Source organism: Budorcas taxicolor, chromosome 6 (genome assembly GCF_023091745.1).
Source record: "Budorcas taxicolor isolate Tak-1 chromosome 6, Takin1.1, whole genome shotgun sequence".
In the NCBI taxonomy this organism is placed as follows: Eukaryota; Metazoa; Chordata; class Mammalia; order Artiodactyla; family Bovidae; genus Budorcas; species Budorcas taxicolor.
The window spans coordinates 25,568,460-25,640,548 of NC_068915.1; the positions used below are offsets into that span (position 1 = coordinate 25,568,460).

The window sequence follows — 72,089 nt, forward strand, 5'->3', positions numbered from 1 at the left end:
CAGCTTTCCCTTCACTTTCTAAGATCTCATCTGACTTCTGTGTTAATCTTTTAATCTGTCCCCAATTGGGGATCTTGTTCTGATGTGTCGAAGGGAGGGAAATCGTTATCTTTGTTTCAGACTCAGGCCTTTGAAACTCTTTACTGGGTGCTCTCTGTCCCATGCAAAGCGTCTCTTCTGCGGGAGTTCACTCATGATACGGTTTCAGATGGTGGTGAGGGAATACAAATAAGTATTTCTGAATCACCTGGGGAAACACAAGTGAAACCCCTTCCCCAGGTTATCAGATTCCCTCCTATGCCACGAGTGTGTTACTGGATCATACCATCTAACAGATGGTTTGGGGTGAATTTTTTTTTGTTCCTTTGTAAAATGTCATTCTGCTGCAGTGAGATCATTATCTCGATGCAGAAATTTTTAAGTAAATAATGCTTTATGTAACTTTTGCTGACATTCCATCTCCCTCTTTTTGTTTTTGTAATATTTTTTTAAGAGATCTGTTAGCTCATTTTACAATAGCTTGTCCTTGGGGATTATAGGGGACTTTTGCATGATGTTTTGCAGACCAAGAGTTTAAAAAATCTCTAAAAGCAGTACTAGTGTAAGCCGGGCCATTGTCTGTTTTAATATTTTGTGGGAGGCCCATAGTAGCAAAGCAGCTATGCAAATGTGAAATCACATGTTTTGTAGATTTTCTAGAGCAAGCAGTTGTCTAGATAAATTTAGAGTTAGTATCAACTGTGACAGGTATATAAGTAAACTTTTCAAAGGATGGAATGTGAGTTACATCCATCTGCCAGATCTGATTTGGCTTTAGGCCATGGGGATTAATTTCCCTGGCTTTTGTTGTAGATGTGGTTATCACAACAGTCTGACATGTAGAACAAGTCTATATAATCTGTTTAGCTTGAGTCCAAGTGATACGAAACTTGGTTTTTAAAATATTTTGAATTACAATGTGTCAGATCATGAAAAGCTGATGTCTCTGTAAAGGCTGGAAGTAAAAGGCTTGAGCATTATTTTTTGTTAAAGGTTCTGGTAAATTAGTATGAGCCCAAATATGGGTAATGTAGAATGGAAACTGTCGGTGTCTAATCACTTGTTGTAAATTTGTAAAAAGTGTATATAATGTGGATGCGATAGTATCTTTAATAGTTGTTGTTTCTATATATATAGTGATATGTACAGAATATTGAGAATCAGATAAGATATTAATTGTTTGGGGAATATTTTGTAATGTGTGTGTAATAGCTGGAATTTTTGTTTGTTGTGTAGAATATCTAGGTGTTTCATTAAATAACGTAAATGCGCCTATATTTCTTATTTTTCTTTGGCTAGTGTCATCTGTAAAAATGAAAGGAGTGGAGGGAATGGGGTTGACATTAGTAATTTTAGGCAAAATCCATCTTGTTTGTTTCAAAAAGTGTAAGATAGGCAAATCACGATACTGGTTGTCAATTTGTCCAACATAGGCAGCTAAAGCTAGTTGCCAAGATGATGAATTTTGAAGAGAATGTTTTAATTTTTTGGAGGTTAGTGTAGTGCAAATAAGTCAGGGACCATGTCCAGTAAGTTGTTGAACACGCTCTCTTCCTTTTAGAATTATAGTGGGTATCATATCTAAATAAGGGGTAATAGATTTTGTTTGTGAATTAGCTAAGAATATCCATTTAACTATTAAAGGAGTTTGTATAATCAGCCCAGTAGGGGAAGGAGGGGTAGGAAAGACAAATAACTAGCGAGGCTCTAAAGGGTCTATTTTGTCTATTTGGCAGTTTTGTACAGTTTCTTGTATAATTCTTAGTTTTGTTTTGTTTTTTTCCAGCTTCAGGAGTTAGTTGTTGGGAGCTATTAAGCTCTGGATTTCCTTTTAATAGAGAGAATAAATGGGATAAAGAATAAGTTGGAATCCCTAACTTAGGCGGAATCTAGTTAATATCTCTAGTAATTTTCGTCAGTCATTTAGAGTTTTAATTGAGTCTCTGTGTATTTGTCCCTTTTGTGGTTTGATTGTAGTATGGATGACTATATTTTCTAAGTACTGAAAAAGTTCAGTGTATTGTAATTTATCAGGAGTGAAATGTAAGCCAGCACATTCTAAACATTCCTTTAGCTTTTAAAACAATTCCTGCTGGCTATCAATTTCAGGTAAGGCACGTAATATATCATCCATATAATGAATGATATATGCATGAGGGAATTGTAGCATTGGATGTAAAGCCTTGGCTACAAAATTTTGACAAATAGTGGGACTGTTAAGCATACCTTAAAGTAATACCATCCATTGAAATTTTTTATGTGGTGCCTTTAAATTAATGGAAGGAACTGAAAAGGCAAATCTAGGTGGATCATCAGGATGTAAATCAATAATGAAAAAACAATCTTTGAGATCAATAACAAACAAATGCCAATTTCTTGGAATCATACTAGGATTAGGTAGACCAGGCTGCAAAGCATCTATTGGAACAATAACAGCATAACAGCTCTCACATCAGTAAGCATTCTCCATTTACCAGATTTCTTTTGTATCACAAACACTGGAGAAATCCAAGGGTTAAAGGACTCAATAATATGTCCCTTGTTAAGTTGTTCATTAATTTATGTACAACCTCTAATTTTTCTTGTTTTAGAGGTCACTGTTGTATCCACACAGGTTGACCAGTTTTCCAGTTAAGAGCTATGGATGTGAGTGGAGGAAGATTAATATGAGAAGTGGCCACTAGTGAAAAGGAGGTGGTTTGAAATCTTGAGTAGTCAAAGGATAAAGTCTTTCTTGTTGATTTTTGCCCAGTCCCAATTCTGGTATATAACCTTGATTGAACATAATTTGGTGACTATATTTATTTGGAGGAATATGTATCTCAGCATGCCATTGTTCTAAAAGATCATGACCCCATAGATTGATAGGTATATCAGCGATATAAGGTTTGATAGTGGCTGGCTGCTTATCAGGCCCTGAAAAAGACAATACCATAGCACTCTGTTTTAGTCCTTGCATCTGTCTTAGACCTGCAACAGATTGGAGCAGGCCTCCTTGGCCATGTTTTAGGCCAATGTTGAGAGCTAATGATAGAAACATTGGCTCCAGTATCTATTAAACCTTGAAAGTTTTTGCCACTTATATTGACTTGACAAGTGGATCTGGATTCCAAAATCTTTTCAGTGAGAAAAATACCAGCCTGGCCTGTGCTTCCAAATCCCCCAGAGCCCCACTTTTTGTCTGAATATCCGATACCCCCATAGTTCAGTTCAGTTCAGTCATGTCCCACTCTTCACAACCCCATGAATCACAGCACTCCAGGCCTCCCTGTCCATCACCAACTCCCAGAGTCTACCCAAACCCATGTCCATCGAGTCAGTGATGCCATCCAACCATCTCATCCTCTGTTGTCCCCTTCTCCTCCTGCCCCCCATCCTTCCCAGCATCAGGGTCTTTTCCAATGAGTCAACCCTTTGCATGAAGTGGCCAAAGTATTGGAGTTTCAGCTTCAACATCAGTCCTTCCAATGAACACCCAGGACTGACCTCCTTTAGGATGGACTGGTTGGATCTCCTTGCTGTCCAAGGGACTCTCAAGAGTCTTCTCCAACACCACAGTTCAAAAGCATCAATTCTTCAGCACTCAGCTTTCTTCACAGTCCAACTCTCACTTCCATACATGACCACTGGAAAAACCATAGCCTTGACTAGACAGACCTATGTTGGCAAAGTAATGTCTCTGGTTTTTAATATTCTGTCTAGTTTGGTCATAACTTTTCTTCCAAGGAGTAAGCATCTTTTAATTCCATGACACAGCATGGTAATTCTGACTGTTGTTGTTCCTGGCAGGAGTATTTGGGAAAGACATTTGTGGAGTCTGAACAGGATAGGCTCCCTTGTTTCTTGGGGCTGGGAGATTGCCCCAAAGGCCATTTCCCAAAAGGGGCCATCCTTATGAAATTCAGAATGGCATTGATTTACCCAATGGCTTCTTCTTTTTTTTTTTTTTTTACATTTTGGGCAGAAGCCAGGGACATTTCCCTTTTGTGAATTACTCTTTTGAAAGTTCCCTTTTTTGAACTTACATTCAACTCTAGTATGTCCAGGTTTCCCACAATTAAAACAAGAGTTGGGGAATTTAGGAAGTCATAATCCAGCCATAGCCTGAGCTAATAAATCAGCTTTAAAGGAATTGGTTCTGTTGGGAAAGTTTGTAATTTCCTCGGTTCTGTCTCGCAGCAGCGAAAATTTGAAGCGATGGATGGACCAGTGTTATAGCTCAGTTTTATTGGCAAGCAAAGGAAAATACATCCTTGAGGCGTGAGGGAGGGCCGACCCAAAAGATGCAGAGAAGAGAACCACCCTCCCATTGCCCACCCCCACCCTCCATCCCACACACACACCACCACCACCACCTGGGCACCCACCCCACCCCACCCCCACCCCAGCTCAATTTTGGCTCCTCTTTTTATGTGTTTTTTCTTCTTCCTCTGACCCTGCCCTCTGTAAATTGGGCTAGCCAAGAAGGGTGTTTGTGTTACCTGAGGCCTACACTCAGGTCCTAAGACCTTCCTTTGTTCTATTTCTGCAGGCTTTTCCCTTCTTTGTCTTTTAGCCACCACCATTCTGGACTCCTTTTTCCAATTCTAACTACGTAACAGTTCTTACTCCCTGGCATAGTTTAACATAATCATTCAAACTGGCCTTTCCTTTGAAAGGGTTCATTACTTTCTTGTAATCAGTGTTAGCATTATCATAAACCAACAATTGTAATATGACATCTACCTTCTCAACATTTGGAACTTGCTGGCAGTTTGCCTCTCATTATCAGGCAATAAATTCAGTATAGGGCTCCTTAGGACCCTGGACAATTTTTTGAAAGGAAACAGAAGTCTGGCTTTTTGACTCTATTTTTAACTAGGCCCTCAAGCAACATCTTCGCAATTGTTCTATGGCTTAATCATTCATACGTATTTGATCTTGCACTCTCCTCCATGGACCTATCCCCATAAGTTTTTCCAACAAAATAGGGATATTATGAGTCTGATTATGTGCAGTCGAAGTCTCAGCATCTTGCCATCAAGTTCTAAATTGAAGAAATTCCCCCAGGGCTAATGTCATGATCTGGGTGTGGGTTGGAAAAGAATTGCCAGACATGAGACAGAATGAGAGGGAAATAAAGTTTATTAGAATGGGAGATGCTGTTAGAACAGCAGGCCAGCTCAAGGGAGAACCAACATGAATGGGAGTCCTTAGTCCACTCTTATACCCAGGGTACAAGGAGTGGGATAGGGGTCTTGTGGGTCATTTGCTAATTGGATGAGGCACGTATGCTTGGTGGGAGGGGAAGAGTAAGGCAAATAACCTCCTCCATATGAGGTAGGAGGGGAGACAGGTTATACTGTTCCATTAATAGTTACAACACGGGGAAGGGAAGGACATAAGCATCTGGTTTTACATTCCTGCGTTCCAAGACCCTCCTTGGTTATCTGCTCTTTCGTCCTTTCGTCACCACAGCTAAGACTGTTTTTGCTAATGTCGACCAATCTGCTGGAATGAGGCAATTGCCCTCTGCCACACCCTGAACTATTCCCACCATCAATGGGGAATTTACACCATAATATTGTACTGCTTGTTTTAATTTCTTAAGGATTTTAAAGGGAAAAGTTTCATAAACAACCTCATAGACTCCATTAGGGTTGTTAGGATTCACACCAGGAGTTACCCTCTCATGAATAGCCACGGGAAGTGAAGTGAAGTCACTCAGTCATGTCCGACTCTTTGTGACCCCGTGGACTGTAGCCTGCTCAGGCTCCTCTGCCCATGGGATTCTTCAGGCAAGAATACTGGAGTGGGTTGCCATTTCCAAAGGCAGTACAAAAAGCCTCTAAATTTCCTTCCCGTTGTGCTTGTAAAATTCCTTTCTGTATGGATGAAAGAGGAGGAGTGGGCATAGACTCTCGACTGAAGATGTTTTCTCCAAAAGCAAGTTGTAGGAGTGGAGGATGGGGAAGGGGGCAGAGGAAAAAAATCCCTCATCATCCTCCTGGGGAGCCAAGGGGGCAGGTTTTGCATATGGCTTGCCCTTTCCCTCAGACTCCACATATTCTGGACTTTGAAATTCTTTCTAAAGAGTCATCATCACTTTCCTCAAAAGAATCAGAAGTCTGCAGAAGTTCCAGTACTGATTTAATTAATGCCCATGTATTTCAAATAGAAAAAGGGAGCAGAGTTCTTTTTGCATGTTCTTTCTTTAACCTGGCTCCAACCTTTTCCCAGACTTTCAGACCTAAGGTCCCTATTGACGGAAACCAGCAGCAATAATTATCCACTGCTTGCAACAATTCTAATAATCACCCTTCACTAATAGAAGCTCCCCCCACTTTCAAGAGCTGTCTTAATAAACAAATATATGGGTGATAGTGTTCTGTACTCTCAACATTTCCCACTTTAACCCTGATTAAATGCCTGAAGGACTTACAAGCGGGAATTTTCAGAGGCCTCTTAACTGTCCCAGGTTCTGCGTCGCTGTAGTTCCACTTTCGCTCATAGCTGTCTTTCCCTGCAGCCCCGGGTTGGGTGCCAGTTGTTGCTCTAATGGTCTGGGAGTGAGCGATAAGAATAAAGAAAAGACGCAAAATCTGGTGCAGTGGGTTAGGGGACCTGTAGCCTCTATTGGAGTGAGGTTCATGTAGGGTAAGGGAGGTAGAGAAGGCGAGACGGGCACTTTACAGGAACAGATCATCTTTAATGAGGCGAGAGGAGGCAGCAGTCAGATTAGAGAGCTGCAGCACTAACCCAAGAAAAGAGTAAGTATACATAGTCATATACGTGGAAATCTACTGTCTTAAGGGGGCATGTTCTCCAAGGTTGTTTGGAGTAGTTATCTCTTAAAACAGCTGAGGCAAGGAATTCTGGAGATCCCCAGAGGCTGGGACCAGCTAGGTGCTGGGCTTAATCAACCTTAATGTCATTATTTCCCTTTGGGTGAGAGAGTTCTTTGTTTTGCATAGAATGGTGGGGAGGACCCAAGGGGAGTTTTAACTCCAGGCTATTTTGAGCTGTGTAACTTCCCTTCCAAAAATGATGTGCTTTTCATTATAGGGGACTGGAATGCAAAAGTAGGAAGTCAAGAAATACCTGGAGTAATAGGCAAATTTGGCCTTGGAATACGGAATGAAGCAGGGCAAAGGCTAATAGAATTTTGCCAAGAGAATGCACTGGTCATAGCAAACACCCTCTTCCAACAACACAAGAGAAGACTCTACACATGGACATCACCAGATGGTCAACACCGAAATCAGATTGATTCTATTCTTTGCAGCCAAAGATGGAGAAGCTCTATACAGTCAACAAAAACAAGACCGGGAGCTGACTGTGGCTCAGATCATGAACCCCTTATTGCCAAATTCAGACTTAAACTGAAGAAAGTAGGGAAAACAGCTAGACCATTCAGGTATGACCTAAATCAAATCCCTTATGATTATACAGTGGAAGTGAGAAATAGATTTAAGGGCCTAGATCTGATAGATAGAGTGCCTGATGAACTATGGACAAAGTTTCGTGATATGTACAGAGACAGGGATCAAGATCATCCCCATGGAAAAGAAATGCAAAAAAGCAAAATGGCTGTCTGGGGAGGCCTTACATATAGCTGTGAATAAGAAGAGAAGTGAAAAGCAAAGGAGAAAAGGAAAGATGTAAGCATCTGAATGCAGAGTTCCAAAGAATAGCAAGAAGAGATAAGAAACCCTACCTCAGCAATCAATGCAAAGAAATAGAGGAAAAGAACAGAATGGGAAAGACTAGAGATCTCTTCAAGAAAATTAGAGACACCAAGGGAACATTTCATGCAAAGATGGGCTTGATAAAGGACAGAAATGGTATGGACCTAACAGAAGCAGAAGATATTAAGAGGAGGTGGCAAGAATACACAGAAGAACTGTACAAAAAAGATCTTCACGACCCAGATAATCACGATGGTGTGATCACTCACCTAGAGCCAGACATCCTGGAATGTGAAGTCAAGTGGGCCTTAGAAAGCATCGCTATGAATAAAGCTAGTGGAGGTGATGGAATTCCAGTGGAGCTATTTCAAATCCTGAAAGATGATGCTATGAAAGTGCTGCACTCAGTATGCCAGCAAATTTGGAAAACTCAGCAGTGGCCACAGGACTGCAAAAGGTCAGTTTTCATTCCCATCCCAAAGAAAGGCAATGCCAAATAATGCTCAAACTACTGCACAATTGCACTAATCTCATATGCTACTAAAGTAATGCTCAAAATTCTCCAAGCCAGGCTTCAGCAATTCGTGAAACGTGAACTTCCAGATGTTCAAACTGGTTTTCAAAAAGGCAGAGGAACCAGAGATAAAATTGCCAACATCCACTGGATCATGGGAAAAGCAAACAAGTTCCAGAAAAACATCTATTTCTGCTTTATTGCCTATGCAAAGCCTTTGACTATGTGGATCACAATAAACTGTGGAAAATTCTGAAAGAGATGGGAATACCAGAACACCTGACCTGCCTCTTGAGAAACCTATATGCAGGTCAGGAAGCAACAGTTAGAACTGAACATGAATCAACAGACTGGTTCCAATAGGAAAAGGAGTATGTCAAGGCTGTGTATTGTCACCCTGTTTATTTAACTTCTATGCAGGGTACATCATGAGAAATGCTGGGCTGGATGAAGCAGAAGCTGGAACCAAGATTGCAGGGAGAAATATCAATAACCTCAGATATGCAGATGACACCACCCTTATGGTAGAAAGCAAAGAAGAATTAAAGAGCCTTTTGATGAAAGTGAAAGAGGAGAGTGAAAAATCCGGCTTAAAACTCAGCATTCAGAAAATGAAGATCATGGAATCCAGTCCCATCACTTCATGGAAAATAAATGGGGAAACAATGGAAACAGTGTCAGACTTTATTTCTGGGGGCTCCAAAATCACTGCAGATGGTGATTGTAGCCATGAAATTAAAAGACGCTTACTCCTTGGAAGGAAAGTTATGACCAACCTAGATAGCATATTAAAAAGCAGAGACATTACTTTGCCAACACAGGTCAGTCTAGTGAAGTCTATGGTTTTTTCAGTGGTCATGTATGGATGTGAGAGTTGGACTGTGAAGAAAGCAGATCATTGAAGAATTGATGCTTTTGAACCGTGATGTTGGAGAAGACTCTTGAGAGTCCCTTGGACTGCAAGGAGATCAAACCAGTCAATCCTAAAGGAGATCAATCCTGAATTTTCATTGGAAGGACTGATGCTGAAGCTGAAGCTCCAATACTTTGGCCACTGGACCTGAAGAGCTGACTCATTTGAAAAGACCCTGATGCTGGGAAAGATTGAAGGCAGGAGAAGTGGACGACAGAGGATGAGATGGTTGGATGGCATCACCATCTCAATGGACATGAGTCTGAGCAAGGCCTGGGATTTGATGAGGGACAGAGAAGCCTGGTGTGCTGCAGTCCATGAGGTCGCAAACAGTCAGACACTACTGAGTGATTGAGCTGAACTGAAACTTAACAGATAATACTTTTTTGAATATTGTTACAGTTATTGCTGTGGATTGAATTGTGCGCCCCCAGTTCATTTTGAGATGGCTGGATGGCATCACCGACTCGATGGACGTGAGTCTGAGTGAACTCCGGGAGTTGGTGATGGACAGGGAAGCCTGGCGTGCTGTGATTCACGGGATCGCAAAGAGTCGGACACGACTGAGTGACTGAACTGAACTGAACTGAATTCATTTTGATTTCTTACCTCCAGTGTGATTGTATTTGGAGTAAGGAGGTAATAACAAATGAATTCACAGAGATGGGGCCCTAAATGATAGGATTAGTGTTCTTATAAAAGGAAACCCTGGAGAGTTCACTCTTTCTCACAACCTTGTGAAGACATAGAGAGAAAGTGGCCAGCTAAGCCAGGAGAATGGACATCCTAGGTGGCCCAGTGGTAAAGAATTTGCCTCCCAAGCAGGAGACTTGGCTTTGATTCCTGCATCAGGTAGAAGGAAATGGCAACCTGCTCGAGTGTTCTTGCCTGGGAAAACCCATGGTCAGAGGAATGTGGTTGGCTATAGTCCATGGGGGTGTAAAGAGTTGGAAACGACTTAGCAACTAAACAGCAATAGCAGCCAGTCAGGAAAAGGGCTCTCACTGCTAGAACCAATCAGTAGGCACCTTGATCTTAAACTTGCCAGCCTCCAGCACTGTGGGAAATGTCTGTTATTTAAGCTACCACATCTGTTGTATTTTGTTAGGGTAGCCCAAGCTAAGATGAGCAGTAAACTATTTGCTTAGACAAACATTTGGCTGGTTCCACAGCTCTTTCACAAGAAGTGGTTTATACTACAATAGTCTGTTTCATCAGTACTGCCTATGGTGAGAAAGCTAATCCTGTATTTCATTATTAAAGAGAAAGATTGCACCACCTGTAAACTAACATCCACAGGAAATTATTGTAAACCTAGAATTAACTATACTTGGATCTCCTTGTTCTTTTTCTCCATCTCCTCAATCTGTTGTTTAAATTTCTTAAAATTCCTTTTGAAGAAAACTTCACTATTTTTAGCATGATGGTAACAATAATTTGGGCAGGCAGATTTAGATTTGACTCTCAGCTTTGCTTCTTTTCCAGCTATGTGATTTCTGGAAAGTTACTTCATCTATCTGAACCACAGTTTAACTGTAGAATGGAAAAAGTCATAGCTGCCTTAAAATGTTGTTATGAGGACTCAGTGAGATGATAGTTGTTAGAAGTGACAGACACATGGAAAATGCTCAGCAAGCTTTAGTTCCCTTTCCTGGCCATCCGTTGCTTCCACCAGAAATAGAAAAGTGCTGCTACCTGTACCTCAATAATACCATGCACTGACAATTAAGGGTTTGAGTACAGTCTCTTCCATTTGAATTTTGCTACTCTAATTTGGAATATCTACATCTTCCTATCTAAAGGAAGTCTTTGGTAATAAAGCTGAGAGCTTAATGACTGTTTTTTGTTTTTTTTTTAAGTAAGGTATAAATATAAATGTTAGTTAAATGGTTTCCCTGGTGGCTCAGTTGGTAAAGAATCTGCCAGCAGTGTGGGAAACCTAGCTTCAATCCCTGGGTCAGGAAGATCCCCTGGAGAAGGGAATGGCTACCCACTCCAGTATTCTTGCTTGGAAAATTCTATAGACAGAGGAGCCTGGTGGGATATAGTCCATGGGATCGTGAAAGTCAGACATGATTGAGCAACTAACACACAGTCACACACATACACCCCTAAAGGATTATTTCTACTGGAAGAACTCTTACCTTCCTCCCCTCTACACACATACCTCAAAATCTTGTACAAGGCTAAGAGATTATCTAAAAACATAATTTTGATCCTTTTACTTAACACTGAGAATGTTCAAACATCCTTCCTTTGAAAAAGAAAATGCAAACTGTAATATGGCATTTGAAGTAATACATAATTAGACTTTATTACTTTTCAATATGGATTTCCCTGGTAGCTCAGACAGAAATAGATCTGCCTACAATGCAGGAGACTTGGGTTTGATCCCTGGGGTGGGAAGATCCCCTGGAGGAGGAAATAGCAACCCACTCCAGTATGCCTGGAGAATCTCATGGACAGAGGAACCTGGAGGCTACAGTCCATGGGGCCGCAAGGCACTGGACGCGACTGAGTGACTAACAGACACACGTACACTTTTCAATATTCCTTCTCTAAACTTCATGCATTCACACACTTTACATCCAATCAAAACATGCCCAACATTGTCCCAACCTGTTCAAGGCATTCCTCCTTTGCAAATTATACTCCCTCCATGTGTGTATTTGTCAAAATATATAAGGCCTGGTTAAAAGTCATCTCCATGACTTTTCCCAATCACTCTGGATGGATTTATCTGATAACTCCTTTTTATACTTCTAATGCAGGATTTGTTAAACTTTTCCCTACACAATCTTCTGGCCTTTAAGTTCCTTGAGGAATCTAGTTCATCATGGTATTTTTGCATCTGTCTCCCATTGAGCAATGAGTTGGCTGAACTGAATTTTTTAAAGAAAAGATTGATGTCTTCCTCTTACGTTTGATCCTTCCCGTCCACTCACGATTCTTTACAAGCTTTAATGAAAGAGAACCACAGCTCCCAACCTAAACATTTCCTGCACAGACCACTATATCCCACACAGACATGCTCTCTGGCAAAGTCAGTTGGACCTGTTCTTGTCTTTACCAGCTCTACTTTTATGCTCTTCCCCTTCCTACCTTCCAATTTCACCCCAAACCCCTAGATTAAAGATGGCATGGGTTGATTAGTGACAAACTGAAGGTGAAAAGAAATATCACTGGAAGAGTACATGAGTTGTTAACCAACAGGGATTTTAAGGAAACCAGAAAGGCAAGCAAAGCAAGCAATGTATACAGGACAAGAGAGGAAAAGATAGCAATCTCATTGTTAACTAATAGAGCTTTTGACCCCTCTCCAACAAAAGGGTCACTAGGATGCAAGAACCTATACATTCAATCATATCTTGGCTCCTGTATCATCCTTGGTGACTATTAAATTCTCCTGCCTTACAGAAGGAAACTGCCAATTTTGCTACACAAACTGACTTCACTATTGCCTCTACAGTTAAAATCACAGATCTTTAAACCAGTAATATCCTGATGTTTTATACCTTTTCTAGAAAAATTTTCTACTCCTTAGGTATCAATTTTATTAATATATTATAATATCAATCTTATTAATATATTGGACCAAAGACTTGACCTAAAGACTTCCTGTTGTTTTAATTTTAAAATATTGTTTTAATGTTGTTCCTTAACATACTTTTGTCCTCATCCCTCCCCTGATGGTGCTTTCATTCATTCCCTGGTTTCAAATCCTACATGCTAATGCCCTCAAGTCTACATTTCCAGCCCCGGCCTCTCTCTGGAACTCTGACCCCATAAGCATATTTGCCTATTTGACACTTCTTGGTATGTAGCTTTCTAAAAAGTCCATAATCCAAACCCAACGACACACTGAAAGGATTATATAACTTGATCAAGTGGGATTTATCTGGGATGAAAGGATTTTTCAGTATCCACAAATCAATCATTGCAATATAGCACATTAACAAATTGAAGAATAAAACTATATCATCACATCAATAGGCAGAGAAAAAGCTTTTGATAAAGTTTAATATCCATTCATTACTTTGAAAAAGTATGTCTCAATAAAGTATGTCTAGATAGAAATGGCAACCCACTCCAATATTCTTGCTTAAAGAATCCCATGGACAGAGGAGCCTGGTGGGCTGCTGTCCATAGGGTCGCACAGAGTCGGACATGATTGAAGCAACTTAGCAGCAGCAGTAGAGGAAACATATCGCACGTATCTCAAAGTAATAAGGCCATATGTGACAGTGGGTTTCACAGGTAACATCATACCAAAGGTGAAAAACTGAAAGCATTTTCTCTAAAATCAAGAATAAGACAAGGATGCCAACTCTCATGACTTTATCCAACCTAGTTTTGGAAATCCTAGCCATAGAAGTCAGAGAAGAAAAAAATAAAAGAAACCCAAATTGGAAAGGCAGTAGTAAAATTGTCGCCGTGTGTAGATAACAAGGCACCATGCATAGAAAGTCCTAAAGACACCACCAGAAAACTACTAGAGCTTATCAACGAAGTCAATAAAGTTGGAGAATATAAAATTAATATACAGCAATCTATTGCATTTCTATACACTAGCAATGGACTATCAGAAAGACAAATTAAGGAAACATTCCCATTTACCATTACATCAAAAATAAAATGCCTAGGACTACATCTACCTAATGGGGCAAAAGACCTGTACTCTGAAAACTATAAGATACTGATGAAAGAAATTGAAGACAACTCAACAGATGGAAAATATACCGCATACTTGGACTGGAAGATAATCTTAATTACTTCTTTGAAACAATAGCTAATGAGAGTTTCTGTTTGTTGTTATAGAGTTTTGTTATTGTTTGGCTGACTGATTTTTGTTCAAGTCAGTATAGTTAAATTTTAATCTAGTTCTCAGACTGTACGTTTTGCACAATTTCTACTCTTTGGAGCAAATAGGAGTTTTGTTTACAGCCTAGTGATGAATTTTTTCTGTCTTCCATAAATGTTCAATAAAAGAGGCTAATTCTGTAAGCAGAGTATATAGCACACATAACTTTATTATGCACACATAAAAATTATTATTTTATTACTCCAAATCTTTACATATCAAGTATATGTGTGAATATTAATGAGCAACATGTGTTTGTATCACATGGGGACCTTGTTAAAATGTAGATTCTGATTCAGTAGGTATGGGGTGGGTCTTGAGATTCGTTATCTCTAACAAACTCCCTGGTGATGCCCATGCTGTTGGTCCGTAGACCTCACATTAATTGGCAGGAGTTAAAGTCATTGTTCATTTGTATTTTGTAATTTGGAGCCCGAGAATTCTCATGGATAAAGTGTTTCAATCTGTATGCGTTCCTCTTTCTTACAGCAGATTAGCACTTCCAACTTCTCATTGTTTGCTTCTATCATTTTCTCTATAATAAAACTTGTAAAACATAATATTATTTAATGCCAGGATATTTCTTGACAATTCAGCTTTCCTCTTATCAATACAAGATGATCCTCTTTATCTGGTCTCATGCTTCTTCATTTTGAACTCTATATGATCTTTATGAAACCATCTTGATTTCTGTTTGTTTGAATTTGCCAAATACATGCCTAAAACACAACAGATGCTCAATAAAAGAGATTCCCAGGAGGTGCAGTGGTAAAGAATCTGCCTGCTAAGCAGGAGACATGGGCTTGATCCCTGGGTTGGGAAGATACCCTGGAAGAGGAAATGGCAACCCACTCTAGTACTCTTGCCAGGAAAAACACATGGACAAAGAAGCCTGGCAGGCTACAGTCCATGGGGTCACAAAAGAGTCAAACACGCCTGAGCGACTGAGCATGCTCAATAAAAATTAACTGAATGAATAAATCATTATTACCTATTATTTATTCTTTTGTTTTTAACCATCATTTTGTTTAAAGAAGTTTTGTGTTTCTTTTAACCCACTCTAGGGTTTCTTGATGAGTGTCTCAAGTTTGTTCTTTAGGTTACTGATTTACTGTCAAGAGTATCAGTTCTACTCTCTGCTGCTGCTGCTGCTAAGTCGCTTTAGTCGTGTCCAACTTTGTGCGACCCCATAGACGGCAGCCCACCAGGCTCCGCCGCCGTTGGGATTCTCCAGGCCAGAACACTGGAGTGGGTTGCCATTTCCTTCTCCAATGCATGAAAGTGAAAAATGAAAGTGAAGTCGCTCAGTCGTGTCCCACTGTTAGCGACCCCATGGACGGCAGCCCACCAGGCTCTGCCGCCCCTGTGATTCTCAAGGCAAGAACATTGGAGTGGGTTGCCATTTCCTTCTCCAAGGCATGAAAGTGAAAAGTGAAAGTGAAGTCGCTCAGTCGTGTCCCACTCTTGGCGACCCCATGGACTGCAGCCTACCAGGCTCCTCCAGGCCTGGGATTTTCCAGGCAAGAGTACTGGAGTGGGGTGCCATTGCCTTCTCCATTCTACTCTCTACTGCTTCCATTTTGAGGGGATTTTTAAACTTGTGTGTGTGCATGTGTGTTAGTAGGAGGGTTGGACATGACTGAATATTCCTGGCAAGAATACTGAAGTGGGTTGCCATTCCTTCCTCCAGGGGATCTTCCCAACCCAAGGATAGAATGTGCATCCCCAGCATCTCCTGCATTGGCAGGTGGGTTCTTTACATTAGTGCCACCTGGGAAGCCATTTTAAACTTGTGCATGCGTGCTAAGTCACTTCAGTCGTATCCAACTCTGAAACCCTATGGACTGTAGTTCACCAGGCTCCTCTGTCCATGGAATACTTCAGACAAGAGTACTGTAGTGGGTTGCTGTGCCCTCCTCCAGGGGATCTTCCCAACCCAAGGATCGAACCTATGTCTCTTGCATCTCCTGCACTGGAAGGCAGATTCTTTACCGCTGAGCCACTAGGGAAGCTCTTTAAACTTGTACCTATAGCTTATTGTATAAGTTTCCCACTCGCTCAGATACCACTTGGACTCCAACCTTTACCTTAGTCTCATTCTGTAGGTAAAGCTAATTTAGGTGCTTAGCTCCTAGTTAATTTTAGGTAGACTAGCAATGTAACTACCATACAGAGTGCAGTTTCTGTTTGAACAATATTATGCATGGGACTAGACCTTTCTGTGAACTCTTCCCACACTTTATCCATATTTGCAACCCTTTCCCTTAGGTCACTAAGCACCTAAGGTTGCCATGTGCCTTTCCATACCCCTTTCATTCCATACATAGCATTTATGGAAAAGCCTGGGTGGAGAAAGGGAAGCAGTAATGTAGGACCTGTCCAGCACAGTAGAATAATTATAATGGACAAAGTCAACACTTCATACTTCAGGGATGGCCATTTTTCCCAGTCATCTGTACAGCCCTTCAAGTTGAAAAAAAATCACAGAGAAGAGAGGTAAAACAAAATACATTCTTATTTCCTCTGTTAAGTTACAATGTAGTTCAAAGGCTAAAGTATGAGGTGTGTCTCAAAGTCTACACTTCTCAATACAAACAGGAAATCTACTCTGATTTGATAGGAAATCTACTCTGATTTGATATAAAATCTACTCTGACTTGCCAGGAAATCTACTCTGGCCTTTTGCATTTCTACTCTGGATGACATTTTTTTTTTTTTTTTTTTTTCTGTTTTAGTCTTTGTTGGCTTGGTTGTATGGAGGGGTAGCAGGCATGGCTACTTTCTATCATGTTAACCCTATAACTGAACCCAGGGATGCAATGCCTAGACCCCGATATTAGTGAGGTATATTAGGAAATACATGGAGTTCCCCTTCCAGATGTTTCACAAACTCTACATGACCTGAGTAAATTGCATAATCTCATGTAAGACCTTCAATTTTATCATATAAAAATAATTTAAACTAAAGGATCCCATCCAACCATTGAATGTTTGTGACAAAATCTCAAGTAAAATAAGAGTTTTCTTCTTCCTACAAGGTTTTAGAGTCAGAAAGACCTTACAGAGTGGAGGTGCTCAAATTATCAAGAAGCAAAGAACTTTAAATTCACCATATTCTTTATGGAATATTATATAATGTTGACATTAATTTCAGAGTCACTAATTATGCAGTTCTGAGATTACAGAATAAATAAACATGTGGGAACAAGTTCAAAAGTTTGTTCATGATAGAGAGAGAAAGCACTATAATCCTTTGCTTAATTCTACTTTCTACTATTACTTTCATGTTCTATTCTTTTCAAGTACCTATTACTTTTGGAAGTTTCACAAACTCACATTATGATTAAGGGCTCAGGCACTTTGCTTAATCCTGCACCTCTTTCCTGTCTATCTTTCAAATTGGATTCTTAACTAGAACTCTTCCCACAAAGTAAACTCCACTTCTAACTAGAGATATTTAGGAAGAATAACAATTTACTCCATAACTTTAGAAAATAGAGGAAGAGGGGACCCATTTTATTGTCACTATTACTCTGATATCTAAGCCAGACAAACATTTTACAGCAAACCTAGAGTTCATAAACACAGACACAAAAATCCTTAACAGAATATTAGCAGATCAATAATATGTAAAAATGATAATGTCATAATCAAGTGGGATTTATCCTAGGAAGGAAAAGATGCTTTAGTATACAAATGTTGAACTTCCTTGGTGGTGCATTGGAAAAGAATCTTCCTTGCAGTGCAGGGGACACTGGTTTGATCCCTGCTCTGGGAGGATTCCACATGCTGCACAGCAACTAAATCCTGTGCTTTAAAGCCCAAGAGCCATGACTACTGAGCCCACATGCCTAGAGCCTGTGCTCCACAATAAGAAAAGGCATCACAATGAGAAGCTTAAGTGCTGCAATGAAAAGTAGCCCCCACTCATTGCTAGAAAAAGCCAACATGCAGCAACAAAGACCCAGCACAACTAAAAAGAAATAAAATAATTAATTTAAAAAAATATATGCAAATATTGATGTAATTAACCACAGAGTAAGTATAATTCATAACAGGGTAAAGGAGAAAACTCATATGATTATCTCAACAGATGCAAGAAAAACCTTTGACAATACCTAACATCCATGCATGATAAGAAAAATCTCTGTGAACTATGAAAACATCTAAAGCTAGTAGCATACTTAGTTTAAGGCTGTATACCTATGTTTGGAACCAAGGCAAAGAATTCCATTCTCACCATTTCAATATTGTCCTGAAGGTCTAAACAAGTTTCTTAAGGCCAAAAAACCAAAAACCCTCAGTATTAGAAAGGATGAAGTAAAGCTGCTTATATTAACAGATATCATGATTGTATACAGAAAACACCTTAAAGGAATGCACAAAAGGCTTCTAGACTTAGGAAGTGAATTTAGCAAGGTTAGTGAATAAGTATGTCAATATACAAAAATCAATTATATTTTAATATGGTAACAATGAAATGTTGGAAAATAAATTTCATTTACATATCATTCAATATATGAAATACTCAGGGGTAAAACGACCAAAACATATATATAAGCATTATACCCTCAACTATGCTGAACAGTGCTGTCAGATACTATCGATGATATTAAAAGGATAGATAATACCATGTTTATGGATTAGATAACTCAAGTTTGTTATGATATAATTTGACCCCAAATTGATTTATGGAGTTAATACAATTCCAACCAAACTCACAGTGGGCTTTTTTTTTTTGTAGAATACAACAAGCTAGTTCTAAAACTTTGATGAAATTTCAAAGGACATAGAGTCTCCAAAACAGTTTTGAAAAATAAGAACATAGTTGGATGACTTATGAATTATCATAAGGCTATGGTAATCAAAATAGTGCAGCATTAGCACACCAATAAACAGATAGCCATACAACATATTAGAGATTCCAGAATCCAGAAATAATAGACCCATGTGTGTGTGTGCATGTGTTTAAGCAAAAGTGCCAAGTTAATGTGACAGATAAAAGGAGAGATTTTCAAGAAATGGTGAGGGAATAAGTAGCTATCCTTATGAAAACAAATGAACCTCAACATTTATGTCCCACTATACACAAAAAATAAAGCAGAAATAGATGTTTTTCTGGAACTCTCTTGCTTTTTCCGTGATCCAGCAGATGTTGGCAATTTGATCTCTGGTTCCTCTGCCTTTTCTAAAACCAGCTTGAACATCTGGAAATTCACGGTTCATGTATTGCTGAAGCCTGGTTGGAGAATTTTGAGCATTACTTTACTAGTATGTGAGATGAGTACAATTGTGTGGTAGTTTGAGCATTCTTTGGCATTGTCTTTCTTTGGCATTGGAATGAAAACTGACCTTTTGCAGTCCTGTGGCCACTGCTGAGTTTTCCAAATTTGCTGGCATATTGAGTGCAGCACTTTCACAGCATCATCTTCCAGGATTTGAAAGAGCTCAACTGGAATTCCATCGCCTCCACTAGGTTTGTTCGTAGTGATGCTTTCTAAGGCCCACTTGACTTCACACTCCAGGATGTCTGGCTCTAGATGAGTGATCACACCATCGTGATTATCTCGGTTGTGATCATGGAATCTGGTCCCATCACTTCATGGGAAATAGATGGAGAAACAGTAGAAACAGTGTCAGACTTTATTTTTGGGGGCTCCAAAATCACTGCAGATGGTGACTGTAGCCATGGAATTGAAAGATTCTTATTCCTTGGAAGGAAAGTTATGACCAACCTAGATAGCCTATTAAAAGGCAGAGACATTACTTTGCCAACAAAGGTCCGTCTAGTCAAGGCTATGGTTTTTCCACTAGTCATGTATGGATGTGAGAGTTGGACTGTGAAGAAAGCTGAGCACCGAAGAATTGATGCTGTTGAACTGTGGTGTTAGAGAAGACTCTTGAGAGTCACTTGGCCTGCAAGGAGGTCCAACCAGTCCATCCTAAAGGATGTCAGTCCTGGGATTTCTTTGGAAGGAATGATGCTAAAACTGAAACTCCAGTACTTTGGCCACCTCATATGAAGAGTTGACACATCGGAAAAGACTCTGATGCAGGGAGGGATTGATGGCAGGAGGAGAAGGGGACAACAGAGGATGAGATGGCTGGATGGCATCACTGACTTGATGGACATGAGTTTGAGTAAACTCTGGGAGTTGGTGGTGGACAGAGAGGCCTGGCGTGCTGAGATTCATGGGGTCACAAAGAGTCGGACACGACAGAGTGACTGAACTGAACTGAACTGATAAACACACACACACACAAAATCACTTAAATTGGATCATAGACATAAATGTGAAAGGTAAAACTGTATAATTTCTAGAAGAGTACATTGGAAAAATTTTTGCATGTTGGCTCATGCAAATATTTCTTAGAACACAAAAACACCACTTATAAAGGAGCAAATTAATAACTAAGAATTTAGTGAAATTAAAAATTTATATTCCTCTAATAACACCACTAAAGAAACAAAAATGCAAGACAAAGAATGAAATTAAATATTCTCAGCACATACCTGGCAAAGTGCTTGTATCCAGAATATATAAAGAACTCTTGCCAACAAATAGGATGAAAATAGCCCAATAAAAATAACTAAAAGATTTAAACAATTCACAAAAGAAATTATACAAATGGTCAATAAGAACAAAATGCTCAAAAAATTAGTGTTGAAGTATGTGAAAATTTAAACTACATTGGAATAACACTGCACTTAACTAGATTGGCTTAAATTTAAAAGACTGTCAATAGCAAGTGTTGGTGAGGATGTGGAACAATTGGAATTCATGTACATGGTTAGTGGGAATGCAAAATGTACTTTGGAAAACAGTGTGGCTATTTCTTTATGAAATTCAACATCTCTCCATCATATGACACAGTGATTTCAATCCTGGGTATTTATCCAAAAGAAAGAAAACATATGTCCTCAAAAACACTTGTCTACAAGTGTTTAATAGTGGCTATTTTCACACTAGCCAAAATTGCAACTGAAATGTCCATCCCCTGGTGGATGGGTAAACAAATCCAGTAAATCCATACAGTGAGCTACTATCTCACAATAAAAAGGAACAGAGTACAAATATACACAACATGTTTACATCTCAAAAACATGATGCTGAAGAAAGAAGCTAAATGTGTGAGAGTTTGTCCTGGCTTGATTTTATGTATATACTAGTACAGAACAAGCTAAACAATCTATACTAAGAGAGAAAGATCAGTGGTTACCTGGGGCTGGGTGTGTGTAGGTAGACTGGCTGCAAAAGGGCATGAGGGAAATTTTTAGGAAATTTTCCATACTTTGTTTGTGGTGGTAGATTTAGAGGAATATTAATTGGGCAAGACCTACCAATGTGTAAACTTGAAATGGGTACATTTTTTTGCATATAAAATTGATATCAATAAAGTTAATGTCATGATAAATAATGAAATAAATAAATAAAAATGGCTTAAAAATCCTCATACTTGGAAATAATCAGTGACTTGAGTATTGTGTACCCTGGAATATCTCTATAAGAGAGGAAGGTTCTGTGTGTCATGATTCCTCCAAACCCTTCTTCCTATTTACTTTTGTTTGCATTTTGATGGGGGCTGGGCAGTTGCTTTTAACTCTCTTTCATAAATAGAGGAAGACTTCACTCTAGCTTTCTTTTAACTTCTACTTTCCCAGGGCCTGAATTTAGACTGCAGAACCAGTACTTAAGTTATTTTTTGACTTTCTTTGGTTGCCCTCCCTGCAATTCAGATTCCAGACAAAGAATTCTAGGAGAATATTTATTTTTTTACATTAGAATAAACAAGTACTAATTCTGTTTTGAGACTCCAGCGATCTACCTTAAGGTAATTGGATACCACCAAGCTTACCTGCAATTCCTGGTGAGTGGTAGAACAAAAACAGAATGCTTACATAAGAAAGATCTTGTTCTTTTTCTGGTTTGCTTTCATTGAAAAGAACATTTAATATTTGCTGACAATTATTAATGTGTTAAATAGCCTACCTGGATAATATTTCACACATATGTGCATGCTAGGACATTTTTTTAATTTCCCCTTAGCATGAAGCTTATTCAAAACCAGACTAATAAGTTCTGGTTTTGTAGGATTGTGTGTACCAGCAGCACACAGAACATCCTGTGGACTGTTAGTTAAAAAAAAGAAAATCAAGTCCACTCATAAGACCATTAATCTCATTGAGTTAATCTCAAATTCACATACCAATTTGATGTACTTTTCACACGTTCTCATTTCAATAATTTTATCTGTTCTCATGAAATGGCCCATTTCCAGGTTATTGCAAGTTTTACACAAATAAAATTGACATACTTCAACACAGTCATGACTCAAATCTTTCAGTGAATATTTAACAGAGGTTTTGTAATAATCAGTTCCTATAAAAATTAAATATTTTGTAGTTAATTAATATAGACTTTGACTCACTCTAACATAGCTTCTGAGTCTATCTAATGAGTCTATCTAATTTTTTAAGCTACATTAACCTTTGCTCTTTCTAATCCTACTTAGTTGTATGACTCATAAAATGGTAAAAACTAGTTAAGTGTTCTTCTGCATTACTCTTTTTTTTTTTTTTTTTTTCAATTTTTACACTGGTATAGGTCACCACTGCAGGAACTATTGCTCAAATAATTAACATGAACCTCTAACTCTTGAAACTTGGAAAGTTTTCTTTATCCAAAGGAAGCCTTTTGTAACTGAATAAACCTAAGTTATATCTAGGCATAAGTACAATGACACTAGAACACTCCCGAAAGTGAAAAGTGAGCCATCAGTAATAACACTGGGACAACAGTAACTATCTCTGGCAAACTGAGGTCTTTTATTATCCAGCTATAAATGTTCAAGCAGTAACACAAGTCTTAATGAACCACAAACTTATCAATCATCATATAAATATCATTCACAATATATCGGGGGACTAGCTAGGATGGTACGCAAAAAATTAGGGCCCTTATTTCCTTGAATATAAGTTGTGACAATTTGGAGGAAATCAATAGAATTTCTTGATCTTGGAAATCAAATTTGTCATTGCTGGAGACCAGGAGGGTGCTCTGAGCTGGTACCCTACTGCATGACGTTACTAGGGCTCTGTTCCAACCCATCTGTGTCCTCACCACTAGAACTAAGAACCAAGTGCCAGCATTAGGCTTGTAAATGCCCCCAACTCCTAAGAAGATAGTGCTATGCTCTGCAAACCCTGACACTGCCACCTGCACCTTCATTTTAAGAGGGGATTTGAAGATAGAGGGAGTGAAAACACAAAGAGAAAAATGGAGAGAGGGACAGGGAGAGAGAAAATTAGAGTACCAAATCAAGACATTCAATGTCTGAGTAGTAGGAGTTTCAGAATGAAAGAACAGATAAAGCAGAGTGAAAGGGGGCAGAGAGGGAAGAGCATTAACAAAACAACATAAGTGAATGTTATAGAACTGAGGAAGTTAATCTTCATATTTTTAGTAGTCACTGAATGCACCTGAAATAGAGGGAAATGAGGGCACGGCAACCCACTCTAGTATTCTTGCCTGGAGAATCCCATGGACAGAGGACCCTGGTGGGCTATGGTCCCTAGGGCCACAAAGAGTCAGACATGATAAGCAACTGAGCACACACGCACACACTATAATTTGTTACAGCAGCCACAAGAAAGCAACACAACAGATGGATCCCAGATGCAGAGCACACCCAGGCCATCCTGGAGCAAGTCAACCACTGCAGGAGAGACTTCCCATCAAGACAAAATTCATGGGATTCCTGATGCATCTGTATGTCTTGAGTGGAGAATTAGACAACTGGTGATGCATTGGGCTTTGAATTAGTTAAATATAAAGACAAAAAACAAAATAGTTTTTTTTTAAAGTCAGTATTTAATCCTAGGGAAAAGCAAAACTGTTCAGGTAAAAAGAAAAAAGGCAGTGCAAACTACATGACTCATGTGTAAGTAGCCTTTACATAGCCGTTATAATATAAATTACCCTAACATCTATTACTTGGTTGGGAAATGGGGGGAAGTATAGTCTTTTTGTGGTAATAAGGCCCCAAATTCTCCTCCATCAAAATGGGAACAACAAAAGCCCAAAGAAAAACCAAGTTAGGAATATATGCATGATACTTAGACATGCAGAGAGAAAACACAAAATAGTAAGTTTCAAAAGTTGAAAGCAGTGGCTTCTAGGGAGGAGTAAATGTAGGAAGAAGTGGTAAAGTGAATGCTGTGGTTAGGCTTTGCAGGAAACATTTTTGCATTTGTATATTCCTGTATCACTTTGGTAAAATAAAAATAAAAAACTGGAAAATGATGAAGACAGGAAGAATTGGTTACATTCCAAAATTCATAAGCATAAAATGAATGTTTTAAAACCAATTTCATAACATATACAAAAATAGATATATGTAGCTGAATGTTACGTTTTTAGGGACAGGATCACATAAGAATTCAAAAGGTACTATGTTGCAACACCTTGGAAGTGTTCAGTTCAGTTCAGTTCAGTCCCTCAGTTGTGTCTGACTCTTTGCAACCCCATGAATTGCAGCATGCCAGGCCTCCCTGTCCATCACCATCTCCCGGATTCACTCAGACTCATGTCCATCGAGTCTGTGATGACATCCAGCCATCTCATCCTGTATTGTCCCCTTTTCCTCCTGCCACCAAGCCCTCCCAGCATCAGAGTCTTTTCCAATGAGTAAACTCTTTGCATGAGGTGGCCAAAGTACTGGAGTTTCAGCTTTAGCATCATTCCTTCCAAAGAACACCTAGGACTGGGTAGTTAAAATAGGAAAAAGGAGTCCAGTATGGTGGTGGCTAAAAGACAAAGAAGGAAAAAGCCCACAAAAATAGGGCAAAGGAGGGTCTGAGGACCAGAGTGAGAATCTCAGGTGAAACAAACAGCCCTCCTGGCTAGCCCAGTTTACATAAGGCAGGCTCAAGGGGAGGAGAAAAATGACATAAAAAGAGGAGCCAAAATTGAGCCTTGGGCCCCTCTTCTCTTCGCATCTTCTGGGTGGTGGTTGGAGGTGGGGATAGGGGCCCACCCTTACACCTTGAGGATGTATTTTCCTTTGCTTGCCAAATAAAACTGAGCTGTAACACTGGTCTATCCGTTGCTTCAAATTTTTACTGCAGAGAGACAGAACTGAAGAAATTACAAACTCCCCTGACATATATGGCGCCATTTGTCAGATTTAGCTTGGCTGAAACAACCACACGACACCCCTGCAAGGCAGAGGCCAAGCACAGCAGAAGCCCAACTCAGCAAAAGCTCCCACGGTGGAATCTGAATGTGAAGAAAACCCAGTGCAGTGGAAGTGACAAGAAGCCCAGAGTGCTGGAAACTGGAACAGCAAAAACAAAAGAGGTAGAAAGCTCACACAGCTCAGTCTCAGATTCCAGAAAACCTCTGGTTGGGGTAGGAAGTCCTCGCTGCTATGGCTGGAAGGACATATGTCTAACAAAATCTTAATTCCTTGCACTCTCTCATTTCTTCTTTCCTCAAACCCCCTGCAAACAGGCAAGTGGCAGTGGGCACCCTAGGGTGTCCCAAAGGCTTTACTATTTGCTGTTCCTTAGTAGCTGTTGCCCAAGTGGGTAGGGATTCTTCTGTCCTTGATCTTCTTTGTGCCAAGGATCAGGCTAATGAAAACTGTGAGCACAGGTCAGGTATTTAGCAGATTTTCTGACAGGTTATGAAGGGGATTCCTCAGCACATTTTTCCCACTGCTTTTTCCTCCCATCCTTCAGCTCCTCTCTCCATCTATGCTACTGCTTACAAAGCATTGGTCAGGTCATCATCTTTCCATTTCTGAAAGTTGTGCTTGAAATCATTTACCTAAGTTTGGGACTCAAATCCATGTGGCAGGAACTCTGTGTTATGCTTAGTCACTCGGTTGTATCCAACTGGGACTTGAACCTGGCCAAAACCAATGGTGCCTGGTTTCAGGAAGTAGCGAAGCTCAGGCTCTTGATATCTCATTGAAAAAGTCAGTGAGAAACATAGTGATAGGTAAGAGGTAGATTTGTTCAGATTCAGAGAGAAGCAAACTCCAATCTCTCTAGATATTCAGGCCTTCATTTTCCATGCTTTCTACAACATGTGCAACAATAGCATTTCTCAGTGAACCCCCTGGGGCAGATGACAGGCACACAATTCCTGCTAGAAGTCCATCTATTGGTGGCCTCCTTCAAGGGCAAGTGGGCTTCCAGGGATAATGTTTGCCACTGCAGGAGTTAGCCCTACAGGCTGTTTGGGCACACACTCTTGCCATCCTTCTCCTAAAGTTACAAACATACCCCCAGATTAAATCTCCACTCCACTTTTATGGAACATCTGGTCTGTTCCTTCTTATCAGTTTGTTCTTAAGCCATTTACTAACTCCTACAACCAGGACGCTGCCACCTGGTAGGCAATGTGGCTCCATCCTGCTTATTGTTAAAATACTCTTAATGCCCCTGACAGGACCAGATAACCCACTCCTTTGTCATTACTTCTGTTATTACATAGAGTGGGTCTATGACACTTCAACAGTACATGAACCATGACCTTCTAGATGTTCAAGCTGGATTTAGACAAGGCAGAGGAACCAGAGATGAAATTGCCAACATCTGTTGGATCATCAAAAAAGCAAGAGAGTTCCAGGAAAACATCTATTTTTGCTTTATTGATTATGCCAAAACCTTTGACTATGTGGATCACAACAAACTGTGGAAAATTCAAGAGACAGGAATAGCAGACCACCTTACCAGCCTCCTGAGAAATCTGTATGAACGTCAGGAAGCAACAGGTAGAACTGGACATGGAACAGGATGGTTCCGAATCGGGAAAGGAGTATGTCAAGGCTGTATATTGTCACCCTGCTTATTTAACTTATATGCAGAGTACATCATGAGAAACGCTGGACTGGATGAAGCACAAGCTGGAATCAAGATTGCCAGGAGAAATATCAATAACCTCAGAGACACAGATGACACCACCCTTTTGGCAGAAATTGAAGAGGAACTAAAAAGCCTCTTGGTGAAAGTAAAAGTGGAGAGTGAAAAGGTTGGCTTAAAGCTCAGAGTTCAAAAAACTCAGGTCATGGCATCTGGTCCCATCACTTCATGGCAAATAGATGGGGAAACAGTGGAAACTGTGAGACTATTTTCTTGGGCTCCAAAATCACTGCAGATGGTGACGGCAGCCATGAAATTAAAAGGTGCTTGCTCCTTGGAAGGAAAGTTATGACCAAACTGACAGCTTATTTAAAAGCAGAGATATCACTTTGCCAACAAAGTCCTTCTAGTCAAAGCTATGGTTTTTCTGGTAATCATGTATGGATGTGAGAGTTGGACTATAAAGAAAGCTGAGTGAGCTGAAGAGTTGATGCTTTTGAACTGTGGTATTGGAGAAGACTCTTGAGAGTCCCTTGGACTGCAAGGAGATCTAACCGGTCCGTCCTAAATGAAATCAGTCCTGAATATTCATTGGAAGGACTGATGTTGAAGCTGAAACTCCAATACTTTTGCGACCTGATGCAAAGAACTGACTCATTTGAAAAGACCCTGATGGTGGGAAAGATTGAAGGTGGGAGGAGAAGTGGATGACAGAGGATGAGATGGTTGGATGGCATCACTGACTCAATGGACATGAGTTTGAGTAAGCTCCAGGAGTTTCTGATGGACAAGGAGGCCTGGAATGCTGCAGTCCGTGGAATCACAAAGAGTCAGACATGACTGAGTGACTGAACTGAACTGATGAAAGTGAAATGTTTACCATTGGAAACACCCTAAGCTGTTCTTATGGAGGACCTGGAAGGAAATCAGTGACTTGCTTTCCCTCAGAGCAATAAGAGAATAAGGGTGTTTCACCAGGTTCCCAATCTCAGCAGACTTGGATTGCGTTACATCATGATATCTATTCCCATCTGCAGTTGGCAAATCAGCAATGAGTTAAGACTACAACCCCTTAATCCTACCCAGCACTAGTCATGCTGGAGACCGTGGGGATGTTCAACTCCAGTCCAGGGGTCCCAGGAGGTCAACCTGCCTTGACCTGCTTAGGGATCTTGTCCCTAGGAGGTTATCATGCCTCAACGTGCTCAGGGATCCACCAGACTGGGGAGCCAGGAGGTTGACATGCCTCAACCTGCCCAGAGATCCAATTCAAGGGAGGCCTACCTGCCTCAACCTACCCAGGGAGTCGATCTCTAGGAGGCTGTCATGCTTCAGCCTGCCTGGGAATCTGCATCCTGACCCAAAAACACCTGGCTCTCAGGTTGCAACAGTATTGGGTAGGATAAGCTTCAGAAAGACTCACTCCTAAGGAAGTCCAACCATGGAAATAGAAGGAAGCCTGTCGGTTGTTGGGCTGTGAATGGTCTCAGCAATAGCTTTGGAATTCAACGAGAACCCCACTGCCTTTCTGGAAAGGCTAAAAGAGGCCCTCCACAAGTTTACCAATCTGGACTTAAAATCTTATGAGGGACAGATGATTTTAAAGGACAAGTTTCTGTCCCAATGTGCATCAGACATCAGGATAAAGTTACAACAGCTACAGCAGCAGGACCTTGCTGCCTCTTTAGATGAGATGGTCCAGACAGCCTCCCATACCTTTTATAACAGAGAACAGGAGAGGGAAGCCAAGGCCCAAGAAAGGGAGAAAAGAAAAGAGACAAGGCATGCTCAGATGCTATGTGCCCTCCAGGAAAGCCCTATCACAAACCCCAACTCCTTGAAGGACAAGGCACAAGGCAAATGCCTACTATGAAGACAGGCAGGACATTGGGCCAAAGAGTGTCCAAACTGTGACAAGTCTCCTAAAATGGCTTGCTTCAAATGCCATCAATTGGGAAATTGGGTGGCACTCTTCCCTTGGGACCCAAAAGCCTTGAGGTCAAGCACCAAGCCTTCCCTCACAATGGGTTCAACAGAACTGAAGCAGTCCACTTCAGCCAGCCTGCCTGTCACAGATAACCTTGACAGGGCTGGAGCCAAGGGTACAACTGGATGTGGCAGGTAGGTCCGAGAATTTCTTGGTTGACACAGGAGCTACCTGCTCTATCCTGACCTTCTACTCTGGAAGCTTCTTCTCCCAAACCTGTACCATTTTGCTACAGGAAAAAAAAAAAAAAACTACAAAAAGATTCACCTGAGTACTTCTATGTTGCTGGGATGAACAAATACTTCCCCACCAGTTTCTGGTGGCCTCTGAGTGCCTTACTCCCTTATTGGGAAGAGACCTCAACCTGCCTTTGAAATCTTGCAGCTATTGCAGTCCTGATAGAAGATGGTTTAAAACTCTCTAAGGGGCAAACTATTTTTTACCAGTCATCAAGTGAAACAACTCCTGAATGGGAAAGGCCATTTATGGATGTCTGATCAAAGAATCCTCAGATAACAAGTAGGGCTGATGGAAAATCCAGGCCTTACTATATCTCCTTGTGAGGTTCTTAACCCAGCCACCCTCTGCCTACCCCCAAGGACTCTCTCTCCTTTTAATCTTGCCTAAAAACTTTGGACCACTGGACAAAACCCAGAGGGGGATTGCCAGAAGATCCTCTGACCAATGCTGAGGAAATCTGGTACACTGATGGGAGCAGCTTTGTCTTGGATGGGAAAAGAAGAGCTGGATATGCAGCAGTCTCCAATTTTGAGACCCTAGAGGCTAAACCTTTGCCCCTAGGTACTTCAGCCCAGTTAGCTGAGCTCATAGCCCTGACTCGAGCTTTGGAGCTGGGAAAAGGAAAAAGAGTCACCATTTACACTGACTCCAAGTATGCCTTTCTGGTGCTACATGCACATGCTGCTATTTGGAAAGAAAGAGGCCACTTGACCACCCGAGGGTCCCAAATCAATCAAACCCTTAGGCTTTTGGAGGCAGTCCATCTACCCACTGAGGTTTCAGTCTCCCATTGTAAAGCACACCAAAAACTGAGCATGGAAGGGGCATGAGGGTACCAGGCAGCTGATCAGGCAGCTAAGAGCAGCATTACAGAACAATGACCTAATAGGGGTTGCCACCTTAGTTCCACAGACTAATTTTCTAGAAATTCTTTCATATATTGAAGGTGAGACTCTTAAAGCTAAGAGTGACGGCTTTCAAGAAGATCAAATGGGGTGGTTCCTAAAGGAGGGACTCTTTTTTCTGTCTGGAAACCTCCAATGGAAGTTGGTTAACTCTTTGCATGCCACCATTTAGAGAAGAAGGTCCTCCAAAGGTTATTAAAAAGGTCCTTCAGAGGAACAGGCCTCCAAATGACTATAAGGCAAGTGGTCCTCTCTTGTCCCACTTGCCAATTAAACAACTCCCAAGGAACTCAAAGACCCCAGCTGGCCCAGCCCATCCAACAACATGGGACATACCTAGGAGAGGGCTGCCAGATGGACTTCACCCAGATGCCAGTTTCTCAAGGGTATAAATGCCTATTAGTCATGATAGATACATTCACAGGATGGATTAAAAGCTTTCCCACCTGGACTGAGAAGGCTGAGGAGGTGGTTAAAAAAAAAAAAAAAAAAAAAAAAACAGCTCCATGAAATCATTCTGAGATTTGGTCTGCCCAGGTCATTACAAAATGACAATGGAACATCATTTACTTCTAAGTGCACCCAAGAGGTCTCTAAAGGCTTGGGCATTATTTATTACCTCCATTGTGCCTGGAGACCTCACCCCACTCCAGTACTCTTGCCTGGAAAATCCCATGGATAGAGGAGCCTGGAAGGCTGCAGTACAAGGGGTCGCTGAGGGTCGGAAATGACTGAGCAGCTTCACTTTCACTTTTCACTTTCATGCATTGGAGAAGGAAATGGCAACCCATTCCAGTATTCTTGCCTGGAGAATCCCAGGGATGGGGGAGCCTGGTGGGCTGCCCTGAGTCTGGGGTTGCACAGAGTCAGACACGACTGAAGCAACTTAGCAGTAGCGGAGAGAGCCAACCAATTCTTAAAATCAGTGATAAAAAAGATAACCCAGGAGACCTCCCTGGGATGGAAGGAGGCTTTACCAATAGCTCTCCTCCACACCCGTATTGCCCCTAAGGAATAGGTTCATCTTAGTCCTTATGAGATGCTATATGGGAGACCTTTTGTTTATGTAAATGACCTCTTCCTAGCTCCAGAGGCTCAGACCCTCTGGTCTTACACCATGGCCATTGGGCAATTCGAACAAGATATACGCTTATGGGATGTCAACCAGGACCCAAAAGATTCTAAAGAGTCACCACTATATGCTCCAGGGACTCTAAAGTCTGGAAAGATGGGTCCCCAAAGGCTCAACTCCAGCCCACATGGAAGGGCCCTTACCCTGTAATACTTTCTACCCCCACAGCAGTCAAAGCACCAGGACATGACTCCTGGGTTCACTACTCATGAGTAAAGCGTGAAAGAAAACAGAAGAAAACACTCAGTATACCTGTCAGCAAGCTACAACATGCAGTGCCGGTTCAACAAGGATACAAAAGACTATCGCCAGCCACAGAAAATACCACTCGCCCTTAGAGGGACACGGGACACCACTATAAGGACTCTGAGGCCTGATACTAGCAAGAGGGGAGGTCCAATGCCCCTTGCCACCCGAGTTCAGCAGGAAGTAGCCAGAGAGACCTCGACACCCTTATTCCCAAAGAATTAGACCTCCCATCTCTTGAAGGGGGAATGTCAGGTAGTTAGAATAGGAAAAGGAAGTCCAGAATGGTGGTGGCTAAAAGGCAAAGCAGGGAAAAGCCCACGAAAATAAACAAAGGAAGGTCCAAGGACCAGAGTGAGAACCTCGGGTGAAGCAAACAGCGCTTCTGGCTAGCCCAGTTTACATAGGGCAGGCTCAAGGGGAGGAGAAGAAACATATAAAAAGAGGAGCCAAAATTGAGCCTCAGGCCCCTCTTCTCTTTGTGTCTTTTGGATGGGGGGTGGAGCCCCACCCCTCATACCTGGAGGATGTGTTTTCCTTTGCTTGCGGAATAAAACAGCTGTAACACTGGTCCATCCATTTCTTCAAATTTTTGCTGTTGCAAGACAGAACCAAATAAACTACAAACTCCCCTGACAGAAGTGTTCTGGAAAACTTCTACTTGTAGACACATGGAGGGTGCACAGAACATTGCAGGCCAGGCCCGTAGAAATCTGTCACAGGAAAGAGCAACTGGGCCTTGTTAGTCATCTCTAGGGGCTTCTCTGTTGACAATTCTAGGTCTTTGCCTTTCTTCTCACATCCCTTAAACACACTCATCCCAGCGCTTTCTGTTTCAACAAATTAAGACCATAAACAAGATATCAACTCAATTGGCATTAACATTTACTTGAGGGTCTGCTTCTGGAATCAATCCTGGTGCCAAGAGCTGTATCAATGTGTCCAGTTAGGAAAGCGGAAAACTCTACATTTCAAATAAAATGGATTTAATACAGAAAATGGGTTATAGGGTTGTCGGAAGCCTGCAAAGGCATACTGAGATCATTAAGCCTCAGAAGGGTTGGGAGAGAGAGTGAAAAAAAAAAAAAAATGCGGTAGGGTAGCCAGAACGGAAACCTGAGCAAAAGGGCCCCCCAGGATTGTGACTTAGGCCTCTGAAGACAGGGTGCACCACAGTGGTTGTTCAGAAGCCAAAGCTCACGCTCACTCTGCCAAGAAAGCTGCTCAACTGCTACTGCTGTTGCTGCCTCTGAGGCATGAAGCAAGCCTGGAGCCCCGAGCGCCTAAAAGCACCTGGCCAATGGACCCAACTGTGTGACATGTATAACAGTAATGAGAACTGGAAAGAAAGTCTCCTTCCCCTTTTCCTGTGTTCAGATCTCTGTGACAGAAACTTTAGGGAAGCTACATATCAAGGGACTTGGGGAAACTGAATTTGCAAAGGCACAGTCCCAACATCACAGAGCAGACTATGAAAGTGTAAACTATGACAACAGATCAATATTAAGAGCAAAACTGTAGGGAATATGCTATGCACAGGCCTGTATTAACACGGCTTCCTTGAAAAGTAAGAATGACTTTCTCATCAACCCCAGGCAAAGAGCTGGGAGCAGTAAAAAGTACATCTTGGAAAGACATCTTGAAAACAAGATGTTGAAATACTCATGTGACTGATGGAAAACCGTTAGTGACTGTTCCCATAGCCAGAGTCTTGAGGGAGTTGCTGAGAAAGGGCGTCACTAGCTGAAGGACTAAACAAAGTTATGAGAGACCTGAAGGTTTGACACTGAGGACTGTGGATTGTGTATCTTTATCCCTGATCTAAGATTGTAAAGAACAGATATCTTTAGAGCATGTACAGAAAGTAGATGTTAACAATAAAAGGCATGCTAGGATTAGGATCCGGGCTTTTGCCTGTGAATGGCATCAGCCCCATGATCCCCACTTTATTTCTGAGTCTTATTTTTCTTTATTCTTTTGCAGCACCACTCCCTCAGGTCGGTTCGTTGCTGGGCTGGTCCCAACACAAAACATTTATACCTATTTAATGCCAAGCTCCACTCATCCCAACTTCCCTCTAGGAAAGGACAGGGCATCTCTCTGCATCTGCTCTGTCACTGCCCATCTGCTCTTGCATGCTGTCTGCTTTATCCAGGAGAGAGCTTAGCATCTTAAGCATAGCTGTTTTAAATTCCCAGTCCAGTAAGTCCAGTATCTTTGCCATATCTGAGTCTGCTTTTGAGGCTTACTCTGTTGCTTTCAGTACACTTCGTAATTTTTTCTTGATATCTGGACATGTTATACTGGGTAAAAAGGAATTGCTGAAAATAGGAATGCAGTGGTGAGGTGTGAGAGAGGGGATGACTCTATAGTTCTACAGTCTTTCAGAGAGCCTGGGCCCCTGCACCATGCACTTCATCAAGGCTTCTCAGCCCGCCTCTCAACCCCCCTTAGGTGGGACAAGATGGCTAGAGCTGGCTGGGGTTGGGTGTTTCCCTTTGCCCAGGTAATCTAGGCTCTCATGACAACCCCAGAAGGTTAGGCTTTGGTGAACTAGCTTCTCCTGAGGGAAGGCATTGTTCTTGTTGTTCAGTTGCCAAGTCGTCTCTTTGCGACCCCATGGACTGCAGCACGCCAGGCTTCCCTATGCCTCACTGTCTCTTGGAGTTTGCCCAAGTTCATGTCCATTGAGTCGGTGATGCCATCCAATCATCTCATCCTCTGTTGCCCTTCTCATGCCTTCAATCTTTTCCAGCACCAAGCTCTTTTTCAATGAGTCAGTTCTTCACATCAGGTGGCCAAAGTATTGAACTCATTTCCAGTGAGTTGGCTTTTTGCACCAGGTGACCAAAGTCAGCTTCAGCATCAGTCCTTATAATGAGTATTTAGAGTTTGTTTCCTTTAGGACTGATGGGTTTGATCTCCTAACTGTCCAAGGGATTCTCTACAGCCATTTCCAGCACCAGTTCGCAAGCATAATTCTTCGGCACTCTGCCTTCTGTATGGTCCGGGTCTCACATCAATACATGACTAGTGGAAAGATCACAGGCCTGTTAAGAAGAACAAAATATACTGGCCTATTTCAAAAAGGCTCTTCTCCCCTTGCAGGAAGCAGGAGCGGATTTTTCTCCTATAACTGAGAATCTGGTCAAGATCCAGGAGACAAAACTCACAAAAGTGTGGGGGTCTCCTTCTGACTGGATCCCCCCTGAAGTTGTTTAACTTCCTCAGTTTTTAACTGAGCCTCAGCAATTCATCAGTTACAATTCAGGTCTTCTTACACAATGCTGGTTCCTGCAGAAGTTGCTACACCTGTAAGTTGTGATGCTTTGTACTCACCTGTTGACTTCTCCAATTTGGGGCAAACCATTCTGCCCTGAGGCCTTATTTCTCTTATGGATCTATGAAGAGTTGATTTCTCAGTTTGTTCAACATTTTACTTGCTGTTAGGATGGTGAGGTGACTTCCAAGCTTCTTGCATGACAGACTGAAAACCAGAAGTTCTCTGACCTCTCTTTGCATACTCTTTAAATCTATACACTGAGTCATTTTATATTGCCTATTACATTCCCAACTGGACATTCCTCTCAGAATATTTCAAGGTTGTCTAGAATTCAACATGTTCAAATCAACTTCCCCTGTTAGTCAATAAAACCACTTTCTCCCACATATTCGCACTGGAACACTGGAGTTTTTCAGATTTTATCACCTGTACTTTACTTTTTCCTTTGTAATTTCTCTTTTCATCCTTTGCTACTTTCACTAAGTCCTGGGACTAGAGCAGTAAACAGATGAGTGTGGACTTTGGAGCTGAATTGTTCAAATCCTGATTCTGCCCCATGCTGGCTGAGGAACTTGGTTTTGGGCCTCCATTTCATCATCTGTAAAAAGGACAGCACTGCATAGGATTGATTTGAGAATTTTTAGTAAATATAAAGCACTTAGAATAGTGCCTGGCATATACAAAACATACATAATTGTTAACTACTAGTATTATCATTATTATTCTTTATTAAAAACTTTGGGGACTTGCTAGAGGTCCTTCCAATGCTGGGGGTGAGGATTAAGAGTTCCCTTTCCATCCATGGTTGGGAAGCTAAGATCCCACATGCCTCTTGGCCAAAAACCCAAAAGAGAAAACAGAAAAAATACTCTAACAAACTCAATAAACACTTAAAAAAAAAGACCTTTGGAGAAAACTTCTTAGAGACTTATCTCAATCTTTTTTTTAAATTTAGTATCTTCAGTTACCTATCTACAAAAGGTGATGTATGATAATACTCTGCTAATAAAAATTAAACCAAACAATGTAAAGAAAGCACTAATAAAGTAATCACTCAATAAAAGTTGGCTATTATTAGTTATATAATGTGATGATCAATAAAAATACTATCCTGTGGAAAATCACCATAGAGTCTTCTTCATCATTAAACAACTGTTTTCAGTGTGTAGATCACATCTTCCCCTGGTACATACTTTCATATTATTGAAGTGTGGAATTCATACTATTTTGCATTACTTTGAAATTTTTATATGATATCACTTATATGCAGAATCTAAAAACATGATACAAATGAACTTATTTATGAAACAGAAATAGACCCACAGACATAGAAAATAAACATGGTTACCAAAGGGGGATGGGGAAAGGGATAAATTAGGAGTTTGGGATTAATAGATACACGCTACTATATATAAAAGAGGTAACCAACAAGGACCTACTATATAGCGCAGGGAGCTCTAGGCAATATTTTGTAATAACTTACAAGGGAAAAGAATCTGAAAAAGAAAAGATAGATAGATAGATATAACTGAGCCACTTTGCTGTATACCTGAAATTAACACAACATTGTAAATCAACTATACTTAATTTTTCAAAAATCATTGCTTAATATTTTTGTGTCTGTATCATCTCAAAAATTATATTTACATAGCATTTCAGCACACTGATCCACAATATTTCACTAAAACACCTACATATTAAGATCATTCAAGTTTGGAACTCAGGAAAAACTGTCAAGAAAATCTGCATGGCTTTGCCTTAACACTTCTCTGAGATTATTTCCTAGCACTTTTCACAAGATCTACAAACAAATATTTTAAACATTCTCTACATGTTTTTTTAGGTCATGGTCAGGGGTCAAAGTTGCCAAAATATTTTCTAATTTGGGGGAAAAAGAGATAACTTTAACCCCTTCACTAACTTAGGCTTCAATGTCAAAGTAAAATATTAAGTAAATACTTGATTTATGGTATTGGACTTGAGCAGATTAAACATATTGCCATAGCAACTTTAATGTTTGGCTGTTACTAATCTTTCTCTTTATCTGTTCAAACTCCACAATAGTTGAAGGTGTTAGATTATTTATGCAACAAGGAGAAGTATTGTTATCTTTTTCCTTTCCAAATATCTTTTAGGTAAATATTGACCACATTGCTTTGCCAAGTCATTTGGCCTATAAAATAAGGAATTTGAATTGGATTTCTAATCTCCTTGCTAGATAAAGTATTCTTTCTCAGGCCTTATATAATGTGGGGGCTACCTTTTTGGACAGATAAATATCTTACTCAAACCCTGTTCTGCCCTGCTTTATTTTTATAAAGTAGTGGGGAAAATATAGGCTTCTGAATTGAACAGACCTGGCTAGGATTCTGCCACTGCCACTTTCCAACTTCATGATATTTAGAGATGGTATAACTCTACACCTGCTAAAACTCAACCCTCTGTTTTATACTGATTATTTCATGACTGGGCACCTGATATAGACTGATGTTTGCATTCCCCAAAATTCATAAGTTTGAACCTAATCCCCAGTAGCTGGTATTTAGAGGCAGGGCCTTTGGGAGGTGATAAGGTCAGGAGGGTAGAGCTCTCAAGAGTGAGATTGGTGCTCTTATAAAAGAGGCCCTAGAGATTTTGTTTGCTCCTTAAACCATGTGAGGACATAGTGAAAAGATGGTCATCTATGAACAGGAAGTAGGCTCTCCCCTGACATCGAATCTGCCAGCACCTTGACTTTAGACTCTCCAGCCTCCGGAACTGTAAAAAAATTAACGTTTGCTGTTTAAACTACCCAGTCTATGATATTTTTGATACATTAATAGCAGCTAAGACAGACTGAAATACTACCTGATCCAACTGCTTGACAGAGAGACTTTAATTAAAAGACAGAAGCCAGGGCCAGGCTATGTTCAAAGAAAGAGGGAGAATCAAAGATGTGAAATAGTCAGTTAGCCCTGATATTCCATATACAATTCACTTCTTGTCCTTTGATGCTTATGTGATTGTCTATTATATTTACACCCTAACAGTCTTATTAATGGGCTTCCCAAGCAGTGCTAGTGGTAAAGAACCTCCTTGCCAATGTAGGAGACGTAAGAGATGCCGGTTTAATCCCTGGCTTTGGAAGATCCCCTGGAGGAGGGCATGGCAACCCAGTCCAGTATTCTTGCCTGGAGAATCCCATGGACAGAGGAGCCTGATGGGCTATGGTCCATAGACAGGGTCACAAAGAGTTGGGCACAACTGAAAGGACTTAGAATGCATTCATTCTTATTAACATCAGCCTGAGTATCTTGATGTTCTTGAAGCCAATATTTCTGATCTAGAAAGGATACTTAGGGACCTATAATTTCTGAGCTTCTCTTATTTAATCTATGAAATGGGAATAATAAGAGTATTTTCTTTGTAGAATTGCTCTGAGGATTGTAGGTGAGAATGCATGAAAAACGCCCAGTGGAGTTCTAGAAATATAGTAGATGCTCAGTTAATTGTGGCCTTTAGCTTCCTGCAAATTTATATCTCATAAATAAACCAACAGTTTATTAAGAATTTACATTATTCCCAATACCCTATCCTTCCATTATCCTATAAACAAGTCAAGCCAATGAGTCTTTTGAATTGCTTGGGACATATCAGCCCTTTGATACCACCCAGAATCTCTGAGAAGTGGTCAGACTCCCTTTTTTTGCACTGCTGTCCTTTACGAGTCAAGGTGAGTGAGAGCAGTGTGGTAGCCATTCTGTAGAATTGGTGTCACCATTCCATAGAAGCGGTGTCTAGTCAATGATTATAAGACCACAGTGAGACAGAAGACCTTTCGACCCTCTCTGCTGGGTGGACAGTGTAGCTGTAGTATGGCTTTCCATATCTGCATATGTAAAGTTGGCAACAGACAATAGTGTTGTTCCCTTGACAATTCTAGAGAAATATACCCTTTTTGTTAACATATGTTGACAGACTAAATCTAATTAAGTAGTTGAATGCACCATATCCTCCAAGTGTTGGTAAAAGACTTGAGATTTATTAAAAATCAAGCTCATATTCTCTTTCTCATACTCACTGCACTGAACAAATAACAATGGAAATTCACAGTGAGTTTTCTTGAATAATTGCCAAAATGATCATTATTTAGTTTCTAACTGAAAGGTCTACAAAGCCTCCTCTGAGTTCTTCAGACAGGATGCTCGCTGTCTGATATAGAACATTACAGGTCGTCTGACTTGGTTTGCTATGTCTTTTCCCCCCATAGATTATGAATTTACTTTTATGGATGAACATTGTAGCTAATATTTATTAAAGGCCGTTCTATTTGTCAGGGTCCCTAAGTGCTTTAAGAAGATTAACTCATTTGTTCATCAAACAACCTTTCCAGGTGACACGACTGTTCATCTTCATTTTATAGATAAGGAAGCTAAGGCCAAGGACAGTTAAATAACAAGTCCAATTCATACAGCTCGTAAGGACAGGGTCAGCTCAACTCCAAGGTCATGCTATAACCATGGCCTCATACTGCCTCTTGGCACAGGTAGAGGTCACATCTTATCCATCACTGTCACCCCACAGTACCCACTTGAATATCTGGAACAGGGAGGGTCCCAGTCAGTTTTGATTGATACTGTATGGGGCAGATATGCCACTTTTGCTGTCACTGACTGGCGTCTGAGTTCTCTGTTGTGAAGAGCGGGAGCGTGCTGGAACAAACACATTGCTCGAGCTTGTAGCTCTCTCTGTCCTATGCCTTTTGTGCTGCTTTCTTACCCTTCTTGCTAACTGTGTTATGTAGATTTGAAATTGGAGCTCAGTTTACACTAAGGGAAACAGAACTCTGAACATCCTATGTGGGAATGAGAGAGGAGAAACATGTAATCCAGAAAAAAAAAAGTTACATATAAGAAAATATTTAACTAATGAAGTCAAGATGTTATTTGAAATTAGCATATTGCAAACAAAGTTAATGTTTGAGTGCTGGTTCAGTGCCCTGTTGTTGTTGATTTGACTGGGTCTAAGAATAAGCTGATGGGCAGGGCTTAAAGATACCAGATCAAATGTGGGGAAAGGGGTGCTATTCAAGCATATAAAAAATCTGTGCAAGCTATCTCGTATGTACTTGAACAGGAAAGAGTCTGTGAGTCTGTAATTCACATCTCCTGCCAGCAGAGAAAAGAAGAAACATGAGCACAGCAGGAAAAGTAAGGCAAATTTTTTTTTTCTAGAATTATTCCAATCAATGTAATACTCATGTTTGACTGCTTGAGAGACAAGCATTGGCTGGAAAGGAAAATTTCCTTTATTCAGGAGGCCAGCAACCTGTGTGTTAGCCGCTCAGTTTTGTCTGACTCTTTTGCAACCCCAAGGACTATAGCTTGCCAGGCTCCTCTGTCTATGGAAATTCCCAGGCAAGAATACTGGAGTGGTTTGCCATTTCCTTCTCCAGGGGATCTTCCCGACCCAGAAACTGAACCCATGTCTCCTGCATCTCCTGCATTGGCAGGCAGATCCTTTACCACTGAGTCACCTGGGAAGCAACCACGTAATACATAGAGATACACTATTTAATGAATAACAAAATCCATATATAAATTAGAAATAATTTATAATGAAATACAACTTAGGATCTATGCTTCAATATACAAAGTATATTAAACTACAATTGAGAAGGGCAATACCTAAACATCTTTGAGAAATATGTAGAGCATCTATACCTATTAAAGTCTATATTTCCTATATTAAGTAAATGTGAAATAGTCATAGCCAATCGAGTAATTTTCAAGTCTAAAGTTAGAAATGAAATGTTTTTATCAAGAAGTTATGTCTGTATTAAGATTTCATAATATAAATGTTATTCTTTATCATATAACAAATAATATTATTGTTTATAATATAAATGTTATTCTCTTTAATCATAATCATTCTTTTTATGAATACAGGAAAGCTAAATGTGACAAAACTTTTATTGTTCTCAAAGCATTAGAATCATCAAGGCTAAGCAAACCGATTGAGATGCAGACGTTGAGATGGACTTGTGGACACAGCAGGGGAGGGAGAGGGTGGGGTGACTTGGGAGAGGAGCACTGCCGCCGACACACCGCCGTGCGTGAGACAGGCAGCTGGCGGGCGGCTGCCATAAAGCGGGTAAAGCGCGGGGAGCCGAGCTCAGTGCTCTGTGATGACCTAAAGGGGTGGGATGGGGGGCACGTAGTAAGAGGGAGATTCTGGAGGGATAGGATATATGTATATGTGTAGCTGATTCCCACTCTTGTACAGCAGAAACTAATACAACATTGTAAAGCAATTATACTCCAATCAAAAAACAAAAAAATTTTAAAGATAAAGCAAACCAGAATCAACATGCAAATTCTGATTTTAAAGGGTCCTATTATGGCACAATTTAGGGAATTCCCATAGAAATGTTATCTTTATGCAAAAGCCAATGTGATTTTACTACTACTACTACTAATAACAATGCTGATACAGTTTGAACCACTATTTACACTGAGAACAGATTTATTTGTTTCTAAGCCTTCCACAGACTCATGTTTATTTGTTCAATGTGCTTACAGGTACAGAGAAGATACACATGGTTGTTCAATACGATCAATTCATGTTGTTTAACTGCTTAATGGCAAAAGCCTGTGCAATTGTTTCTAGTAGGTTTGCTGTGTTAGGAGTGAACTGTGCAATATAATATCTTGCTATAATGGCAGGCCTATATAGTGTGGCTTTTATCAGGCCTATATATATAACAGGCCTATATCAATAAGACTGGTTGGAAATCATACAGATGATCAGTTGGGAGTTTTCTTATTTTAACTTTATTTTCATGCATTACTGATTGGCATTTACAGTAGCATATTATATTTCAAATGAAGAATAGTTAAGAAAAAGAAAATTTTAATTTTTTAAAACTCAGAGTTCAGAGATCAAAAGGGTAGGCCAAATGCATTAATTAAATCTATAAATTACAGGCAATTAATCCCCCCTCCTCAGGTACAACATCAATAACTTTTAGCTATATAATAACACTTCACTTATGTTTAACCTTCTGGCATTGGCATTATATTTTCTTCAAATGCTAAATGATAATAGTAATAATACCTACTTTCATAAGGCGGTTGAGAGAATTTAATAAACTAATACTGGAAAGCATTTAAAATAGTGCCTGGTACATAGAAATAACTCACTAAATATTAATCACTGCTAATACTGTTATCTAACTGCTAATCTTTTGTTAATCTTTTACTATCATCAAGTAGTGGAAGATAAAATGGTAGTCATTCTTCAGACACCCAGGTTTGTAACTTTGGGAAAAGTACTCAACAGTTATTGAGTCAGTCGAGCCTCAAGCTTTTCATCTGAAAAATAAAACTAATGATTCAGTAATACTACCCCGTGAAGTTTAAAAGTCAAACTCGTATTTCACCCAACACAGCCACTTGTGCCTGCTACATCGTTGGAACCCCAATATTCAATACCTCTCTACCATAGTGTATTATATCCAAGTACTCTTCTATCTACTGTGGCTTTGGCCATGATGAACACTTTGCAAAGTGGAAGGATTTGGTGTATGCTGCTGCTGCTGCCGCTAAGTCACTTCAGTCATGTCCGACTCTGTGCGACCCCATAGATGGCAGCCCACCAGGCTCTGCTGTCCCTGGGAGTTTCCAGGCAAGAGTACTGGAGTGGGGTGCCATTGCCTTCTCTGATTTGGTGTATACACAGTAAAAATAAATTATCAGATAAATTTCAATTTAATTTTTATCATGTGTGTAGTATGTTGTTAATTCTCTTTAGAAAAAACTCTCAATTACACAAGCTTTGTAAAAGTGAAGACAACCCTTATGTTACATTCCCAAGCACTAAACATATATGCTTAGCTTTTATTTGTAAGAACATCTGTAGGTAAGCTATGCTAGCTAGAAAGTCAAACACTGCTCTCCAATTTTTAAGAGTGTGTGTGTGTGTGTGTGTGTGTGTGTGTGTGTAGTTTTAATCTCTACAATTTTAGGCTAAAATCCAATCTGAAAGAAATCTCTATTCATAAATTATATAACAAAACAGAGCTGCCAAATCTGACTTTCACATGAGTGATGCAAACAAGTAGCCCATAGAAGAAATAGAGAGAGAAATCAAAGGAGCAGGCAAATAGAGAAAGAAATTCTAGGCTGGGAGGCTTAGGAATTCTAAAGTCAAATCATTTTGGCTTAAGTGGAGAATTGAGCAAGAGGGAAATGAGTTTCATGTAAACAGACACTGAATCTGGTAGTAATATGATAGTGATTTAGAACTTCATGGACAAGACAACAGCTTTGGATAAACAACCAATTTCAGAACCACATTAGGAAACAGAACCTTTAAAGGGAAAAACAATGATGATCTTTCTTCATAGAAGAATATATTCCACTTTTATCTCAATGTCTTCCTATAGTTAATTCTGTTTCTCTTTCCTTGTGTTATTGCCTTACACATTTTTATAAAAAGTCACTATTATTCTTTTTGCAAATCAGAGGTTGTTCATGTTCATGGAACAATATTAAGTTTCAAACATGGGCCTAGATGGTACATGTAAAAAGATCAAAGGCACAGTCCCTGAATTCAAGGCTGGGGGGAAAATGGTGTCATCTTTCTGCTCAATTTTCAGGTAATAAAATGCAAAGCAGCTGTGCTGTGGGAGCTCAAGAAACCATTTTCCATTGAGGAGGTGGAGGTTGCACCCCCTAAGGCCCATGAAGTTCGTATTAAGGTAAAGTTTTTTTCCATTTCTATTTAATCTTAGGTTTAAATTTTTCAGAATGTAACAATGAAAGTAACCAAAGTACTTGTAATATAGTCATCCAGATAGTGGAATTACATTTGTTGTCAAAGGAAGCTGTAAATCAAAACTGTTAAAAATTTTAAAAAGAGACCAAAGAGTTTGTACAGTATAATCCTAATGAAACGAAGAAGAATTTATGTGGTGGCTCAGCAGTAAAGAATCTGCCTGCCAACACAGGAAACATGGGTTCGATCCTTGCATTGGGAATATCTCCTGGAGAAGAAAATGGCAACCCCCTCCAGTATTCTTGCTTGGGAAATCCCGTGGACAGAGGAGCCTGGTGGACTACAGTCCATGGAATCGCCAAGAGTCAGATATGACTTAGCAACTAAATAACAACAACAACAAAAGTGCAAAGGAATATATATCATTTAAAATCAATTAGCATTATGTGGTGGCACTTAAGTAACTTTATTTTCTTATCTGCATTTTCTATTTCTGTCAAAAAGACTGTATATTATATGACTTCAATAGTTCAGAAACAATTATTTCACAGATTACTCTAAATTGTTTAATGCATAAAAGGAAAGTAGAGCGTTATCAGGCTGAATAACTTCAGGTAAATTTGAAACTGTATTTGGAAGAGTAGAAATTATTAGCAAAATGCTTTAAAATTCTTCAATGCAATTTCAGGAAAATGAGTATGTTAAGTCCATCTGAGGGTCATAGTCTTATCTGAATCTAATCAAGCCCCCTTTACCCTATAGATGGTGGCCACAGGAATCTGTCGCTCAGATGACCATGTGGTTAATGGATCTCTGGTCACACGTCTTCCTGTGATATTAGGCCATGAGGCAGCCGGCATTGTGGAGAGCGTTGGAGAAGGGGTGACTACAGTAAGACCAGGTACAGAATTCACACTTAGGAAATGTGCCTTGGTTCAGGGCCCCAAGATGATGTAGCCTGGATAATAACACTGAAGTAATGAGAGATGAAAGAACATGTTTAAGGCTGAGCTGGGACAGAGTGCTCTTTCTTTTCCCCCTTCCTGCCTGACTCAGGCATGTATGCATCCATGCACTACTGTATTCTCTACATCAGCAAGTATTTCTTGAGGACCTACTAGATGGCAGGCACCATGTTAGATCCTGGGAATACATGAGGATTGAAAGAGACCCAGTGTCTGCCAGGGTAGAGTTCATAATCAGTTATTTCCCATGTTAGTGTTGCCAAGCACTGTCTTCTACCAGGTCCGAAGAAAACTACTGATAAGACAGAAAAAATATGTCTAGACATAGTGGAGACAAACATAATCAGTGTTTTGAACCTATTCAGTGCTGACTTCACACAGTGGGGATTGTGAGCTCTGGACTGAATCAACGTAATCTCTTCTCAGGTGGGAAGTGGAGCCCATTTACAGGTTTCCCCTTTGAATATATGGCCACTTTTCCTTAAACCATGATTAAACGTGACTGGTTACCAAGAACTATTTTTCTTGAACATTTACTATATCCTATTATTACATATTAATACAGACAAATATTTTTAGAGGTAAACAGTGAATAAACAGAAAATTTCCATGCCATCATTGCATATAGTCTCATTTATTAAAAATAAATGTTATTTTTCTGAGTCTTTTGGATAAGTAGTATGGATGATTAAAAATAAAAATTATTTTTAATTCTAAAAAATCACTTTAGCTAGTGGATTTGACCTCCCTATTTACAAAATGCTTAATTGACCTGTAAATTGAAAACAATAAAATAAGTTGTCTGGTTTGAGTTTCAGCTCTTAGTATTTCCTTTAGTTAGAAATCTATTAATAACAAATGACACCCCTACTTTTCACCCCTGCTCCCTCCACCAGTAAAAATAAATTATCTATAAATCATCAGCTACAAACATTTGAAAGTCAGTTCCTATCCTAAAAGAAAGTGTAAACCTCATTACTGAGGGTTGAGGTTTTCAGAAGAATGTCTTAAATTCTTACTTGTCCTGTTTTTGTTTGTTTTCCTTAAAAAAGAATTAATTTTTTAAAAGAAGGATTCATTTCATAATAGAGATAAGCATAATCACTTTGAAAAGCCAGAAAATGGGTGTTGAGGTTCTTATTTTTATTGTATTATTATTACTATTAGGGTTACTGTACTATTACTATAAACTATTACCAGATTATCTAGTGGAACTATGGCAGACTGCTCACAACTTAAATATACATTTATCCTTATATTAGTAGTAAGAATATTTAAGGTTTAACTGCTGCTGCTAAGTCACTTCAGTCGTGTCCGACTCTGTGCGACCCCAGAGACGGCAGCCCACCAGGTTCCCCCATCCCTGGGATTCTCCAGGCAAGAACACTGGAGTGGGTTGCCATTTCCTTCTCCAATGCATGAAAGTGAAAAGTGAAAGGGAAGTCACTCAGTCGTGTTCGACTCCTAGTGACCCCATGGACTGCAGCCTACTAGGCTCCTCCGTCCATGGGATTTTCCAGGCAAGAGTACTGGAGTGGGGTGCCAAGGTTTAACTACTAAATATTAAATGAAATCATATCTATAAAATCCCTAAGAGAAAAGGCACACAATAAAAGAGAAATATCAACACAGTGGAACTGCTTTAAAAAATCATGTTTTCCACATTTGCAATTTCTTTGGGCATCTTCAGCATATATAAACCCAAACTGATGACAATACTGACAGGCGATGACCAAGAAATCAAGCTGACAGGACCCTATTCTTGGAGACTTCTCAAAGTCAAATGCCTCTGATACATAAGCGTAAGCATTGAGTTCTCACTTAATTTCTTTAATTCTTGGTAAGAAGAATCTGTTTTATCCTCATCCCCAGGTGATAAAGTCATCCCACTCTTTGTTCCCCAGTGTGGAAAGTGCAATGTTTGTAAACACCCGGAAGCCAACCTCTGCCTGAAACACGAGTGAGTATCTGTTACTCTCCTTAGCAGTGAAGGAATCTGCATGTTAGTTATGCACCTGTCTTATACCCTCTTGTGTTTGTGTGTTGCACTGACCAGCCTGAATGAGCCTCAGGGGACCCTTAATGATGGTACCTGCAGGTTCACCTGCAGAGGGAAGTCCATCCGCCACTTCCTCGGCACCAGCACCTTCACCCAGTACACAGTGGTGGACGAGATGTCAGTGGCCAAGATCCATGCAGACTCACCACTGGAGAAAGTCTGTCTCATTGGCTGTGGATTTTCTACTGGTTATGGGTCTGCGGTCAAAGTTGCCAAGGTAGGAATAACAATGAGTAATTAAAACTAGCTACACTCAGACTGTCAGGAGCTAATAGCAAAGCAACTTCTCACAGGAATCTGAGATCATTCTTCACAGATTTATTGGAAGTTTTCCCCTCTTCTACCATAATAGCCTTGCTATGCTCCACAGAATTGAGGATATTGATTAAAAGTAGAAGATACCCTCAGAAGGAATTGAGGGCATGTCTTAGAAAATTTATCTGTTATCACAAATGAAAAGCTCTTGATAATTAAGAAAAAGTAAAGGTGTTTTCCGTAATTATTCTTCTGTATGTGTTCTTTATGGTATTACTAAATTTTAGACCTAAGAGTTCATTTTATCCTTCATTTACTGCCTACATGAGCCATGCACAGTAGGTTCTGCTAAGTTTTGAGGAAGCAGAAGTAAACAAAATGAAGGGGCTGACTATGAGGAGCATTTAGTTCATGGATCCTCTACTCCCAGAATTAGGATCAACAGGAGATTCCAGAGCCTGACCTGATATCCTAATATACCTCCAAACTGAGGGTCACAAACATGCCCACTCTGTGTATCTCTATGAGGAAAGCAATAAAGCTTCAATGATGCATGAAGCATTTATTCCACTGCCCTACTTCCTCCCCAGCCACGAACACATACACACACCCAGACTTCAAAGTGGTAGGTTTTAAGGAGAAATTCTTTAAAGTCTCCTTTTCCTAAAAGGTTGGAAATCTAGTAGTATCCTTTTGTTTTATGAACTGACACCCAGAGACATAAAGCCATTTGCCCCAAATCTTACAGGTAGTTAACATGACAACTGCAACTAGCCTCCTCAAAACTCCTACTGAATCACAAACCATAGTAGATATTTACCAACACTTTTAAATCACAATCACAAGCCTCATATTTTTTTAAGGTAAAAAAGTGGTGTCGTACCCCCACAGAAAGTTTTCTTGGGACAGGAGGAACATTTTACCCACAGTGAAGTCTGACTATAACAGACTAGGTTTATTAAACAGTCCCTTAGGTAAGTTAAACTATTGTGAGCACGTGTTTTCCAAATTTCTGTGACCTTAGCACTAAGTCCTTGTGCAACTACATCATCTGAACAGATTGTCTAATTGAACCTGCACACAGAGTGGAAGCCAAGGTTACCTGTGATAATGAATTTCATCCATTATTAAAATATAAACCAGCTTTTCATTGCATTATTTTTCATTTGTGTATTTTTTAAAGCAGGGATAAAGACCCATTAAGAACATGTTGGTCTCAAGCTGCATTATCTTAAAATTACCCGTTAAATTTCCCCTGTTGTTAAGTTTGCCTAAGCTGGGGATAACTCTTCTATGCTTCACAGCTTATTTCTGCTCTCATTATACGTCATGACTACTGAAAGTTATTGAACCAAGGTGTTAATTATTGAGGGCTCAGCTGGATTATTTTTGCAGTCTCCTCTCTTCCATTTATTATTTAATTTCCCTAGAATTGTGTTTATGTATGTGTGATGGACTGAAGCTGGCTATCAATAGATGTGAGCCACTAGATTTTCAAGAGGGGAGTTGCTAGCATCTAGAGCTCAATGGTCATCCAGTCCACTGGCTCCCAGCCTGGGTTTCCCACTGGAGTCGCTTGGAGACATGGTCTTGCCTGCAGAGTTGTTGTCGTTGTTTAGTCGCTAAGTCATGTCCTACCCTCTGTGACCCTATGGACTGAAGCTTACCAGGCTCCTCTGTCCATGGGAATTTCCAGGCAAGAATACTGGAGTGGATTGCATATCTTTTTCCACTTGCTGGCACAGAGTCTGATTTAATTGCTTATGGGCTGTGACCTGGGTATTGAGATTTTTTTAAAGCTCCCTAGGTGAGTCTAAGCTAAGCTAAGCTAAGTCACTTCAGTCATGTCCGACTCTGTGCGACCCCATAGACGGCAGCCCACTAGCCTCTGCTGTCCCTGGGATTCTCCAGGCAAGAACACTGGAGTGGGTTGCCATTTCCTTCTCCAATGCATGAAAGTGAAAAGTGAAAGTGAAGTCGCTCAGTTGTATCCTACTCTTAGCGACCCCATGGACTGCAGCCTAATCAGGCTCCTCCATCCATGGGATTTTCTAATGTCCAGGAAAATTAGAGAAACACTAATCTAATTCAAACCTGTCATTTCAAGTGTGAGGCAGCTAAATTCAAAAGAGGTTTGACAAAAGGTTGACATAATTTGAGTAACTTCTGACAAGAAATAAAGCATGGCACTTTATACAATTTAGGCTCTTTCTAACAATTGTTTTGTTTATTGTTGTTTAGTTGCTAAGTCATGTCCGACTCTTTGTTAGCCCATGGACTGTAGTGCACCAGGGTCCTCTGTCCATGGGATTTCCCAGGAAAGAATACTAGAGTGTGTTGCCATTTCCTTCTCCAGGGGATCTTCCTGACCCAGGGATCGCGCTCACGTCTCCTGCATTGGCAGGCGGATTCTTTACAACTGAGGCACCTGGAAAGCCCTTAACAATCATTACTTAATCCATTTTCACATTTTCTGAAAACACAGGTCACCCAGGGCTCCACCTGTGCCGTGTTTGGCCTTGGAGGAGTTGGCCTGTCTGTTATCATGGGCTGCAAAGCAGCTGGAGCAGCCAGGATCATTGCAGTGGACATCAACAAAGACAAATTTGCAAGGGCCAAACAGGTGGGTGCCACTGAGTGCATCAACCCTCAGGACTACGAGAAACCCATCGAGGAGGTGCTGAGAGAAGTGAGTGGTGGAGGTGTGGATTTTTCATTTGAAGTCATCGGTCGGCTTGACACCATGGTATGTACTTTGAAATGTCTCAAGACATCAACTTCTGCATTCTAGAGTCTTCTTTCATGTGGTGGAGTATAAACATTATATATAAAGCATATTTTAAAAACTATGATGATTTTCCATCTCCTATTTGTTACCTGGGTTGCTTAATTTATTATGATGAGGAATCTCATTCCATCAGTCAAAAAAAACCGCAAAAAAACATGTCATGAGTATCATGTCCTTTTTAGAGAGGGAAGGGGGTTTTTACTGAGCCATCATAAATTTAATTTTTAGTTTCAAAAATTCAAACTCAAGTAAGTATAAAGAATATGAATTCTGTTCTCAAGTTGGCAGGTTTGATTTTCAACACATTCTTAACAAAAACATGATTTAACAATATTTGTATGTTTTAATGAATTCAATTTTTTCTAAAGACCATACTTTAACCAAAAAAAAAAAAAAAAAGCCACAAAGAGCAACTTTAGGCTCCCTATCATTTTATTAACAGAAAATATGCCCCATTTTACCACAACAGACAGCACAGTGCCTGGTACATAAAAAGCATCCAAATCCGTGTGCTGAACTGAATAATTTAAAAGGTCAACAGGTTTTCCCACCAAAATTTTAAGTGATGTGTGTATTATAGTGTTGTTTGTGGATTAAACGAGATGACACATGTAACATATTTAGCAAGTGCCACCTGTCAGTGGGAAGCTCTTAATAAATGTTATCTGGTGTTGTCAAAAGGAAGTACCATTTCCAGTTGTGTAAAACTTGCATCAACTTTAAAATATACATGATATTTCCCTTCTCCAGGGGATCTTCCCAACCCAAGGATTGAACCCAGGTCTCCTGCATTGCAGGCTTTCTTTACCGTGTGACCATCAGGGAAACCCCATACATGATACTACTTTCAAATAATTACAGATATCATCAATTGCAACAGAGAACACATCTCTAGCTATATTTCCCCTAACCAGAATTCTCTAGAATCCTAATGAAAACACCCCCAGAGACCAACACAGACAATCACCCTCTTTAGGTTCTCCTGTAAGTCCCAGCAGTGTTGGTAATAGGAAACAGCACCTTAAGAGTAAAGCTCTTTGCAGCCTTGACCAGGAACAATTAATTCCATAGATGACTGATGTTCTAAGGCTGTCGCTTTCCAAGGCTGTCACTTGCTCCTTATGCAATTTTTAATGTGGTTTTTCCTTCATTTTCTCTTGTGGAATTGGATTATTTTAAGTATCTGATAGCCACATGTCCTGAGGTTCTCTGATTTTCCAAGTGTCATACTCCAAAATCAAAGGATCAATTACTATATATTTCTGGGGTTGGGGGGTGTTTTCCTAAACAACTTTCATACTACACACATGTCTAAAAACCTGACTGGAGGGAAAAGTCTTTCTTTTTAAATTTCAGAGTAAAAATAAATAAATAAAAGCTCACAGAAGGTCAAAGCACATTTAAAACATGCTCATTTTGACCAACAGCTCTATTGCTATTTTGGCCAACAGCTTGCTCCTTGGAAGAAACGCTATGACCAACCTAGACAGCTTATTAAAAAGCAGAGACATTACATTGCCAACAAAACTCCGTCTAGTCAAAGCTATGGCTTTTCCAGTAGTCATATATGGATGTGAGAGTGGGACTATAAAGAAAGGTCAGCATGGAAGTATTGATGCTTTTGAACTGTGGTGTTGGAGAAGACTCTTGAGAATCTCTTGGACTGCAAGGAGATCCAACCAGTCCATCCTACAGGAAATCAGTCCTGAATATTCATTGGAAGGACTGATGCTAAAGCTGAAACTCCGATTCTTTGGCTACCGGATGTGAAAACCTACTCATTAGAAAAGACCCTGATGCTGGGAGATATTGAAGGCAGGACGAGAAGGGGATGACAGAGGATGAGATGGTTGGATGGCATCACCGACACAATGGACATGAGTTTGAGTAGGCTCAGGGAGTTGGTGATGGACAGGGAAGCCTGGCATGCTGCAGTCCATGGGGTCGCAAAGAGTCAGAAATGACTGAGCAACTGAACTGAACCAAACATCATTAATTAGAAGGGAAAACAAATCAAAATCTCAAAGGGATTATTACCTCATACTTGTTCGAATGAATATTATTAAAAAAAAAAAAGCAATAGCAAGTGTTGAAGAGTGTGTGGAAGAAAGGGAATTTTGTGCACTGTTGGTGGGAATGTAAAATAGCCACTATGAAAAGCGGTATAATTGCTCCTCAAAAGATTTAAGATAGATGTTTTATCATATGATCCAGCAAACCCACTTCTGGGAATATATACAAAGAAAATAAACTCACTATCTTAGACATGTGCATCCCCATGTTCATTGCAGCATTATTCATAATAGCCAAGATATGGAAACAACCTAAATGTCCATACGGATGAATAGATAAAGAAATTGTGAGGCATGTGTGTGTCTGTGTGTGTATATATATATATGTGAATTGTATACATGTATATATGTATATATATATGAATGAATATTATTTGGCCATAGAAAAGAAGTATTGACATTTGCAAAAACTTGGAAAAATCTGGAGGACATTATGCAAAGTGAAATAAGCCAGACACAGAAAGACAGTATTGTATGATCTTTCCTATCTGTGCAGTCTTAAAAAAATCAAATTCTTAGAACCACTGAGTAGAACAGTGGTTGCCAGGAGCTGGAGGAAGTAGGGGAGGAATAATGGGTAGATGTCAGAGAGTACAAAGTCTCAGTTATGAGCAAGTTCTGGAGACATCCATGTACAGCATGGTTCAGTTCAGTTGCTCAGTTGTGCCTGACTCTTTGCGACCCCATGTATCACAGCACGCCAGGCCTCCCTGTCCATCAACAACTCCCGGAGTTCACTCAGACTCGCGTCCATCGAGTCAGTGATGCCATCCAGCCATCTCATCCTCTGCTGTCCCCTTCTCCTCCTGTCCACAATCCCTCCCAGCATCAGAGTCTTTTCCAGTGAGTCAACTCTTCGCATGAGGTGCCCAAAATACTGGAGTTTCAGCTTTAGCATCATTCTTTCCAAAGAAATCCCAGGGCTGATCTCCTTTAGAATGGACTGGTCTCCTTTAGAATGGACTGGTTGGATCTCCTTGCAGTCCAAGGGACTCTCAAGAGTCTTCTCCAACACCACAGTTCAAAAGCATCAATTTTTCGGCCCTTGGCTTTCTTCACAGTCCAGCTCTCGCATCCATACATGACCACAGGAAAAACCATAGCCTTGACTAGACGGACCTTTGTTGGCAAAGTAATGTTTCTGCTTTTCAATATGCTATCTAGGTTGGTCATAACTTTCCTTCCAAGGAGTAAGTGTCTTTTAATTTCACGGCTGCAGTCACCATCTGCAGTGATTTTGGAGCCCCCCAAAATAAAGACTGACCCTGTTTCCACTGTTTCCCCATCTATTTGCCATGAAGTGATGGGACCAGATGCCATGATCTTCATTTTCTGAATGTTGAGCTTTAAGCCAACTTTTTCACTCTCCTCTTTCACTTCCATCAAGAAGCTCTTTAGCTCTTCTTCACTTTCTGCCATAGGGTGGTGTCATCTGCATATCTGAGGTTATTGATATTTCTCCCGACAATCTTGATTCCAGCTTGTGCTTCATCCAGCCCAGCGTTTCTCATGATGTACTCTGCATAGAAGTTAAATAAGCAGGGTGACAATATACAGCCTTGACGTACTTCTTTTCCTATTTGGAACCAGTCTGTTGTTCCATGTCCAGTTCTAACTGTTGCTTCCTGACCTGCGTACAAGTTTCTCAGAGGAAGGTCAGGTGGTCTGGTATTCCCATCTCTTGAAGAATTTTCCACAGTTTGTTGTGATCCACACTGTCAAAGGCTTTGGCATAGTCAATAAAGCAGAAATAGATGTTTTTCTGGAACTCACTTGCTTTTCCAATGATCCAGTGGGTGTTGACAGTTTGATCTCTGGGTTCCTCTGCCTTTTCTAAAACCAGCTTGAACATTTGGAAGTTCATGGTTCATGTATTGCTGAAGCCTGGCTTGGAGAATTTTGAGCATTACTTTACTAGCGTGTGAGATGAGTGCAATTGTGCGGTAGTTTGAGCATTCTTTGGCATTGCCTTTCTTTGGGATGGGAATGAAAACTGACCTTTTCCAGTCCTGTGGCCACTGCTGAGTTTTCCAAATTTGCTGGCATATTGAGTGCAGCATTTTCACAGCATCATCTTTTAGGATTTGAAATAGCTCAGCTGGAATTCTATCACCTCTACTGGCTTTGTTCATAGTGATGCTTCCTAAGTCCCACTTCACTTCGCATTCCAGGGTGTCTGGCTCTAGGTGAGTGATCACACCATCGTGATAGCTGGGTCATGAAGATTTTTTTTGTACAGTTCTTCTGTGTACTCTTGCCACCTCTTCTTAATATCTTCTGCTTCTGTTAGGTCCATACAATTTCTGTTCTTTATTGAGCCCATCTTTGCATGAAATATTCCTTTGGTATCTCTAATTTTCTTGAAGAGATCTCTAGTCTTTCCCATTCTATTGTTTTCCTCTATTTCTTTGTACTGGTCAGATACTTATATCTCTCCTTTTCTCCCTTGCTTTTCATTTTTCTTCTTTTCATAGCTATTTGTAAGGCCTCCTCAGACAGCCATTTTGCCTTTTTGCATTGCTTTTTCTTGGGGATGGTCTTTAGGGTAAATGTACATAAATTAGGAAAAAAGTGCCCATTAGAAATGGGCAGTAGAAATATGGATCCATTAGAAAGGGAGACCATCAAGAGGAGAGGAGAGAAATATTGATGATGTAACTGACCATGTATCTGGTTCACCATCAAAATACCTAGTTCAAAGTACTGAGTGCAAGATATCTACTTAATAATTAAATGAGTTAACCATTTCAGATTGCTCTGGCATCACATGATGATAAACGTTACCTTTATTTGAAGAATCAGATTATATATATGTAATGATATTTGCATCTTTATTATTTTTCTAAAAAAGAGTTAAGTACATAAAACATACAATTTCATTCATCTACTGTTTCATTCAAAAATATTTTCTGGGCATCTTCTAAAGCCACATGTAGTGGCTTTAGGAAATAATGGGAAGTGAAGAAAAAGCCAATCTCTTCCAGCCACACATTCACAATTTAACTAGATCCATAGCACATGATACTGTGTATCACAAATGGGGACTACCAGAGAATCCACTTTAATGATGCTGCATATTAATTTTATTCCAGATGTCTGCCTTGCTCTGCTGTCAAGAAGCGTATGGCGTAAGCGTCATTGTCGGAGTACCTCCTAATGCCCAAAATATCTCTATGAACCCCATGTTGTTGTTGACTGGACGTACCTGGAAAGGAGCTATTTTTGGTGGTACGTTGTGAGGCTTGAGGGCCAAATTCTTACTAACGTCAGGAATTCTTTCCTTTTGCAAGTGACAAGGCCAGGCTGGTGCATGGTGATGACCCAGAGTGATGTTATGGGGAGGGAGGTGGGTGGGGCGTTCATGTTTGGGAACGCATGTACACCTGTGGTGGATTCATGTCAATGTATGGCAAAACCAATACAGTATTGTAAAGTAAAATAAAGTAAAAAAAAATTAATAAAAATAAAAATAAAATAAAATAAAGTTACTGTAAATAGTAAAAAAAAAAAATGCAATGTAGTTTAAAAATACACTAAGATTCCTTTGTATCTATAGGCTCCAAATCAACTAGATGTGGAACTAATGTACCCAAAAAGTCCCAAGGTAGATTTTAATGGTGTCCCCATAAACTGATTAGGATCTTTCAGCATCATTTTTTTTGATACTGGTGACTGCATAATACACTGAGATACCTAGGAGGATCCAGGAAACCCATAGCAACAATTTATGTCTGCACTCACTGCCCAGATGTAGACAACTGCTAAATTTTCTTCTTGACTCTGAGAATAACCATCTGAACTATAGTTTCTCTATGAGGGAACTAATAACTAAAGGCTCTGGTTTGTTGGGTGGAGAGATTTTTTAAAAAGTCAAATCACTTCAAAAGGATATTGAAACACACTCTCTTATTAACCTCAGCAACAGTAGTCTGTGGACATTTTATAAACTTTCATTTAAATTTTATGTAGAAAGTCTTGTCTCTAATCCTCTGTTTATATCTGGATGAATCTAACATTGATGACACTTTCTTTTCAGGCTTCAAAAGTAAGGAATCTGTCCCCAAACTTGTGACTGATTTCATGGCTAAGAAGTTTCCACTGGATCCGTTAATTACCCATGTTTTACCATTTGAAAAAATAAATGAAGGATTTGACCTGCTTCGTTCTGGAAAGAGGTAGATTTTAAGTTTTGATGGGGTTTGACTAACAGAGAAAAAAAGGTAGAAGGATGAGAGAAAGGCCAGGATGGAGTGCCTTGGTTTTCCATTCCCAGCTCAGTCTCTGCACATAGAACACATAAGATCATATTGCAAGAAACTAAAATGCTTTGCATTTCCTGTTCTGCTGAAGCCAAATTATGTTGGTTGGTCACAGCAAATCTGAATGATCAGACCCTATCTTCACAAGAGATTCTCTGCTTTGCAAGGAAAAAGAATCAGAGACACATAGTCATATAACATGGAGTTATCCCAGTCCCTGCCTGGCCACTTAAAATGGTTGACTATTAATAGCTATAAATTTAAATTAGATTCCAGACATCCCAGAAACTCATTATGGAAGTCAATGGAGCTATATAGGCATCATTTTCTATGCATATATTACTTTTTTCAAAAAATGCTGACTATTATTTTTACTCTTTTTTTCTGTTTACAAAGGATTTTTCACAAATAAAAATTATTGCAAAGAGGAAGGGTACAAAATGCTATTTTAAATGTTTAAATCTACATTTTCTTCAAAACTTACAAAACCAAGTCATTCCATTTTCTACCTCTAATATTAATATTTTGCAAACACCTAAAAAGAAGAATTTCATCACTTGCATTTATAAATGAGACACAGTTAGTTATAGGCAGTTTTACCTAACTCCCACCTTCTTGTTCCATAGTCTCTGCTGTCTCTGTGACTTCACACTTCTTCTCTTGAGGTTTTTTGGTTTTAAACACTATTTCTTAAACAGTCATACACATAACATATACTAGACATTTAGTCTGATAAATATTATTGAAGAAGGAAAGAAACTAACATCCAAACAGTACCAGATCACATCCTTTCTAAAAAGCAGTTTGGTCATGTGGATTAGTTCAGTTGAGTTCAGTTCAGTCGCTCAGTCGTGTCCGACTCTGCGACCCCATGAATCGCAGCACACCAGGCCTCCCTGTCCACCACCAACTCCCGGAGTCCACTCAGACTCACGTCCATCGAGTCAGTGATGCCATCCAGCCATCTCATCCTCTGTCGTCCCCTTCTCCTCCTGCCTCCAATCCCTCCCAGCATCAGAGTCTTTTCCAATGAGTCAACACTTCGCATGAGGTGGCCAAGAACTGGAGTTTCAGCTTCAGCATCATTCCTTCCAAAGAACACCCAGGGCTGATCTCCTTTAGGATGGACTGGTTGGATCTCCTTGCAGTCCAAGGGACTCTCGAGAGTCTTCTCCAACACCACAGTTCAAAAGCATCAGTTCTTCGGTGCTCAGCTTTCTTCACAGTCCAACTCTCACATCCATGCATGACCACTGGAAAAGCCATAGCCTTGACTAGACGGACTTTTGTTTAAGAAACCTCAAAAAAAGAGACTTAGATCCTATGTCCCAACAATTACATTTCTGAGAATCTATTCTACAGAAATTATGAGATATGCAAATGTACATATGTTTAAGCATGTTTATTATCTATAACAGCAAAAATTGGAAACATCCTAAAAGCTGAACAGCAAAGGAACAATTAAATAAATTCCAAACATTACTTGAAATTAATTAAGCCATTTAAAAGGAAATGATTTCATTAAATTGGGAAATTCTCCTGATGTGATTTTAGGTTATAGAGTAGAGAATACAGAACTTATATATACAATACAGTTCCAAGTTTTCAATCAGAGCAATAAAAACTTACTTATGTTTAGAAAAAAGATAATCAAAATTCAAGAAAATATTAACAATGATTATTTCTAAATTGTGGGATTACAGGTTATTTTTATTTTCTTTATATTGTCCTTTAGTTTCTAAATTATCTATATACATTTTTCATATAAATGTATATATATATACACACATATATACTAATATATTAATAATTTTTTAAGATACATAGATCATCTTTTTCTAAAGCATTTATCCATCAGAAGATGGTTTTTAGAAAGGACATTATTTCCAGTAAAATGTTACATTTCTGATCTTCCAAAGAATAAAATCTCTCCAAACACAAATTAACTTTTTTTCTGCTTTTAAGTCTTCTTAAGCATTTCTTTATCTAAGCTCTGTTGAAATTTCAACATGGTCTTAACTTTATTACATTATCAACACTCTTAGGCACATTATCTATCATCTTGTAATTTGTGCAACTTTATATTTGGATTTAAATCCCAGGAGCCCACACTAGATGTATGTTTGAAAGTAAGGTACAAATCTCTCTAAGTCTCTGTATCTATCATCTCTAAAACGGAAATAATATTAGAACCTGCCACATAGTGTTGTTTAAGTAGAGGTTTAAATGATAAAATACATGATGAGCATCTACAGGATGACAGATAGCATGAACTTATCACATGTAATTATAATTGTTGTTTTGTGTTTGTTATTATATAAGGAATGTAGACTCTCAAAAATGATATTTTGAAAATCTAATACATAATGAAGCCTAAATGACAGTCATACTCAGAACGTTATAATTGAGGTTCAGGTTGGAGAAAGACAACAGAAAGAAAAGATGAGCTGACCTTTTACTTGACTTGAGTGCATGAGGGATGGGAATGGAATAGCAGGAAACAAAGATAGCTTTTCAAAGAGACAAACTGAATGCTCTTTGTACTCTCACATGGAAGAGTGCATATTATCTAAACACTAAAACAATTTCTATCTCATTTTCTGTTTCAGTGTCCGTACCATCCTGACATTTTGAGGCCATACACACACCTTCACTTGTAGCAGTCTTCTGCCTCCTCTATCATCTGAAACATCACCCAAACATCATCAATAATTCTGTTCTTCAGAGGTACTACCAACAAATTGCACATGGGAGCTTTCCAAAAGAAATAAAAATCAATGTGAAATCATTTTTCAAGCAAATTTTAAAAATTTAAGTGAGAGCTAGATAAACCATCATGTGTGTAATTGAGTCTAATAAAGTCTACTCATGTTGAATCATGTCATCTTCAGACTGAGGAATGGTATCTCTTTTGACTTCTCGTACTTTTTGTGCCTTGGCCACCCTCAGTCTTTTAGCCTTAGTCATTGAGAAGGACCTCATTATATTTGCCCTCAACATACATGAGATGGGGTATTGTACTCAAAATCTTCTACCTGTACTTCCACGGTCTGTATTTTCCTCTTTAGGAAATGTAGCAAAACCCTATAGTAAAAACTATAGTTTGAAAAAGAATAGACTCTGATATATAAATGGAGAAGGTCCAGAAAGTCTAAATGCAGGAAATTTTTTAAGGTAAATATCACACATGTTTAAGGTGAAGGGAAGTGTTTTTATACTACAGTTTCACACCACATGTGATAAATGTGAGGTTTGAATACTAAATCTGAAAACTGAACTATTCTTAGAATCATGTTCCAAAAAGTCTAATTTTTACTCAAGAAAGTAGTTTATTGGTTAAAAGATCTTAATTATTATCATTGTCAGTTCAGTTCAGTCGCTCAGTCGTGTCTGACTCTTTGTGACCCCATGAATCACAGCACACCAGGCCTCCCTGTCCATCAACAACTCCCGGAGTTCACTCAGACTCACATCCATCGAGTCAGTGATGCCATCCAGCCATCTCATCCTCTGTCGTCCCCTTCTCCTCCTGCCCACAATCCCTCCCAGCATCAGGGTCTTTTCCAATGAGTCAACTCTTTGCATGAGGTGGCCAACGTACTGGAGTTTCAGCTTTAACATCATTCCTTCCAAAGAAATCCCAGGGCTGATCTCCTTCAGAATGGACTGGTTGGATCTCCTTGCAGTCCAAGGGACTCTCGAGAGTCTTCTCCAACACCACAGTTCAAAAGCATCAATTCTTTGGTGCTCAGCCTTCTTCATAGTCCAACTCTCACATCCATACATGACTACCGGAAAAATCATAGCCTTGACTAGACGGACCTTAGTTGGCAAAGTAATGTCTCTGCTTTTGAATATGCTATCTAGGTTGCTCATAACTTTTCTTCCAAGGAGTAAGCGTCTTTTAATTTCATGGCTGCAGTCACCATCTGCAGTCATTTTGGAGCCCAAAAAAATAAAGTCTGACACTGTTTCTACTGTTTCCCCATCTATTTCCCATGAAGTGATGGAACTGGATGCCATGATCTTCGTTTTCTGAATGTCATTGTAACTGTAGTTAACTGAAAATGAGCCATAAGGTAGCTAAAAAGTAATATGGCAACTTGAAGTCTAGGGATGGGAATAAAGCAGCTGTGGACACAGCATGTAAAATGGGTAACTAACAAATGGCACAAACATCCAAAGCAATAGATTTTCTATGTACATACACATATAGATGTACGTTTTTGCAAAAATATCTCTGAACAAGAACTTTTCTATTAACTACCATGACTTAAGTCTGCAACCCTGAAATATTTCATTGTTTTGAACATATGAAAGCCTATGGTACCCACTCGTTAATACTTTCTCTAGGGAAGATTTACGTTTTGAGCTTCATCTCTAATTGTGTAATGAAAGCTTATTCATGTAAAGAATTTTAGCTATCTTGAAAACATGTGACTTGCTTCGATGTTGTAGAAAGTACTCTAGACTTAGAGCAAGTAATCTACCACTTGTTTGTGACCTTCAGTAAATTACTTACCCTCTCTAAGCCCATTTTATCCTTTGTTTTAAGAAATTATGAACCAGTTACAGCTTCATAGAAAATCAGATGGAATGATGCTAGTGAAAAGGCTTTGTCAACTATGAACTGCCATGTAAATGTAGGAAACAGTTTCATTGTCTTCTCAGAGACACTGAAGGAGATATTTAGGGTTGGAGGAGCTTTCAGAATGTCTCTAAGTTTTCAGAATGTCCTAACATCATGGAACAGTATGTTCTCATTTTGATGAGTGCTCCAGTGCTTTTATATTGGTGCTGATAATGTGAGATACTGAGGACAAAGTGATGATTCTAAAGGCCCATGTCACATAGTGGGCATAAAATCCTACTGGTTGCACAGAGGTCTGTATCCAGTTCCTTCCTCCCAGGCTGTGGAGAGCAGGTGGAGAGCAGGGTTGGTGAGCATATCAGTGTTCTCACAGAGGGGCACGACGCTCCATGACGTGTATGAGAGGGAGGTAGGGGTGCCTTCTGCACCCAAGACTTCCTCTTCATTCACTTTGACATTGGCAGGGAAGGGGACATTGAAATCAAAGGAGAAAAATGGAACCACAGAGTGGCTGGATGCTGTAATGGTGCGCATGGTCAGTGTGTCCTGCTGGCCTTCAGCAATAATTTTGACTCTAGAATCAAGAATTTCCATATTTGCTGGTTTCCTGTAAAAACTGTTAACTATGAATATATATAAGCTTGCACTCACTTTCAGCCAACCACAAAAAGCTTAGTCAAAATGAAGAAAATTTTCAAAATTTGTAGAAAAGTAATTTCATGTTGATGGTTTAATAACATTGATACAGTGACTTAGCTCCTCCAAAAATAGTAAATAAAAAGTAATATAATTAAATAATATAATATAATAATATAATAAAATTAATCCTTTGCTACTTTACAAATCACACAAGCTACTCTAGAATTAGAAATTCATTTTGACAGAAGCATTCAAAAATAACTCAGAAGTTAAAGTAGAGTAACAGCAAGTATGTATTTAATAATTATATTCTTAGACACCTGACTACTTGATTCCATTAGCAAATGATTATTGAACAAATAACCTCTACTAAGTAGTCCCCCAAAAATGTTAAATTGACATTTTATTGAAGTAAATAAAATTACATTTATCTGAAAAAATACCCAGCAATGTTCAGGAAATGGGACATTGCATAGGAAGAGAAACCAAACTCAGTGTGGCAAGAATAAAACTAGAATGAGAGCACTATACTCACTCAAGGCCAAACACCATTTTAATTAAATTAATGGTCATACATGTGTCCTTGTTCTGCTCATTTCATCCACTTTGGATCCAAGGTCCAGAAGATCATCTGTACAATCTTATCTCAGTCATCAAAAGAAAGTAGAGGTTTCTTTTGCCGAATAACTCACAAGGTAATAAATTACTCACAACAAAGAAATTACAGGGGTTTCCTTGTCCAGTCTTGCTCTTTGAAGTATTTGCCATGTCAGCAAATAACTTGGTAGATTTATTATGAACAACCAGTCAGAAATCATCAGACAATTCTTACCTAAAAATAATATTTGACTACCATTCACCAACAAACCAATAATTTACAGTGTTTGGGAGGTGCCTAATTGCCTTAAAGGGTTATAACTACAACTTTGAAGCGAAGAGAAATTTAGTACATTCTAAATTTAAATAATGAGTGTTTCTGAGCTAATTTCAAATTTCAGAATGGGTGAGAGAGAGATTGGGAAATAACTTGAGGACTGAATATTTCTTTTGTTACTGATTTTTCACTTGTGATGAGTACCTTTATGGTTTATCCTCCTAGCAACTTTCAAAAATGCATTACAATATTATCAGCTTTATTCTCTATGCTGTATATTATATCGGGATATTTTAAAACTGAAAGCTTGTACTTTTTATCCTTATACCTATTTCACCCATCCCCAACCTCCACCCATGGTAAACATTCTGTTCTTTATATCTTTGTGTTTAGTTTTTTGAATTTCCATATGCAAATGAGACTATTTCAGGCAGTTCAGTTGCTCAGTTGTGTTCAACTCTCTATGACCTCATGGACTGCAGCACACCCAGGCTTCCCTGTCCTTCACTATCTCCTGGAGCTTGCTCAAACTCATGCCCATCAAGTTGGTGATACCATCCAATCATCTCATCCTACGTTGTCCCCTTCTCCTCCTGCCTTCAATCTTTTCCAGCATCAGGATCATTTCCAATGAGTCAATTTTTCTCATCAGGTGACCAAAGTACTGAGTTTCAGCTTTAGCATCAGTCCTTCCAATGAATATTTAGGACTGAATCCTTTAGGATTGACTGGTTTGATCTCCTTGCAGTCCAAGGGACTCTCCAGAGTTTTCTCCAATACCATAGTTCAAAAGCATCAACTTCTTCAGGGATCAGCTTTCTTTATTGTCCAACTCTCACATCCATACATGACTACTGGAAAAACCATAGCTTTGACTAGATGGACCTTTAGAGGCAAAGTAATGTGTCTGTTTTTTAATATGCTGTTGAGATTGGTTATAGCTTTTCTTCCAAGGAGCAAGCATCTTTTAATTTCATGGTGGCAGTCACCATCTGCAGTGATTTTGGAGTCCCGCAAAATAAAGTCTGTCACTGTTTCCATTGTTTCCCCATCTATTTGCCATGAAGTGATGGGACTGGATGCCATGATCTTTGTTTTTTGAATGTTGAATTTTAAGCCAACTTTTTCACTCTCCTCTTTCACTTTCATCAAGAGGCTCTTTAATTCCTCTTCACTTTCTGCCATAAGGGGGGTGTCATCTGCATATCTGAGATTATTGATATTTCTCCTGGCAATCTCGATTCCAGCTTGTGCTTCATCCAGCTCAGTGTTTCTCATGATGTACTCTGCATAGAAGTTAAATAAGCAGGGTGACAATATACAGCCTTGACGTACTCCTTTCTCAATTTGGAATCATTCCGTTATTCCATGTCCAGTTCTAACTAATGCTTCTTTACTTGCATACAGATTTCTCAAGAGGCAGGTCAGGTGGTCTGGTATTCCCATCTCTTTTAGAATTTTCAGTTTGTTGTGATCTACATAGTCCAAGGCTTTAGTGTGATCAATAAAGCAAAAATAGATGTTTCTCTGGAAATCTCTTGCTTTTTCAGTGATCCAGCAGATGTTAGCAATTTATTTATTTATTTATTTAATTTTAAAATCTTTAATTCTTACATGTGTTCCCAAACATGAACCCCCCTCCCACCTCCCTCCGCATAACATCTCTGTGGGTCATCCCCATGCACGAGCCCCAAGCATGCTGTATCCTGCGTCAGACATAGACTAGCGATTCAATTCTTACATGATAGTATACATGATAGAATGCCATTCTCCCATATCATCCCTCCCTCTCCCTCTCCCTCTGAGTCCAAAAGTCCGTTATACACAGCTGCGTCTTTTTTCCTGTCTTGCATACAGGGTCGTCATTGCCATCTTTCTAAATTCCATATATATGTGTTAGTATACTGTATTGGTGTTTTTCTTTCTGGCTTACTTCACTCTGTATAATAGGCTCCAGTTTCATCCATCTCATCAGAACTGATTCAAATGAATTCTTTTAAACGGCTGAGTAATACTCCATTGTGTATATGTACCACAGCTTTCTTATCCATTCATCTGCTGATGGACATCTAGGTTGTTTCCATGTCCTGGCTATTATAAACAGTGCTGCGATGAACATTGGGGTACATGTGTCTCTTTCAATTCTGGTTTCCTCGGTGTATATGCCCAGCAGTGGGATTGCTGGGTCATAAGGGAGTTCTATTTGCAATTTTTTAAGGAATCTCCACACTGTTCTCCATAGTGGCTGTACTAGTTTGCATTCCCACCAACAGTGTAGGAGGGTTCCCTTTTCTTCACACCCTCTCCAGCATTTAGTGCTTGCAGATTTTTGGATCACAGCCATTCTGACTGGTGTGAAGTGGTACCTCATTGTGGTTTTGATTTGCATTTCTCTGATAATGAGTGATGTTGAGCATCTTTTCATGTGTTTGTTAGCCATCCGTATGTCTTCTTTGGAGAAATGTCTATTTAGTTCTTTGGCCCATTTTTTGATTGGGTGGTTTATTTTTCTGGAATTGAGCTGCATAAGTTGCTTGTATATTTTTGAGATTAGTTGTTTGTCAGTTGCTTCATTTGCTATTATTTTCTCCCATTCAGAAGGCTGTCTTTTCACCTTGCTGATATTTTCCTTTCTTGTGCAGAAGCTTTTAATTTTAATTAGATCCCATTTGTTTATTTTTGCTTTTATTTCCAGAATTCTGGCAGGTGGATCATAGAGGATCCTGCTGTGATTTATGTTGGAGAGTGTTTTGCCTATGTTCTCCTCTAGGAGTTTTATAGTTTCTGGTCTTACATTTAGATCTTTAATCCATTTTGAGTTTATTTTTGTGTGCGGTGTTAGAAAGTGATCTAGTTTCATTCTTTTACAAGTGGTTGACCAGTTTTCCCAGCACCACTTGTTAAAGAGATTGTCTTTACTCCATTGTATATTCTTGCCTCCTTTGTCAAAGATAAGGTGTCCATATGTGTGTGGATTTATCTCTGGGCTTTCTATTTTGTTCCATTGATCTATATGTCTGTCTTTGTGCCAGTACCATACTGTCTTGATGACTGTGGCTTTGTAGTAGAGCCTGAAGTCAGGCAAGTTGATTCCTCCAGTTCCATTCTTCTTTCTCAAAATTGCTTTGGCAATTTGAGGTTTTTTGTATTTCCATACAAATCTTGAAATGATTTGTTCTAGTTCTGTGAAAAATATGGCTGGTAGCTTGATAGGGATTGCATTGAATTTGTAAGTTGCTTTGGGTAGTATACTCATTTTCACTATATTGATTCTTCCGATCCATGAACATGGTATATTTCTCCATCTATTAGTGTCCTCTTTGATTTCTTTCATCAGTGTTTTATAGTTTTCTATATATAGGTCTTTAGTTTCTTTGGGTAGATATATTCCTAAGTATTTTATTCTTTTCGTTGCAATGGTGAATGGAATTGTTTCCTTAATTTCTTTTTCTACTTTCTCATTATTGGTGTATAGGAATGCAAGGGATTTCTGTGTGTTGATTTTATATCCTGCAACTTTACTATATTCATTGATTAGCTCTAGTAATTTTCTGGTGGAGTCTTTAGGGTTTTCCATGTAGAGGATCATGTCATCTGCAAACAGTGAGAGTTTTATTTCTTCTTTTCCAATTTGGATTCCTTTTATTTCTTTTTCTGCTCTGATTGCTGTGGCCAAAACTTCCAGAACTATGTTGAATAGTAGCAGTGAAAGTGGACACCCTTGTCTTGTTCCTGACTTTAGGGGAAATGCTTTCAATTTTTCACCATTGAGGATAATGTTTGCTCTGGGTTTGTCATATATAGCTTTTATTATGTTGAGGTATGTGCCTTCTATTCCTGCTTTCTGGAGAGTTTTTATCATAAATGGATGTTGAATTTTGTCAAAGGCCTTCTCTGCATCTATTGAGATAATCATATGGTTTTTATTTTTCAATTTGTTAATGTGGTGAATTACATTGATTGATTTGCGGATATTGAAGAATCCTTGCATCCCTGGGATAAAGCCCACTTGGTCATGGTGTATGATCTTTTTAATGTGTTGTTGGATTCTGATTGCTAGAATTTTGTTGAGGATTCTTGCATCTATGTTCATCAGTGATATTGGCCTGTAGTTTTCCTTTTTTGTGACATCTTTGTCAGGTTTTGGTATTAGGGTGATGGTGGCCTCATAGAATGAGTTTGGAAGTTTACCTTCCTCTGCAATTTTCTGGAAGAGTTTGAGTAGGGTAGGTGTTAGCTCTTCTCGAAATTTTTGGTAGAATTCAGCTGTGAAGCCGTCTCGACCTGGGCTTTTGTTTGCTGGAAGATTTCTGATTACAGTTTCAATTTCCGTGCTTGTGATGGGTCTGTTAAGATTTTCTATTTCTTCCTGGTTCAGTTTTGGAAAATTGTACTTTTCTAAGAATTTGTCCATTTCTTCCATGTTGTCCATTTTATTGGCATATAACTGCTGATAGTAGTCTCTTATGATCCTTTGTATTTCTGTGTTGTCTGTTGTGATCTCTCCATTTTCATCTCTAATTTTATTGATTTGATTTTTCTCTCTTTGCTTCTTGATGAGTCTGGCTAATGGTTTGTCAATTTTATTTATCCTTTCAAAGAACCAGCTTTTGGCTTTGTTGATTTTTGCTATGGTCTCTTTTGTTTCTTTTGCATTTATTTCTGCCCTAATTTTTAAGATTTCTTTCCTTCTCCTAACTCTGGGGTTCTCCAATTCTTCCTTTTCTAGTTGCTTTAGGTGTAGAGTTAGGTTATTTATTTGACTTTTTTTCTTGTTTCTTGAGGTATGCCTGTATTGCTATGAACTTTCCTCTTAGCACTGCTTTTATAGTGTCCCACAGGTTTTGGGTTGTTGTGTTTTCATTTTCATTAGTTTCTATGCATATTTTGATTTCTTTTTTGATTTCTTCTCTGATTTGATGGTTATTCAGAAGTGTGTTGTTCAACCTCCATATGTTGGAATTTTTAGTAGTTTTTCTTCTGTAATTGAGATCTAATCTTAATGCATTATGGTCAGAAAAGATGCTTGGAATGATTTCGATTTTTTTGAATTTATCAAGTTTAGATTTATGGCCCAGGATGTGATCTATCCTGGAGAAGGTTCCATGAGCACTTGAAAAAAAGGTGAAATTCATTGTTTTGGGGTGAAATGTCCTATAGATATCAATTAGGTCTAATTGATCTAATGTATCATTTAAAGTTTGCGTTTCTTTGTTAATTTTCTGTTTAGTTGATCTGTCCATAGGTGTGAGTGGGGTATTAAAGTCTCCCGCTATTATTGTGTTATTGTTGATTTCCCCTTTCATACTTGTTAGCATTTGTCTTACATATTGCGGTGCTCCTATGTTGGGTGCATATATATTTATAATTGTTATATCTTCTTCTTGGATTGATCCTTTGATCATTATGTAGTGGCCTTCTTTGTCTCTTTTCACAGCCTTTGTTTTAAAGTCTATTTTATCGGATATGAGTATTGCCACTCCTGCTTTCTTTTGGTCTCTATTTGCGTGGTATATCTTTTTCCAGCCCTTCACTTTCAGTCTGTATGTGTCCCTTGTTTTGAGGTGGGTCTCTTGTAAGCAGCATATAGAGGGGTCTTGTTTTTGTATCCATTCAGCCAGTCTTTGCCTTTTGGTTGGGGCGTTCAACCCATTTACGTTTAAGGCAATTATTGATAAGTATGATCCCATTATCATTTACTTTATTGTTTTGGGTTCGGGTTTATACACCCTTTTTGTGTTTCCTGTCAAGAGAATATCCTTTAGAATTTGTTGGAGAGCTGGTTTTGTGGTGCTGAATTCTCTCAGCTTTTGCTTGTCTGTAAAGCTTTTGATTTCTCCTTCGTATTTGAATGAGATCCTTGCTGGGTACAGTAATCTGGGATGTAGGTTATTTTCTTTCATCACTTTAAGTATGTCTGCCATTCCCTCCTGGCCTGAAGAGTTTCTATTGAAAGATCAGCTGTTATCCTTATGGGAATCCCCTTGTGTGTTATTTGTTGTTTTTCCCTTGCTGCTTTTAATATTTGTTCTTTGTGTTTGATCTTTGTTAATTTGATTAATATGTGTCTTGGCGAAAGCCTTGGGTTTATCCTATTTGGAACTCTCTGTGTTTCTTGGACTTGGGTGATTATTTCCTTCCCCATTTTAGGGAAGTTTTCAACTATTATCTCCTCAAGGATTTTCTCATGATCTTTCTTTCTGTCTTCTTCTTCTGGGACTCCTATAATTCGAATGTTGGAGCGTTTCATAGTGTCCTGGAGGTCTCTGAGATTGTCCTCATTTCTTTTAATTCTTTTTTCTTTTTTCCTCTCTGATTCATTTATTTCTACCATTCTATCTTCTATTTCACTAATCCTATCTTCTGCCTCCGATATTCTACTATTTGTTGCCTCCAGAGTGTTTCTGATCTCATTTATTGCGTTATTCATTATATTTTGACTCTTTTTTATTTCTTCTAGGTCCTTGTTAAACCTTTCTTGCATCTTCTCAATCCTTGTCTCTAGACTATTTATCTGTGATTCTATTTTGATTTCAAGATTTTGGATCATTTTCACTATCAATATTCGGAATTCCTTCTCAGGTAGATTCCCTACTTCTTCCTCTTTTGTTTGGTTTGGTGGGCAACTCTCCTGTTCCTTTACCTGCTGAGTATTCCTCTGTCTCTTCATCTTGGTTATATTGCTGTGTTTGGGGTCGCCTTTTTATATTCTGGTAATTTGTGGAGTTCTCTTTATTATGGAGCTTCCTCACTGTGGGTGGGGTTGTATCAGTGGCTTGTCAAGGTTTCCTGGTTAGGGAGGCTTGTGTTGGAGTTCTGGTGGGTGGAGCTGCGTTTCTTCTCTCTGGAGTGCAGTGGAGTGACCAGTAATGGGTTATGAGACATCAAAGGTTTTGGAATAATTTTGAGCTGCCTGTATATTGAAGCTCAGGGGAGTGTTCCTGTGTTGCTGGAGAATTTGCATGGTATGTCTTGTTTTGGAACTTGTTGGCCCTTGGGTGGAGCTTGGTTTCAGTGTAGGTATGAAGGCATTTGATGAGCTCCTATTGCTTAATGTTCCCTGAATTCAAGAGTTCTCTAATGTTTTCAGGCTTTGGATTTAAGCCTCCTGCTTCTGGTTTTCAGTTTTATTTTTACAGTAGCCTCTAGACTTCTGCATCTATACAGCACCGATGATAAAACATCTAGGTTAAAGATGAAAAGTTTCTCCACATTGAGGGACACTCAGAGAGGTTCACTGAGTTACAAGGAGAAGAGAAGATGGAGGAGGTAGTTAGAGGTAACTGGAATTAGATGTGGTGAGATCAAAAGAGGAGAGAGCAAGCTAGCCAGTAGTCACTTCCTTATGTGTGCTCTATAGTCTGGACCACTCAGAGGTATTTACGGAGTTATACAGGGAAGAGGAGAGGGAGGAAGTAGACAGAGGTGACCAGGAGGATAAGAGAGAGGAATGAGAAGGAGAGAGACAAATCCTGCCAGTAACCAGTTCCTTAGGTGTTCTCCACCGTCTGGAACACACAGAGATTCACAGAGTTGGATAGAGAAGAGATGGGGGAGAAAAGAGACAGAGGCCACCTGGTGGAGAAAAAGGAGAGTCCAAAGGAGGAGAGAGCGGTCAAGCCAGTAATCTCGCTCTCAGGTAAACTTGGGTAGTGAAGTTTGGGTTTTTAAATGTACAAAATTGACAACAGAAACCTAAGAGCAAAGATTAAAAATCTAGAGTAGAGGTTGGATTTTAAAAAATACAATATTAAAGAAAAGAAGCAGAAGGAAAAAGGAAGAAAGAAAAAAAAACAAGAATTATTAAAAAAAACAAACAAAAAACAAATCAAAACAAAAACAAAAAACCACCAACAACCATCCAAAGGCTATATATGGTGTTTGACTTAAAAAAAAAAAAAAAGTCTTTTTTTTTAAATAGTAATAGTAGGTTATAGAAATAAAAATTAGAGGAGAAATAGAAGACTTAACAATTTAAAAAAGAGTTAGAAAAAAAAAAGAAGAAGAAAAAAAAGAAAAAAAAAAGGATTGATTTTAAAATTATTAAAAATATATCTGGCCCTTCTCTGATGTTTTGGGCCATGTGGGATCACTTCCAAGGTGGTTCCCTCTGTTTAACTTCTTCTGTTTGCTGGTTATTTAGGCTCACTAGTTCAGTCGTGCTGTGGGGAGGGGGGATGCTGCAAACAAATAGCACTGTCGTGTGCACAGTGTCTCAGCCCCGCCTGACCTGTCCCTTCTTGCGGCGCACAAACCGCTCCGGCTCTTCGATGCTCAGCCGGGAACCGTCTGGGGCCGGCCCTAGGCTGCGTGCACTTCCCCGGTCCAAGCCGCTCAGGTTCGGCGCTCAGGCCGCCCTCAGAGGCACAGATTCAGCTGGGACTGCGTTTTGTGCCCTTCCCAGGTCCGAGTAGCTCAGGAGTTTGGTGAGTGCGATCGCCGCGGCGTGTCACCTTTTCTGCCGCTGCTGCTCAGCCTTCTGGGTGGACCGCTGGCGTCCCCCGTGAGGCAGATGGTGACTGTCCAGCACCCCCAGAAGTCTTAGCAAAGAGGCCTGCTTGCAGTTAGGTAAGTAAAGTCTCTCCGGGTCTGCAATTGCCCCTTTCCAGTCCGTACGGCTCTGGCTGCCTGTCCCCGGCGGGGGATGGTCTGCAGCCGGCTTTTTCCGTTCCGTCCTTTGTTCTGTGCTCGGTCCTGGCGGTGTCTTATGTTCGAGCTTTTCGGGTGGTAGCTATCCCACAGTCTGGTTTGTTAGCCCAAGTTAGATCGTTCTGGTTGCGCGTGGGGCGTTCCTGCCAGATTCTTACAAAGCACTGCAGCCCGCGCCTCCCGCGCGTCCCTGCCCTGCCCCCACTTCCCAATGGCGGATGCAGGCGTCTGTGCTGCTTTTCCGCTGGGGGAGTTACTGTTGGGCTTGTAATCTCTTGGTTTTAATTATTTCTTTATTTTTCCTTCCTGTTATGTTGCCCTCTGTGTATCCAAGACTCGCCACAGACTCGGCAGGGAGAGTGTTTCCTGGTGTTTGGAAACCTCTCTTCTTAAAATTTCCTTCCCGGGATGGGCTTCCCTTCCTGGGACGGGCTTCCCTTCCTGGGACGGAGCTCCCTCCCCACCTCCTTGGTCTCCGTTTTTGTCTTTTATATTTTTTCCTACCTGTTTTTGAAGACAATGGTCTGCTTTTCTGGTTGCCTGATGACCTCTGCCAGTCTACAGAAATTGTTTTGTGGAGTTTGCTCGGCGTTGAAATGTTCTTTTGAGGAATTTGTGAGGGAGAAAGTGGTCTTCCCGTCCTATTCCTCCGCCATCTTTATCCCGTCCCCCAGATGTTAGCAATTTAATCTCTGGTTCCTCTGTCTTTTCTAAACAGCTTGAACATCTGGAAGTTCATGAGGTTCATCTGGAGGTCCACAGAATATTGAAGCCTGACTTGGAGAATTTTGAACATTACTTTGCTAGCATGTGAAATGAGTGCAAATTGTGTGGTAGTTTGAACATTCTTTGGTGTTGCCCTTCTTTGGGATTGAAATGAAAACTGACATTTTTCAGGTCAAGGCCACTGCTGAGTTTTCAAAATTTGCTGGTATATTGAGTGCAGCACTTTCACAGCATCATCTCTTAGGATTTGAAATAGCTCAACTGGATTCCATAACCTCTGCTAGCCTTGCTCGTATTGATGCTTCCTAAGGCCTTTTTGACTTCACATTCCAGGATGTCTGTCTCTAAGTGAATGATCACACCGTTGTGGGTATTTGGGTCATGAAGGTTTTTTTTGTGTAATTCTTCTGTGTGTTCTTGCCATCTCTTCCTAATACCTTCTGCTCCTGTTAGGTCCATACCATTTCTGTCCTTTGTTGTGCTCATCTTTGCATGAAATGTTCCCTTGGTATCTCTAATTTTCTTGAAAAGATCTCTAGTCTTCCCATTCTTTTTTTTTTCCCTCTATTTCTTTGCATTGATCACTGAGGAAGGCTTTCTTATCTCTTCTTGCTCTTCTTTGGAACTCTGCATTCAAATGGGTATATCTTTTCTCTTCTCCTTTGCCTTTAGCTTCTTCTTTTCTCAGCTATTTGTAAGGCTTCCTCAGACAACCATTTTTCCTTTTTGCATTTATTTTTCTTGTGGATGGTCTTGATCACTTCCTCCTATACAATGTCATGAACCTCCATCCATAG

The 72,089-nt window shown here is 39.7% G+C and overlaps 1 protein-coding gene across 1 annotated transcript; it reads left to right on the forward strand.

Moving 5' to 3' along the window:
• The first annotated feature begins 39,773 nt into the window (after positions 1-39,773).
• Positions 39,774-58,561, forward strand: ADH1C (alcohol dehydrogenase 1C (class I), gamma polypeptide). Its single transcript, XM_052641994.1, has 9 exons — positions 39,774-39,847; positions 43,297-43,398; positions 44,178-44,316; positions 46,253-46,340; positions 46,437-46,656; positions 49,180-49,440; positions 54,647-54,782; positions 55,591-55,729; positions 58,423-58,561. The coding sequence occupies exons 1-9, from the start codon at positions 39,830-39,832 to the stop codon at positions 58,445-58,447; spliced, it is 1,128 nt and encodes a 375-aa protein (XP_052497954.1). The 5' UTR covers positions 39,774-39,829; the 3' UTR covers positions 58,448-58,561.
• The last annotated feature ends 13,528 nt before the right edge of the window (positions 58,562-72,089 follow it).

What these genes read in the sequence shown, in the direction of transcription:
- ADH1C (XM_052641994.1), top strand. An exon ending in CCCATGAAGTTCGTATTAAG is followed by an intron (nt 43,399 to 44,177) that starts GTAAAGTTTTTT and finishes TTTACCCTATAG; the next exon opens with ATGGTGGCCACAGGAATCTG. An exon ending in CTGCTTCGTTCTGGAAAGAG is followed by an intron (nt 55,730 to 58,422) that starts GTAGATTTTAAG and finishes TTTCTGTTTCAG; the next exon opens with TGTCCGTACCATCCTGACAT.